The sequence below is a fragment of the Magnolia sinica genome, chromosome 12 (assembly GCF_029962835.1).
Source record: "Magnolia sinica isolate HGM2019 chromosome 12, MsV1, whole genome shotgun sequence".
Taxonomy (NCBI): domain Eukaryota; kingdom Viridiplantae; phylum Streptophyta; class Magnoliopsida; order Magnoliales; family Magnoliaceae; genus Magnolia; species Magnolia sinica.
This window is the reverse complement of record NC_080584.1, coordinates 51,577,353-51,649,441: the sequence shown is the minus strand read 5'-3', so window position 1 is coordinate 51,649,441 and position 72,089 is coordinate 51,577,353. Positions and strand designations below refer to the sequence as shown.

The window sequence follows — 72,089 nt, the reverse complement described above, 5'->3', positions numbered from 1 at the left end:
GGTCACAAATACATGGATGAAGAGGAAAAAAAAATCATATTGATCCGAAACTTCTATGACCCCCAAAAGGGTTTCAATAGTAGACGTTCAATCCCCCACTACTTTTTGTAGTGTGGTCCAATTGATCTTTAGATCTGTCTTATTTTTTGGCTTAAGTAGCTTGCAAAATGGATGAACAGTTTGGATATAACACATACCTCATTATGGGACCCATAAAACTTGCTGACATCAATACACCGGCTATATAGCAGGTGTGTGGTACACCAGCCAATCCACTTCCTTCATTCACACCGTCAATTCATTTTTTTCATATCGTTTCGGGTATACAGCAGCAACAACAACAAAAATCCAAGGCTCAAGTTGACCGCACCACAAGAAGCAACGATGATAATAACACCCACCATTCAAACTTTTCAAAGGCCCATCGTGATGGTTATTTACCATCCAACTTATTCAGAAGGTCACATATACTTGGATGAATGATGCGGGATATGGCACAGGTATATTCTTAATGTGGTTGGGCCACCCAATTCCACGTTAAGTGGGCCCCCAACACATCTGGAAACACACATCGAAGAAATTCATTTTAAATATGGAGAAATTACCGTTTGAAGTGTGAACAATAAATTAGCAATAACTTTTTATCTGGGTACCATTACAGAAGTCACAGCCCATCAATCTTTACTATAACGGGTCAGCCTGTGTCAACCGACCCACGAGATGGGTGACGTCAGTCTATTTCATAAGAAAATGCACGCTTTCACCTTAAAAACGAAATTTTAGGAAAAATTTACTACTTTTAATCATTTCATTTTTTGTAATATTTCCTTATGCTTAGAGTTTTATCTTTTCCTTTTTTTTTAGAAATTACTTGTAATCATGTTAGGATTCCTTTAGCAAAAATTTATATGAAATTTTTATATTTAGAAATTAGGCTTTATATGAGTTTTGCTATAATTAAAACTTTTATTAAGGTTACAATTTTACTGTTTTTGATAATTATGAATTAAGGTTTATTTTTTCTTTATTAATGGTGTAATTGGGAATCATACCAATTAGACATTATTTCAATTAAAAAATTTAGAGTTTAATCTCTCTTTTTTCCATGTGGATTCAAGGTTTTAATCACTTGAGAAAGGTGGTAATCTTTCTTATTATATCTTCATGTTCTTCACATGCATCAGTTGGTATCAGAGCAAGACTTTTCCTTAGTTCAATAACATCTAATGATAGTATGAACAACAATCCCATGAATAGTACTCCATGGATTAATTATATAGCAGCGGCACTTGAAGTGTTCCAGTGAGAAAAACAGCAAGCCATTGAAGGACAATAGGCAGCTATCAACCACATGACGGAGGCCTTAAGGCAAACACGTGTTCTTAATAACATGAGATCAACGATGGAGATCGCAGTCATCATATTTGTGATGCGACACTGGTGATGAATCGCATGCCACCACCCGATAATGGTGAATCGCATGCTACCAGTCTAATCTTGAGAAAGCTATTGTACACGCCAAATATGGAGATACATCTACAATGACACAACATCTTTCAAATGAGGTGCACTACAAACCAAAAAAGTCTGTAATGTGATAATAAATAGCAAGAGTAGCGAGAATCTCATGTTAAAGACCATCGTAGAAAAACTGTAACTAAAGACAAAAACACCCCTCTCCATATACGATTTGATGGATTAAGAGAGTCAGCAAAACAAAGGTGACTGAACGATGTCATATAGCCTTTTTTCATTGGTAAATATTATAAGGACGAAGTAACGCGTGATGCTATTGATATGCAGGTTTGTCATATGCTACTTGGTTGACCATGGAAACATGATATTGGTACCATGCATAGAGGTCTAGATAATACTTTTATTTTTATTAAATATAGTAGAAAGATTATCCCTATCCCCATGAAAACAGAGAACCAACCCAAGACTTCTAAAGTAGAGAGGCAGTCTCCCGTAACTACATGAGATTTTGTCAAAGAATCTGAGGATATAGGGGAGATTAATGTATTAGTTGAAAAGGAAAAAGAAGTAGATCCCATAAATATTCTAGACAAATTGAAACATGTGTTTCAGGAATTTAAGTAAATAGTATTTGATGAACTTCCTGATGAGTTGCCCCCCATGCAGGATATACAACACTACATTGATATTGTCCCAAGGGCAAGTCTGCCTAATTGCCCATATTATCATATGAGTCCGAAAGCATGCGAGATCTTATAGGGATAAGTGAAATAACCAATCCATGAGGATATAATGGGGGAGAGTATGAGTTCGTGTGTTGTGCTAGCCTTGTTGATGCCTAAAATTTTACAAGAGTCTAATGTCAAGGAAGAAGCTCATAAACATCGTCGTCAAAAGGTGTTTGAAGTGGGTGACAATATATAGTTCACCTACGCAAGGAAAGGTTTCTGACTGGGACATAAAAAGCGAGGGAATAAGAAGATTGGTGCCTATATTGTTGATCCTCCCGAGGACATGGAAATGTCATAAACTTTCATTGTGGCATATTTGTATGAGTATCATGAGCCGAGTCCGTTGGATGACTCGTCAATGAGTTTTTTCTAAGTGGTCTGATGTAGGATGTGGCATAGGTAAATTCATGGTGTGGCTAGACCAAAACAAGGTCAAACGAAAGAGAAAGTAATATGTCATATCTGGGCATATCTGGGCTAATTCTACATAGGGCATGACGTAATTGGGCCCCACGTGCATTCGGATCGAAGAAATTCATTTTGGATAGAAAGAAATTATTATTTGAAGTGTGAACCATAAATCGACCATAACTTTTGATCCAAATATCATTACGGAATGCATAACCTATCAATCTTTACTGTAATAGGCCATCCAAGGTCAACCAACCCACAAAGTGGGTCGTGTTAGTCTGTTACATAAGAAAATGCACATTTCCAGCTCAAAAACATAATTTTAAGAAAATTTTACAATTTTTAATAATTCCAATTTTTGTAGTATTTCCTTATGTTTAGAGTTTTATATTTTCATCATTTTTGAAAATTACTTATAATGATAGTAGGACTCCTTTAGAAAAAGTTTATATGGAATTTTTAATTTTAAAAATTAGATTTTAGATGAGTTTTGCTAGAATCGTGACTTTTCTTAAGGTTAGAATTTTGATATTTTTGAAAATTATGAATTGATTTTTTTTTTCTTCATTAATAGTATAATTAAGAATCATACCAATTAGACATTATTTCAATAAAAAAGATATTTGAGTTTTATCTCCTCTTTTTTTTTCTTTTCCTTTTTTTACTCGTGGATTCAAGAAACTCCCTTGTGCATTCAAAGTTTTAATCACTTAAGGAATGTGGTGATCTTTCTCATTATCTCGTCATGATCTTTCCCTGCATTAATGAAGGACAACCAGAAATCAGCTTGATCCTGAACTTCTATGGTCTCAAGGAGTTTTCAACTATAGGTGTTCAATCCCCACATGTGTGGTCCACTTGAGCCTTCGATCCACCTCATCGTTTTATCTTATATCTTAAAATGATATTAAAAAAAATGCCAAAAGTGTGAATATAACCCATATATCATAGCTGAAGACCCCATGACCCGTCCAACTTTAGCTACCCAAGAAAGGGATAGTACCCAATCCGCATTAGGCAGGTAAGCGAGGCAACCTGAAAAAGCCATTGATTAGACATTTTAAGGTTGTTGTTTGGCAGCATGGATTTGGTATATATCATAGCTGAAGACCCCATGACCTGTTTGACTCTAGCTACCTCATAACTATTAGGGCAATTATTTATACACTTATTTGTCAATCACGTGAGTCTAAGTGTCAGAAAGTCAATTGAGCCCTTGAAAGCTTAAGACCAAAAACACGAGGAAATGAAGCATTAAGGAATGAAGGACCCTAACCTTATAAGTAGAACAACCTTAAACTTTGGATGATCATTCGCTAATAGGTAAACTTTTATTTGATCATCTCATAGCCTTAGAAGTCTAAATTGGAACATGATAAATATAAGCTAAAGAGGAGCAAAGTTGTTGTAAATCAATCGGCCTAAAACAACAGTTTTTAAAGGTTCTTTGATCCCATCGACAGGCTGTCAATGGGTCTTAATCAAACCCTTAATCGATTGAAGCTCAAGCCTCGATCGATCAAAGGTAACTAGAAATGTCTAGCAAGCTCTCTGTTTAAATTCTGGACTTTCTCAATCTCATTGAAGTACCTTCAATCCTATCAAAGGGGAGTTCGATCGATCGAAGGCATCACTCGATCAATCGAAGGTGCCATCTTTTCACTCATTTTTTAACCCTTCGAACTTGATTCCTTTATATAAGGCACTCAGACCTTGAGAAAAATGATATTTTTTAAGTGAGTTAGAAGCCCTGGTATGTCTCAATAATTCTCAATACTTCTAGGCTCTCACCAAAATGAATCTAAGTCATCTTACATGTGATTAATCACTCTTACGAGCAATGCAAGATCCTTATGAAGATAATTTTAATTTCTTATATTCTTTAGACGATAGACACTAATTCAATAGGCAAATTCTATCTTTTAAACCTCCAAAATGTCCATCTAGGTGAATCTCCATTTGGAAACTAACTAAGCCATTGGTTGTAAGAGATTTAACTAAACTATTCTCATTACCTTGGTAGCCATATTAAAGTATCAAGTGCGAGGTAGCCGATTAAAGGAAGTGGAAGAATATCGATTTCAAATATCAGGAGAGCATAAGAGAAGTTGATTGAAGTACGGGAAAGCATCGATCAAACATCTCAACCAAGGAACTACAAAGAGGCTCAATCCAACAAGGTTGTCAATTGTAAATTCCAAACGCTCTTTCCTTATTTAAGATTGAATGTAGAATTTATGACCCAAACTTGAATAGATTCTTATGTAGGACACACTGCACCAAAATCACTAATTAGGAATGGCCATGTCTTTGGTTTAGGAATGGCCCTAGACCATTCTTAATGCGAATGGTTTTTAACCGTTTCTAAGTAATAAATACAACCGTTTGTAAGTGACAAAGGTTAAAAAAGTACTTATGAAAAAAAAAACTAATTTCATTTTTAAAAGCTCTCTCTCTCTCTCTCTCTCTCTCTCTCTCGTAATTTTTCAGCAAGGAAATAAGGGTTTTAAATCCTTTTTTTTCCTTTTCCAAACCCTAATGAGATATGGTCTTTAGGCATAAAGGAGGGTTTTTTGTGCAACTGAAGGTTAAGTGAATTTTTAATCATATCTCACATCCTAAGCCTCATAATCCATAATAATTTATTCATCTTTTTAAGTTTTACCACTCTAATGAGAATTCTAACTTCAATATTAAAGTGAACTCAATCTCTACCATTCTCTTGAGTTTAGACCCAACCTCTATATGTATATCCTTATCTACATACTCTAAAAAGACCTTTCTTGGTGAATTCCCAAGGTATTACAACTTCTCATTATTTGTAAGAGATTTTTCCCAACCTCCCAACACCTTGGTCACCACATTGGAGCATCGCATGTAAGGTGTTTAATCTTAGAGTTGAAGCCTTGGCATGGCATCAGTATCATGATTGAAGTACGGGAAAACATCGATCAATCAACCTAAGATGGCGCATCAATGCGGCTCAATTCGACAAATAGGTGTCATTAAGTGATTTCATACTCTCTTCCTTGTGTAGGATTAAGGGTAAGAGTTTGTAACCAAAATTCAAATATGTACTTGTGTAGGACCTAGGCTCTTGTGTAGGGCCGAATTTACTGGACCACATAATGAGCATGTTGGAGAATATTAAGGATATTAAGCCTCATTTATTATGATAGTTTGTTGGTTCACCTATAGAAAATCAACTCAAGTCTCTCACCCTCTGGCGAGAGTATAACATCAGTAGATTCTTATGTAGGACCGAGTTTTATGGCGAGCTTATAGAAAACCATATAAAATCTCTTGCAGGAGCCGGTCCTTGTGTAAGATTGTAAAGGTTAGAGGTGAACCTAATTTAAAACCTCCGATAGTGAAATCTCGTACACTTGTGGGTTGAGTGCGGCCGCTAGGAGTGGTGTAAGAAAGCTAAACCACTATATATTCTTGTGTTTGGGATTGTATTTGAGCACTTATTTAAGTATGCTTTTGTAGTGAATGTTTAATTATATGTAATCATCTTAGATAAATGTTATGAGTTGATAGGTAGCACATTTCATACACAACACATCCCACACACATATGTACATTATCATGTTTATATACCAGTTGCTCGAATGACATATCTTTGGTAGTCTATATGATTGGACCCTCTAATGGCTTGGAAGTCTTAGAGTTAATTGCATTGCTTAGTTTAATTTGCATATTACTTTAAGTAGGTAATTGTGTTTAAAAGATAAAAATTTTACTTCATCCTAATTACCACCCCCCCCCCCCCCCTTAGGACATAGCCTTCATTCATTAGCTTGACCGAGCTTCCTCACGTAATCATGGTATCATATTCTAGGTAATTTCAATTGATATCAAAGCGTGTAGCTCTTTAAGGGCTCAACCGCCTTGAGTTGATCCAATGGGCTTAAGAATGATGTCTACCCAACATGGCCAACATATTTTGACGGGTCTAACTACGTCTATCGGCCGCCCCCTCTAAGACATAGTCATCATTCATTAGCTCCGTCAATCTTCTGCACGTAGTTATGGTATCATATTTTACGCAATTTCAATTGATATCAAAGCAGGTAGCTCTTGAAGGGCTTAACTGTCTTAAGTTAATCCAATGGGCTTAAGAATGATGTCTACCTAAGAGGGGTATGCCTCACACGACCGACATATTTTGACGAGTCTAATTACGCCTATTAGAAGGCTAGGATTAGGGTCTTTATAAGATTCATTAATCATATGATTTGGACAATTGTCGAACAAGGATGGACGATACCCATAAAAAAGTCATGATTGACAGTAGAACCATTAGCACTCCCAAAGATAAATCTAAATGGAGTACCGATGAGAGTGCGTGGTATACATATGATGTCAGAGCACTTAATGTTATTTATTTTGTAATTTTTCCTAATGAATTTAAAAGTATATGCACATGTGAAACCGGAAAGAAAGCGTGAAACATACTGAAAGTTTTTCACGAGGAAACTAACACTGTAAAGAGATAGAAGCTTCAACTCTTAATAACCTACTTTGAAAATATTAAAATAAAAGAGTCTGAAACTTTCATGAAATTCTATTCTAAACTAAATGATATTTGCAATTCCATATCGGGTTTAGGAGGGAGTATTCCAAAAGGGCGTATATGTAAAAAAAAATACTTAGATTCCTACTGAATAGGTTTACTCTCATGATAACCTCGATAGAAGAATGTAGGAACATAAATAAGATGAAAGTAATAGAACTATTAGATTCCTACAAACATATGAAGTACACTTTAAGACCCCCTCTAGAGCATAAAAACTTGTCATCCTCAAAACATCTCATAGGTATTCACACAGGCTTAAGATAATTAAATCTAAAAGTGATAGTAATGATAAGGATGATGATGAGGATTTCGAAAAAAAAATTAAGAAATTTCTCAAATTGAGTAAAGAGAAAAGTTATGACAAGAGGGACAAGATGATTGAGAAATGAAATGAAAAATCTGTTAAACAACCTAAGACTGTCCAATGTTGCAATTGTGAGGGTTATTGACATATTGCCCCAATTGCCCTAGCAAAACAAGATCTAAAGGTGAGGCTATGGTAACATCATGGGATGATATGGAGGAGTTTGAATCCGCTTCAGAAGACTCATCTAGTGTTGAAGACCTTAGTCACTTATATATTTTAATGGCCTACATTACAGTATCCCTCCCAAGAGATTTGGGATATCATAACACCTCAAGAAGGTGACCTTAAAAGGTCCATTTTGGGTTGAATTATTGAATCCGAGAATTTCAAGCCCTAATTGAAAATTTGAGGATTTCAACCTCATAATGAGCATGTTGGAGAATATAAGGATATTAAGCCTCATTTATTATGATAGTTTAAGATTTAAAGTTATTGAAATTCAATATCACATGTTTTTAGCTTAGAATATTATTGGTCACTCCTAATTTGATTAGTATATCCTATGAATAACCATAATTAGCATGCTCCATATTTTGATGATTATATGCATCATTTAAATTCATGTCAGTATGTGCCTTATAATTGATAAATCTATAACTTATAGAGTTATTCCATACTATGTTTTATTGGTATATTTATTAAAACTAACTCTTTATCAATTGCTGATAAAATTGGAGAGAAAGATCAAGTCTCACTAAAACAATGAATTCTGTTTTACAGTGTTTGTTTGTTGTTGTAGGAATTAATGAGATAGGGGGAGCAATTATGGGGAGCATTGCTAGTGTTACATGTTTCGAGTCATGTATTTAAATTTATAAATCATTCTAATCTTGGGCATATAATATTTTTGGGTTGTTTCGATATGTCATTGGTATGGACCATAACATGGTCTAGATTTGATTTTTGTCATGTAATTGACAAACAAGGAGAATGTTAGTGCACTGGTTTATGCACCTTATTTATCAATCACGTGAGTCCTTGTGTCGGTTGAACCTTTTGAAGCTGAAGACCAAATATATAACTGAAGGTGGAGCATCAAGAAGCAAAGAACAGGTAAATGCAGTGCCTTGGTAACACTAACCCTTGACCCAAAATAACCTAAACCTCTAGATAATCTTAAACCTAATAGGTAAACCTTTTATTGATCATATTTTAAGCCATAGGAGCCTAAATTGATCATCATTAGATTGTCTTTATAAGTCCGATGTTGCTGGAAAAACTACACAATTTCAATAACCTTCAGTCCCAATGAACCCACCTTCAGTTCGATTAAAAACAGCTAAAACGGGACTGCGAACTAGGACAGAGTTCCGGGTAATTCAACTGCAACTAAGTGTCATCTTCGGTCCCATCGAAGACCATTTTCGATGTGACCAAAGACCATCTTCAGTGCGACCGAATGTGCCTAAATCTGTCCAGTGGCTTTCCTATCTAGTTCGGCTCACCAAACCTAAATTCAATACGACCGAAGACTTGTTGTTTCTGTCCATTTTATGACCATTGAAACTTAATTTCTTTATATATGAGATATTATCTTTGTGCATGAATGAGGGTTTTTGGTGCAACTAAAGCTTAGGTGAATCCCCAATCATATCCACATCCTAAGCCTCATATTCCATGAGAATTAATTCATCTTCTTGAGATTTATCACTATAATGAGGACTCTAACCTTAATGTTGAAGATGAACTTAATCTCCATCATTCTATAAAGTTTAGACATAACCTCTATAAATATATCGAAGTATATCGTTATCTAAATCCTCTATAAATACTTTTCTTGGTGAATCCCCTAAGCATTACAACATCTCATTAATTGTAAGAGATTCTACCTAACCTTATATCACATTCATTACCGCATTGGAGCATTGCATGTAAGGTGTTTGATCTTGGAGCTGAAATCTTGGCAAAGCATCGACATCATGATCGAGTGAGCAAAGGAAAGCTAATTGAAGCACAGGAAAACATCGATCAAACAATCTAAGACGGCGCATTAACGGAGTTCAATTTGACAAGTGTCATTGAGTGAGTCCATACTCTCTTTCCTTGTACAGGATTGAGGGTAAAATTTTGTGACCAAAACTAGAATAGATTCTTGTGTAGGACTTAAGCTCTCGTGTAGGGCCAAATTCACCAAACACGGATGCGTACGTGTTAGTATCCATTGGAGCCTTTAGCGGGAGTAAATGTAGGTTCCTGCATTAGAACTGAGGTTGTTAGTTAACCTACAGAAAACTAACTCAAGTCTCTTGCATAGCCTCCAGCAGAAGTGTACATCAGTAGATTCTTATGTAGGACCGAGTTTTGTGGCGAGCCTATAGAAAACCTCGTAAAATCTCTTGCGGGAGTCGGTCCTTGTGTAGGATTGTAAATGTTAGAAGTGAACCTAATTTAAAACCTCAGCTAGTGAAATCTGATACACTCATGGGATGAGTGCGCCTGCCGAGAGTGGAGTAGGAAAATTGAAACACTCTACATACTTGTGTTTAAAATTGTATTTGAGCGCTTGTTTAATTATGATTATGTGATGAATATTTAATTATATGTAATCATGATTAAATGAATGCTAAGAGTTGATAGTACATCTTACACACACATGTTCACTATCATATTTATAGACTACTTACTTGAATGGCATATTTTTTGTAGTCTATATGATTTGTTTAAAAGAATATATATATATATAGAGAGAGAGAGAGAGAGATGAGTAATTAGGACTTAATATATATATATATATATATATATATAGTCCTAATTACTCATCTCTCCTCTTTTGGACATAGTCATCATTCCTTAACTCCACCAAACTTCCATGCATAGTCGTTGTCATGCCCCAAACCCGGAAATCAGATTCACAGGAACCCCGATCGCCGAATCTGGTGCTGACAGCCTCCATAGTACCCCATTCTCGGCTCCTAACGTCCATACGCCAGATTCCGATCCTGGGATCCTGCAAGGAGGATTTTTTTGTACATTTAACTCGTAATAAGCATAACCACAAGATTACCCAAGTCACAAAGGCAACATCATCATCATATATCCACTAATATAATCATTTGAATACAATGCTGAAAGGGAAATACATATATCAAAAATCAAAGCTCCAGAGGTCCGTTGCATGCTCCAAGCTCAACGTTACTGCAATCTAACGCCACCTGCACGCATCTATCATGCATAAGCTTATAAAAAGCTTAGTGGGTGGTGAAAGTGTGTGCACAAGGTAAGTGTCAAGTAAGCAATATCAGAGTAATCAGAGTAAGCGAAAATACTAATAAGCCCATAAATCATACAATATCAGAAATACTAGCAAGTTCATAAATCATACAATATCAGAGTAATGCGAATACATGCTGATGGACCCATAAATACCATCAGCCTTATCCAGGTTATGCGATGCAAAAATATAGTAAATCAATATCATATACTAAGAAAGCAATATAGATCAGCTATGCAATACGGAGATAGTAAGCCAAATATTATGTGCGAAGGATGCAATGCAATAAACAAATCCTGATGAGTCCACGAATACCGTCAGTTGTATCTTGGTCATATAAATGCATAAACATAGTAACCCGAAATGCCATATGCGGTGAATGTAATGCGATATGCGGTGCGAATGGAATGACCATGCTGAAGTGTGAAGTTAGGATGATAGCACATAGTATCGCAGGCTACGGGGTCCACCACAAAGGACTTCTATTCAAACCAGTCTCATACCTAAATTTGGATAGTCAGACTCAACGTGGTAAACTCTTGGTCTCAGGTTATCGCACGCCCCAACCGAAATCCTGGCCTTTGCGAAGGTACATGTAACAAATAGTTACGCACCACCAGCCCGAGTGGATAGTGAATGAATGAATGAATGAATGAGTATGCAACTCCTGCTCAATAAGTCCACATATCAGTACGGTTCATCTCTGGGATCATCACCGGGGTTTAGTATACTCCAAATGGCACTGCCGCTCTCCTATCCACACAGTCCAAGTGAGCGTAAGAAACCTCACTATCCGCCTGGCCAATAGTCTGTCAATACCTATCCGGCACGTCGATAGCGGACCCATTCACAAGCTGGTCAAACTCAGCCTAGTATTGCCCCCTACCCTCGGGCGGGTAAGGCCACACCCCCTCCCAACCGACCATGACATAGTAGGAGACCCGGCTTCCTAGTATTCGGCACTCGAGCGCTCATGTATCCACTCGGTCTCGACGTTGGGTCGTCTCCTGGCCTCGGAGGTTTAGAGATTTTCACTCAGGGACATCTATGACGCCCGTATGCTAGAACCAAACATTTTCGGTGTCCCATCTGGCCATCCACGATATGCCTGTGGAGGCTACGGCCCTGATGTCGCTAGGGCACACGATGCAAGATGCATGAGTCATACAATACAGTCATGCATCAATCCTGTGCATACCGTGCACTCATATGAGATAACCTCTACCTATTAGGGAGTCTCATAACAATCTACCTAACGACATATGCAATGGTCAACTAAATCTAATAACAAACATGCAGATGATATGTATGGGCATGTATGATAATGTTATGTTGTCACATACTCATAATCAGTATCAATAATCGGCTTCAACAATCGGCTTCGACAATGTGGACATTTAACCAACATTGCCCCCAAGGAATGGCCCACATAAACATCAATACATACATCATGGTGAAATCACACATCACATCGGTCCTTAGATACATCGCTTTGTGTCTCACACAAGGGCCGCACATTCATCACATTGGGCCTCACTCATCGGCCGCATATACATCACATTGGGCCGTATCATATGTGCACTACACATCGCAATGGGCCTCGGGTCATGGGCCATGAATACACCACATCAGGCTTCACGACCCATGGGCTTCAAATACACAAGAGGTAAGCCCTACACATGGGCCTCAAATACATCACAATGAGTCACATCGCCTGGCCCTCAAATACATCTCAATGGGCCTCATCACATAAGCCTGATATACATCACATTGGGCCTTAAACACAGGCTAAATATATATCACAACGGGCCTCAAATACGGGCCGCATATACATCACATTGGGCCTCGTCAATCGGCCTCGATATCCGGCCTCGACAATCGGAATCGGCCTTGATAATCTGCCTCAACAATCGAAATCGGCCTTGATAATCAGTCTCAATAATCGAAATCGGCCACAACAATCGTTACCGGTAATCGGTCACGATAATCGGCCTTGATGATCAAAATCAGTAATCGACCTCGTCATAAGGCGGAATCCATACATGGACGACCGATGATGGATTAAACAATATCAATGGGGCCTAAGTGTTTGGGTTAACCCACTAGAGGACAATGAGAATGGGCTTATCTAGGCCTAAGGGAAGGTCACAATGTGGATATTTAACCATTACCACCCATCAATGTGGACATTCAACCAACATTGCTTCCAAGGAGTGGCCCACATAGGGCCGAACAAACAGTGGGCCCACGACCTCATGCAGGGGTTTGATATACATCACAATGGGCCGAATACACGGGCCTAATAGACATCACCATGGGCCACGACCCATGGTCCTCCAATACATCATAATGGGCTACGACCCATAGACCTCAATATATATCAAGTGGACCGCATTAATGGGTCTCATATACACAACAGGTGGGCCTTGCACATGAGCCTCATCACGTCAGGTTGGGCCGTGTTAATGGGCCGCACCAATGGGCCATGAATTCACAATAGGTGGGTCTCACTCATGGGCCAAAGATACATCATGGTGGGCCCCATCATACGGGCCTTAATTATAAGGCAGGCGGGCCTCACAGATAGGCCACAAGTACGCCAAGGTGGGCCTCACTGTTCACTCCCCAAGTATAGGGTTGTGATGTAGTAATAAACTCGGTGAGACCGAGGTCGAATCCCAAGGGACTGATACCTGTACATTATCTGAAACTAAGTAGAACGAGAACTAGATTAAGATGAAATCTAAATCGAATAGTTTTTGAAGAATAATAGTGAAATACTAATATAAAACTTAAGGAATTCAGAGGAATGAAACTAGGTATACAGAGGATCCACTTGTAGAGATCAGGGAGATCTTATGCCTGCATAAAGAATTATGGAAATTAAACTGAACTTACTTGATCTAGTTTTCACGAGATGAAAGGTGTATGAATTAGAATGGATTCCATCATCTAACCATGCCCAGGAGACAAAGCAAACAACAGGATTAAACTAATTACCAACCAATCAACAGTGCATGAACATCATCGCAGATCTATTGTAATTTTAGTCACAACAAACCATTGAAAAAAACTGAAAGTATTCCTTTTAATTGAACTAAAAATCAACATCAGTCAGTTTAAACAATGGGGCACAAGCAAAGTCTCTCCCATCAGACTACAAGCTTCACCTCTTAGCCCTAGCTAAGAGGTTTAGCCACACATGAATGGCCTGAACCCTTTAAACAAAGCAAATAAAAAGAAAAAGAAAAAGAAAAGAAAAGAAAAGAAGAAAACAACACTATTATCTTTCTCTCTCTCTCTCACGTTCCAGCAGCCCCTCCCTTCCTTTCTCCTTCCTCTTTCTTTTATAGGCTGCTACCGTCGTTGGAGAGCTCTCACGCACCAGAGGAAAGAGCTGGAGTCGGTGGAAATTAGATAAAAATTGCTTACGCAGCCGAGTTCGCATGCGCAGCGAAAGCGCAAAAATGTCTTGCGATTGGAGCATATTTGCAGCACGATATAAGCTTATCTGTCAATTCTAAAATCTTGGCTAGGGTATTGGCCTCCCTGTGGATACATTGGACGGTCTGGATCACTCAAAAGATTGACGATGGTGACCCACTACTCTCCGCAAATCCCGGACTCGTCCGGCCGCGGAAAACAGGGCCTGCGCAAGAGGGGTTCGCTATCGAAGTTGGTGGGGCCCACTGCGATGTTGTTTTGAGAAATCCATTCCGTCCACCGGATTCCTCTCAAAATTTTGGTCAGAAATGACTGCTTTTGGATTGCTTTTGATGTGTGGTCCACTGAATTCAATCACGCTGCACTATTTTGAATGATGCAAAACAGCCTTCTTGTGACTGCTGTAGCGGGCTTGTGCGTGTGCACAGTTGCACATGGTCGACTTGGGTTTGACCTGCTCGATCTCATCTCCATGATGGACGGATTGGATTGTCCATGTGGGCCATGATGGTGGCCCACCGACTTTCAAACGGTGCCCCTGTTTCACGCACAAGAAACGGACGTTTCCGTTTTTGGCAGCTGCTGCGGATCGAAGTCGGTTTGACCTGACTTTGAGTTGCAGTGCACAGCTAGTGCACATGTGCACTAGGCACACTCCACTCAAGGTGGGGTCCACTGTGATGTTAATGAGAGATCCGATCCGTCCACCCATTTTCTCATCTTATTTAAACTGTCGAGACCTATTTTGAAGCATATCCAAAGATCAGATGGGCCCCAGATCGCTGATATGTGGGCTGATCTGTCCATTGGGCCACTTCCCGAGTGATCCAATGGTTGAAATTTAATATGTACAGTTAATTTATGGTCCCCATCACATGTATGAAGTTTCGAGTCAATCGGATGGCGGAAACCCTGTGATCTTGCATTTTGGACCATTTTTGGGCCTCTTTAACATGAACGGCTTGATTTTCTCAGATCTCTGGCGTGTAAATTCTTCAGTCTTGGTTCTCTGGAGTGCGTCCCTTGCTCTGGTCACTTCGGAGCGTTAAATCCATGCTTTTAGTACCCTTTTCCCGTCCAGGCTCGTAAATACGCCCTGCATCACAAACACGATTAAATCGAGCCGACAAACAGTACCATGTTTGTAAATCTAGGCAATAACAGGGGTCTGATATGCAATATTTGACCCTCAACACAACTCCCAACCAGCATCTTGCTAGTCCCGAGCAAGGTATGCGAAAAATAATTTGAGAATTACAGGACAATTTTTATAAACATAAGAGATTTATGAAAAACAATTCAGATACTAGAATTCTAAGATTAATGAATGTTGGCATTACTTTCTCCTGAAATCAAGCTCACAGTAAACTTCATAATCAAGCTCAAATATTAATCCATTAATTAGAACAATTCTAAACATTGAGTTCCATGAGTGTATAGTGTAATCTCGGCTTAACACTATTAAAATTCACTTCTCTATTTCAGGATATCATTGGTAACCACAAAAGAATTCATGATAACCAACACCTAAACCGAAACTTGATTCATTCTTCCAGCTTTTGATGATTTTCATACTATGTCAACTTTTTTTAAAAGTAAAGCCAAGGAGGGAAAACAAATCCTCACCTATAGGGACCAGACCCATGGTGAAGACTAGTCGCCCAACTTTTCCCAAATGTCAACCATGGAGAATCAAATCTACACCTATAGGGAGTAAACCTATGGTAAAGACCAGTCGCCCAATCCTTTCAATTTCTCAAGTTGGTTCCTTTCATGTTTAATGATCACCAAGTTATCCCTTCAATGTCGAACTGAAATCTTAATGTGTAAGTGAGATGTGTCCTGTGAAATCATGACTCAATCAATGTTTACAACTTCTAATTCTGGATTAACAGTTCGAACTTAGCTATGAAATCTAACAGATGGCTGAATCTAAGAGACATAAATTACCAACATCACGTATCTCGCAATCCTAAATCAAAGATAGATATCAAAATCACATCGAATTCACAAGAATTTCCCAGAAATTTTTTTAAAAATTTCCACAATTGTTGCTCAAGACCAAGAAAACACTGATCAGATAACCTAATTTCCTACCCCCAACCTAAAATCTACATTGTCCTCAATGTAAAAGAAATAAGCATGCAGTGCACATGGGACAACGAAAATATAAGAGGAGTGATGGAAAGATAGTACCTGGACAAAAGAATCAAGAGGCTTTCCAAAGATATCTACGTAAGAGCGGGTCATCACAAGAGAGAAACCAACAGAAGTAAAATAACAAAAATAAAATCCTATCTACACCACTTTCGTAGGTGCTCTCGATTGCATTTAACATATGCAATAAGCCTTTAAACCCCTAGGTTACCCCTAGTGGACGAGTTGTAGTCTCGTGAGGGTTTGCAGCAATGTTACCCACAAACATTGAACTAACTAACTAGGAAAATGAAACGGAATGAAAAGCTGGGTTGGCTCCTAGGAGCGCTAAGTTTATCATCTATCCTAAAGCAGTATAAAACAAACTACCCTAGTCCTATGAAAGCAGGGAAAAAATACTCGATCATACCGCAAGATTCCTCTTCCGGCCAATATCTTGATAAGTTTCTTAGTAAGTTCCTCAACAGGAACATCCAAAAGCCTTTTTTGCAATAGACTTGGACGCTCTGGAGCATGACTTTCCAAAGAAACTTATGAACCTCATAAGAAATTTTTCATTGAATTGCTTGAGGTATCCAGAGTATATACGATTCACCTGTGACAGAAGAAGTTTCAACGTTAGTATCCCATGGTGAATCAAAGACTATAAGTAAATAAAGTTTAGAAAACTTCTTAAGAAGTGATGCAGTCTCAACACATTCCGAAGTTCCAAACTTCGGTTCAATTTTTAGCTCCTCTTTCTTTACTAGTAGACGTTTAGGATCAGAGGAAGAAAGGGCTTCAGAATAAGGGTTCTCTCGGTCAGTGATGACTACCGAGATGTCGTCTTGCAAGGCATCCACTTTATCTTTTGACATGGGATCGTTTAAATCTGCAAAGTATGCCAAGCAATCATCCAAAGAGTTAGGAAGTTCAGCTGAGTGTGACTTATTTTCCACATTGTGGCTCGCGGTAATCTGCCTAAGGAAACCATCATCCTTGAAAGTAGCCAGATATACGCTTTCTTCCTCCAGTCCTGCACAGACAGATTGAAAATCAATAGGGTAAGCATCGATGTGATCACTTTGTTCATTGAGACTACTCAATCGAGGCGTTGAATTGTTAAACGTGTACAACTCAGATGGTGACCTCAATTGAGTGGTTTCAAATTCCAGGGTCGTAACGAGCAACTCGTCCTTCTCCTGAATCACATCATCATTCGATTCAGAGGCGTGGTCCACACATGTTTCACAAGAGTTAGAAGGGTCAATTGTAAGGAGCTCATCCTCCACCTTTAAATCAGACATGTCAGGTGAGGGGAGTGACTCATTATGACCGACCACTTTGTGTACATCTTGATCATTGACCTGGACCAAACTTGAGATAGATTCTAGGGGAACTGTGGCTGCACATTCAGGATCGTCGTCCCAATATTCATCATATTCTAGTTCAGTGCAGTGCACATTTGGGATGAGATCGCCTTTCTCACATTTTATTCCTAAATTCGGTTGAGGTTCAAATAAACTAACCTTTACCTCATCATTGAAATCCTGTGTGTCATGTAAGGAAAGTGTGTCATCATCACTATATTTAAAAGACACCCATGTATCTTCACCATTCTTTTAAACAGTCATCGAGATCTTCTCATCAGGAGATTGAACCGCATGCTTATTAATGGAATCCAACTCCTCATTCCAAATTCCAGATTCCTTCAAAAGTGAGTGAGGATCACTTTCCTTGCATTGTATTTTTGGCTTGGGTTGTAGTTGAGATGAGAAAGCTTCCTCTATCCTTTCGAGGCGCGAAGTGAGTGTTTCCATTGCTTTTCTAATTTCCGCAAGACAGGCCATGTCATGTTGAAGTGAATCCTCTTGGGTCGTTTCTGGTTGGATTTTAAAGGTATGAGATCCAAGCGAATTATTATAACATGTTGATGGTTCATTAACCCAATTTTGATGTTCTCACCGGTTATAGTCATACTGATCATAGGTGGGAGAATCTGATGGTTAGTGATACTTATTATCACTCATGATATAATCACGCATTGTTTTCTTTTTATCAGATAGGTGATAATAATTCTCACCACCATAATTATGATAACCCCAACACTCACGTACTGTTTTGTTAATCCGTGGGGTGTAATTGTTCTCCTGCATATAATCACGTAAGGACTTCTTAGCTGGTGGATCTTTATATTCTGATCGGTTCTCACTGATAGTTTCAGAAAATTTTTGAGGCATAGGTTGATTTATATCTTCATCATCCCAAAATAGGTTATTCTTCTCAGCATACTGACGTTCCCACTCGTGCATGTACATGATGAAACCCTTAATCTGAATTTAATCCTAAGAAAAATAGAAGAAAAGATCATACAGCAATGTGTAAAGTAAGAGGAGGAGAAGTTAGAAAGAAGGTACCAAATGAGAAGTTCCTATGTTAAGATCCTATAAAAGAAAACAAAAGAGATTAGTTTCTAAAATAGAAAGTCTAAAGTTAAAAAGTTCCTACAATTGAAATAGGTAGTTAGTTTCTAAAAAGGAAAGTTCCCTAAACCTAGAAGCTAAGTTAGTTTCTAAAAAGAAGACCTAGAATTAGAAAGTTTCTAAAATAGAAAATCTAAGCCTAAAAATAAAATAAATGAAAGATGAGTTGGTTTCTAAAATTAGAAAGAATTTCTAAAAAGGGAAATAACTAACCTAGTTTCTAAAAAGATGAAAGTTTCTAAAAATAAACTAGTTGCTAAAAATAGAAAAATACTAGAAAATAGTAAATTTTCAAAACTCAAACCCTAATTCTAAAAATAGAAAAAGCAGAGGAATTAGAAAGGGATTACCAGTTTAGAAGTTATTTCAGGATCCTACAAAACAGGAAAACAGGTTAGTTTCTAAAAATAAAATAATAGTTTCTAAAAATAAAATAAAAACCTTTAACTTAAAGTTAGTAAAATCTTAATCCTAACCTAATTCTAAAACTAATTAATTTCAGAAAAACATAGCCGTCAATCCCCGGCAACGGCGCCAAAAACTTGTTCACTCCCCAAGTATAGGGTTGTGATGTAGTAATAAACTCGGTGAGACCGAGGTCGAATCCCAAGGGACTGATACATGTACGTTATCTGAAACTAAGTAGAACGAGAACTAGATTAAGATGAAATTTAAATCGAATGGTTTTTGAAGAATAATAGTGAAATACTAATATAAAACTTAAGGAATTCAGAGGAATGAAACTAGGGATTCAGAGGATCCACTTGTAGAGATCAGGGAGATCTTATGCCTGCATAAAGAATTATGGAAATTAAACTGAACTTACTTGATCTAGTTTTCACGAGATGAAAGGTGTATGAATTAGAATGGATTCCATCATCTAACCATGCCCAGGAGACAAAGCAAACAACAGGATTAAACTAATTATCAACCAATCAACAGTGCATGAAAGTTAGGAAGGGTACCGCCATCCGACCATGCCCATGAGACGATGGTAAATAACAGGGCTTCCTGACGTCATAAACATCAAAAGGAGGAAGAAATACTCAAAATCATCGCGGATCTATTGTAATTTCAGTCACAACAAACCATTGAAAAAAACTGAAAGTATTCCTTTTAATTGAACTAAAAATCAACATCAGTCAGTTTAAACAATGGGGCACAAGCAAAGTCTCTCCCATCAGACTACAAGCTTCACCTCTTAGCCCTAGCTAAGAGGTTTAGCCACACATGAATGGCCTGAACCCTTTAAACAAAGCAAATAAAAAGAAAAAGAAAAAGAAAAGAAAAGAAGAAAACAACACTATTGTCTTTCTCTCTCTCTCTCACGTTCCAGCAGCCCCTCCCTTCCTTTCTCCTTCCTCTTTCTTTTATAGGCTGCTACCGTCGTTGGAGAGCTCTCACGCACCAGAGGAAAGAGCTGGAGTCGATGGAAATTAGATAAAAACTGCTTACGCAGCCGAGTTCACATGCGCAGCGAAAGCGCAAAAACGTCTTGCGTTTGGAGCATATTTGCAGCACGATATAAGCTTATCTGTCAATTCTAAAATCTTGGCTAGGGTATTGGCCTCCCTGTGGACACATTGGACAGTCTGGATCACTCAAACGATTAACGATCGTGACTCACTACTCCCCGCAAATCTCAGACTCGTTCGGACGCGGAAAACAAGGCCTACGCAAGATGGGTTTGCTGTTGAAGTCGGTGGGGTCCACTTCGATTTTGTTTTGAGAAATTCATTCCGTCCACCAGATTCCTCTCTAAATTTCGGATGGGAAAGGACAGTTTTAGATTAGATTCAGTGTGACCCACGGAAGAAATCATGTCGTCATAGGTTTGGACGAAGCAGAATGGGCTTTTTGTGACCGCTGTGACCTGCACGTGCGCTTGCATTGATTTACGAGGTAAACATGAGTTCGATTGTCCCGAGCTCCTCTACAAGATGGATGGCTTGGATCGGACAGATGGTCCATGATGGTGGCCCACCGACTTTCAAACGGTGCCCCTGTTTCACGCACAAGAAACGGACGTTTCCATTTTTGGCAGTTGCTGCGGATCGAAGTCGGTTTGACCCGACTTTGAGTTGCAGTGCACATGTGCACTAGGCACACTCCACTCAAGGTGGGGTCCACTGTGATGTTAATGAGAGATCCGATCCATCCACCCATTTTCTCATCTTATTTAAACTGTCGAGACCTATTTTGAAGCATATCCAAAGATCAGATGGGCCCCGGATCGCTGATATGTGGGCTGATCTGTCCATTGGGCCACTTCCCGAGTGATCCAATGGTTGAAATTTAATATGTACAGTTAATTTATGGTCCTCATCACATGTATGAAGTTTCGAGTCAATCGGATGGCGAGAATCCTATGATCTTGCATTCTGGACCATTTTTGGGCCTCTTTAACATGAACGGCTTGATTTTCTCGGATCCCTGGCGTGTAAATTCTTCAGTTTTGGTTCTCTGGAGTGCGTCCCTTGCTCTGGTCACTTCGGAGCATTAAATCCATGCTTTTAGTACCCTTTCCCAGTCCAGGCTCATAAATACACCCTGTATCACAAACATGATTAAATCGGGCCGACAAACAGTACCTGTTTGTAAATCTAGGCAATAACAGGGGTCTGATATGCAATATTTGACCCTCAACACTCACAGATGGATCACAAGTATATCAAGGTGGGCACCTCGAATGGACTGCAAAATACGTCAAAGTGGGCTTGACGGATGGGCCACAAAATACATCAAAGTGGGCCCGACAAATGGGCCACAAAATACATCAAGGTGGGTTTATCACATGGCCCAGCATAAATATACAATACGTGCATCACGACGGACCGTACAAATAGACGACATAGATATATAATACATACAACACGACAATGATAAAATAGATACACCATGGTGCATTACATGGACGGATATCGGGGATAAAACATACATCATGGTGGTGTCCACACTGGCAAAACAGGTGGAGGGCTTGGGGATCACATACATCAAATGGGACCCACAGAACTTGCTGACGTCAAATGACCAGCTATATAGCTGGTGTGAGGTTCCCCAGCCAAACCGCATCCACTGTCCATGGGTTGGACGGTGCGGATGCAATGCATTAATCAAGGTGGGGTCCGTGAACGATTTGGACCCCACACACATCATCAAGTGGGCCGTATCAATGGGCCTCAACAATGGGCATATATTTTCATTAAGTGGGCCCACCGTAACATTTATTTTCCAACCAATCTAATTATAAGGCCACAAAGACCTGAATAAGAGGTAAGACAAATTTCATACAAAGGTGGTCATTTAATTCACCACTATTTTCTACAGTGTGGTCCACCTGATAACTGGACAGTGTGGATCACAAATGGATTGTGGCACACCCTACATAGCCTGTCAGATGGACGACTGATACAAAATAAATACAATCAAGGCGGGACCCATGAAACTTACTAACATCTTCACAGCAGCAAAATCCCAGCCGCCCAACAGATGGATGATCAGATATAACACATACATAAGATGAGGGTCCAAGGGTCTAGACGATGTGGAAAAACACATATTTCACGGTGGGTTCCACCTCCCGGTGGACGGCATGAGTGGAACACATATCATAGTGGGCCCCTCCAGCCAAATGGATGGACGTGTGAGTATAACACACACCTCAACTGAGGCCCACTGACTGCGTAGCTGGGACCCAGCGTCCCTCCACGGACAACATGGATACAGAACACATTCATTAATGTGGGTTCCACGGCAGTGGACGGTGTAAATAAAACACATACATCAGTGGCCCCACGTGGGGCCCACCTTACGTTTATTTGTCATCCACCTACTGATAATTTCACACGGACCTGGATGAGAGGGAAAAACAAATTTCATATTAATCCAGAACATCTATGACACCCACAAGGGTTTCAATGGCAGACGCTCAATCACTCTGTTACCTGTGATGTGAACCACCTGAGAGCTGTATATGGCTAATTTTTGGGGGGAAGCTGCTGCCCTAAAGGGGCCATCAAATGCACAGCATTGATGTTCCAAACACATCATGGTGGGGCCCACGGCTGGGACCGTGGGTCCTTGCCTGGCCGTCCGTCCGTCAGCGCAGCAGGCACTGCCTGCGCGCCCGCTGGCAGCAGCAGCGTCCTGCTGCATGTTTATTTATTTTTTTCGTTTTCCTGTGGTTTTTCACAGGTGAGACCCACATCAGCAAAATCCACTCAATCCATTGGTTCCTGCAACCCATAACAAATGCAACGAGTCCAATATTGGGCATGTCTCGAGGTACAGAAATAGCAGGGTAGTTTTCAACGGTAAAGAACTGTTTTCTATGCTATGGCCCGCCAAAACTTCGGATTGGCTTTATTTTTTGGCTCAACGCCTAAAATGGGCTGGGGAGTGGAATTGACGGTGTGGATTAGACCGATACATCAAGGTGGGGCCTGCATAGGTGGCCCTTCCCAAAAGCCTTAAAACTCCTCCCCTTTTTCCTCCTTTTTCTTTTCTTCTTTATTATTTTTTTTTAAGAGAGTGCACCTCGCGTCCAGGGACGCTGGACGGACTGCGTACACATATTAATCAAGGTGGGTCCCACATACATGGGGCCACCCCACATGGCATGGATGAAATACATCAGTCATGGTGGGGTCCACATGGACCAAGATGATATTTGTTATTTCCCTCCATCCTAACTGGCTCAAAACGGGCAGCAAGACGGGCCCCATTCACTGGACATCCAGAAAATCTGGATAGTCCAGATTGTCGATCAGGTGGGCCATACATACATATCATCATATCATAAAAGAAAATAAAGAAAGGAGGGAGAGAGATAAAGATGAATCTAACCATAGACGACACCCACCATAGGATCTTCTTTTCCTTCTTCCGCCAACACGATCTAGAGCTCCAAGGGGTGAATTTTAACGGTCGAGATTAATTTTGGAGAATGGGATCGGGTGGTAGGTAGTGGGCCACACCAAGCTTCTCCATGGAAGCCATGGACGTTGGAGCTCTTGGGATTGTTTTTGGAGAATGAAAGAGATGAGAGAGAGTGGTATAAAAGAAGTGATGGGAGAGAAAGAGGGTAAGGTGATAGGAAAGTTGACTTTTGGGGGTTGCTTTTATACTTAGGAATGGGGAGAGTAGGGGGTTGAGTGATGGGTGTACTTTTGACAAGTGAGGTGATTGATGTGATGGATTCTCTCGGGATTTACAACGTGCGGCATTTTCCTCGAACTGAACGCGGGCCCACATCTCCTAGCTAGGGTACCGCATCAATGTGCAAGACGCGGCATCGGAACCGCGGCGACGGCGTGGTCGCACTAGTACAAGTCTCAGGTCAAGCCGACTCTGATATGCAGGACACGTCTTAGGGTCGCGCGCAAACGCCGATAACCAATCGCGAATCGTCAGAATTCAACCGGCATGACCGACGAAGCCTACGAAACAGTACGGGCTTGGATATGGGTCTTACAGTCGTGGTATCCTATTCCACGCTAAACTTCTTTGCAACAATCCTATTTCTTTTTTCTCCCAACCTTTAAAGTTAAATCGGATGTTTAAAAAAAACAAGTTTAAAATTGGGAATCAATATAAAATTTACACTTCTATGGAACATTTTATACAAATATATTAGAAATTAATTTTGCTAACGAAATATCTAGGTATTTAGTGTTTTATTTCCATGTTTACGTTTAAAATTTTTGCAATAAATTAGTAGCGTCTATCTTTTGATGGTTTTTCTTTTCTTTCCGAGCATGAAGATTTTTTTCTTCCATTTGCATCACAAATTGGATTTGATAAATATTACTATGTCAGCTAAAAACAATCATTCTTGTGCTCATCCTTAACAATGGATTTTATTTTATTTTTACCCAACAACAAATAGAGTTGTTAAATGAAAGCACAAATGCAATATGGTATCAGATCTTATTAGGCTATTTATGAGTTAAGGCACCGACTTTTTTTGTAAATGATCATATTTAATATTAGTCGAACACTTAATAGCACTCTTTTTGCTATATATTCAACTTACTTGATGAACCACTGCTTAGGCAAAACAAAAAAAGCTTTAAAGAGAAAAAAAAACATTGATACTCTGCGAGAGTGGTGAACTAGGAAATTACTTAAGAAAAGGAATTAGCGACATACAATTAAGTTAATTAAATTGCCCCAGTAATGGGTCCCTTTTTTAAGTATGATCAACCAAAAATACACTTATTTGATTATTAGATAATCAGATGGGTGGACATTCATTGAACGGTTAAAAAGGGGAAATCCAATGGTCATACTTAACAAATAAAGCCAATGAATCTGATTTAGACTACGACTTCTGTTAACAACAGTGGGTTCCACAATTTAGTGGGCTTAATATAAGCTAATGTATGCAATGTGTACAATTTCTGAGTGCCCGAGTATCAAGCATGAAATCCTGCCAAAGTGTGAAACAACTCCACAAAACAAAATGACCAAAGCAAATCTATAAATATTTTAGAAGTATTTGGGTTGTCTGACGAGAAAGCCAGTATGCTATCCTTTTTTCTTTTTTTTTGTCAATTCTTTCTAATGTTATTATTTAATTACAATCAAGAAAGAAGGCTTACTATATAATTAGATAAATCTAGGGCTGCAACTTAGGCTTCGGGTCAACCCAAACCTGATTGACCCAACCCCGATTTCGGCCCGGTTGGGTTGGCTTGCCAAGGTCCTAAGGTTGCTTTCAAGTTGCAAAACACTAACTCAACTTGAATTCAGGTTAGGTTTAGGTTGAGCAAATTCAGGCTGGTTTAGGCCTGATGGGAATAATCATATGTAATCGGATCAGGTTGGGTTGGGTCACATTGACATAAGAGGACTTTGGGTTGGATTCAAGTTGGGTACTTCAGGTTGGAATTGAGTTCACCCTCAACTCGGCCCAACCCACCAGAATTTATGATGCACTGAACTTGAGGGATAGCCAAAATCTAAACGCTTTCAGATTGGAATATTTGACCGTTTGATCATTTGAAATTGTTTCCCTGGAACATGCAGTCTCGTAATCTTTGAATGATCAAAGGAGTTGAAATACTTTGATCTCAGAAATTTTTTGGATTCCCCACGTCCATGGTGAGAAAAATCTTATGCCGGTTTGAATAATCAAAGAAGTCCCCAAATCCAATGGCTAAAAGCATGTATGTATCTATTGCATTCTACCAATCCCTCTTGGAAGAAAGGTAGGTGTATACCAGCCCAGAATATCTCCTCGGTTCTTTTTTCTCATTTTCTTTAAAGCATTTATCTTCTCATGCATGGAGGACGTGCCACTAACTGCATCAAATTTCTGTAATCCAAAAGACGTGTACTCAAACAAGGTATGCTATGTGCTCAGCCACATCAACATGATTGTTGATACCAGTAATAAATCAGTCCTTAAATGATATCCAGCCTTGCTTGATTTATGGACCAGTGCATATTAAAAGCAAGGTTCATCCCTTGAATAACTTGGATCTTACACTCTCTAGGGTCCACCCATGTTGTGCACCCACAGGCATCGTGCCATTAACAGCTTGTGCTAGTTGTTAAGACATGAATAGGATGCTCACGTTTTAAGCTTACATAAATGGGCTGCAGCAATCAGGGATCAGCACCATTAATCCTGATAGACCCCACCACGAAGTGACCATAACTGAAAAAATCTCCTCCGTAGGACTATCCTAAAAATAGTTTCCACAAATGGATGGCTAAGAAGAATGATAAAGAAATGGTTTAAGAAATGGTTAATGTCCAGCAGAAAAATGGCCGAAGATTGGTAAGGTTATCCAATCTTGGAGATTTTTAGGGGCATGCTCATTCAAAGTGGGCCCACAAGGGTTCCAACCTATGGCTCAATGGTATACAAGAGTGCAACACAGGTGGTTCGAGCCCATCTTACCTTTCTTATCCAATAAAAAATAAATAAATAAATAAATAAAAAATTTGAATGTTCTTGGCCACTGAACCATGGGGCCCCACATGAATAAACTGAAACCCAAATTTGCCATGCATGTCCAATACTGAGTATCCTACCCTAACCTGCAAATTGTGTAATATCAGCTTTTTACCACCAAAAAGTAAATATAAAAACAACAACAAAACGCCCATGCTTAAATCTTAATTCTAATATGCATCTGAACTCAAGAGTAGAGGCCAAGGTAGATGCCTTCCAGCATAGCTCTCGCAAGAAGGGCCTAAACCCAAGAATCTTGTTACTGAGGCTCCGACTTCCGAACATGCTGGATCACCAAACAGAGGGCCACAAATGTATGGGGCAGGAAGAAATGGTACATTCGAGCTATTGCACATGAAAGCCAAATGAAACAGACAAAAGAGAACGAGTATGTGATGGATTTTTATGGAAATGCAGCAGAAATTTTACTTCTAAAATCCCAATTTTAATTTAGCCGTTTGGAAGGAGGTGTCCAATCTCAGGGTTCCTAAAGATGACAAACCCATCAGAATAAGCATGTTCCACACATAAATTAGGCCAATGAATACAAGCTCCATATAAAATACATCAAGGAGCAACAAAACATTGGTTTTCATGGGCACAAACGCAATAGTGTGTACCACTCCAGTGCTAGTTCTGCTACGCACATACAACCGGTTGGATGCTGAGTTACATTCAAACAAGTGGGTAAGCACCAACTTGTCATGTGCATTCAACCTGTTGAAAATGTTGGCCCCACCATAAAGATGCATGGTATGGAAATCAACCTGATTCACTCATGGCCCACCTGATGGGTGGATTGCAGCTGATTTTTTTAGCCAGGTTCTTCATGGCGGGGCCAACCTTTCCGATGTCACAAACAATTGAGAGGTTGGGACTTGATCACTGGTAGCACGGAGTTGCATGTAAGCCATTAATAACCCCACAGATAGCAAAGACTGTACCTGGGTGCTCAACCATTGATAATTTGTCAAGAGGACTATGGTGCTCCCTGATGTCTCTCTTGTGCATGAAGATGTGGAATCGGTGGATCACCCTTTCATCTACTGTGCCTTTGCTAGGGGAGTGTGGAAGGGCATCTTGGGAGCCTTTAAAATTCCTGGAGTGATGCTGTGAATTGTTGAGGGGCTGTTCCTTGCTTGGCATGAAGTGGCACCGGGAGGAAAGGAAAGTCAATATGGCGGTTGGCATTGCTTGATGGTCCTTTGGGGTGAGAGGAAAAATCGATGCTTTAGGAATCGCTGCAAGTCCAATTCGGCTGTTTCTTTGTAGGGCTTTAATGTACATCAGGGAGTGGGTTCCCTGATTTTTGGGAGTTGTCTTCTGGTTGCTGTGGCACACTGCTTGAATTGTTTCAGCCTTTGGGCTTTTCTTACAGAGAGAGAGAGAGACAGATGAAGACGATAAAGAGGGAAGGAAAATGAAAAACCTGGCAGAAATGGACCCTCAATCAAAAGGATGCCATGCCCAGAATGGATAAAATAGAAGGATTCTATGATCCTCAAACCTGAATAAATGCAGTGTACTTGGCTTTTCGGTTTGTACAATTGAGGTGCCACTGGATGGACAATGCACCAAGCTTGGGCCTTTTTTCAGTTGAATGTGAACTGTTCTGTGTTTCCCTTCATAACCTTCTATCTGCAGGCCACAAATTGAAAGGTTGCAATTACTAAATTGAGGAAATTTTAAGGGGGGATGGTCTATCCATGATAAGGCACAAAAGGCGTACAATCTGAAAACCTCAAGTATACTCTACAGAAACCATTGTTCGGAGTATCCCCGATATTGTCAGTATCTCCAGCTCGATGATACCGATAACACCAGTAGCGATACCGATAACACCAATAGTATCAAAAATTCCAAGTATCAATGATATATCGCTAAGTATCGCCAATGTATCAATATTGCCAATATTTTCGACTATGTAAATTCTAAGGGTCTCTTGTATCGCCAATATTTTCGACTGTGTAAAAATTCCAGGTGTCGGTTGTATCGCCAGTGTATTGGCGATATTTCGATAATATCAACAATGTATAGATAATGCCAAAATTTTGTTTTAAAAAAAATAATAATAAAAAAAAAAAACATTTCATTTTTTTAACGGGCATATGGTTGTATGATGAAATACATGTTTGTATGTGTGTATATGTATGCATGCATGGATGGATGGATGGATGGATGTGTTTGTATACACACATGCATGGATGGATGGATGGATGGATCATGCATGTGTGTTTGTATGTATGTGCATGCATGGATGGATGGATCCACCATTTTCCCAATGTTTCCCTATATCAATTATACATGGTTTTAGGCCTCATTAAGGGGAAACTTATTATTTAATTCCTAAATATGCAAATATGCATCTTTTTCACTATTATTTGATGCTTAAATATGCAAATGTGTATTTTAGCAACTCCTGAAGTTTCACTGAACAATTCCCTCATTTTCCCCATGTTTCCCTAATGTTTTCCCGCATTTCCAGGAATCAGCGATAACAATATTGTTTCCACCCCAACCAGTGAAACTCAGCGATACTCATACTTCAAACACTGGCAGAAACTAGGCTTGAGGATCTCAAAATTCATTCTGAATAGACGCAGTTCAAAATTTGCAGAGCGTGAAGTATATATAGCATACGGTGCATATTTGGGTCGAGGATTCTAGAATTCCTTCTGAATATAGGCAGTTTAAGTTTGCATGCGTGCATACATATGCATGTGTGCGTGTGAAGGATTGGGGCAAATGAAGTATCTGGCAAAGAATTTCTACAACTTTAAAACACACACACACACACACACAAAAAAAAAAAAAAGGCATCGGATCCTAAGCCTCAAAATTGTATAATTTGCTTCAATAAAAGTGGATTGTGGGGGCCCTGGTTAAGTACAGACCATTAATCTAGTGGGGCACCCTGTATAGAGGGGATGCCCCAAAAATCTCCCAGTAGATCCTAAGCTTTCATTTCTGACCTACAACAGCTACTGAAGTCCACATTCAATGGAGAATAGTAGAAAGAGTATTAAGATCCTCCAATCTGGGGATCTTTTTGGGCATCCCACCCATGGTGGGCCACTCAGATCAACATTTGGATCCTTAAGGCATGAAATCTAATATATAAACACCACACCCAGAGATACCACACATTTGTTGGCTCTTGGAATGAAGCTTGTGAACACCAAAGAGAGTTTAAAGCACCCCTCAAACTTGCAGATTGCAAAACAAGAAGAGGATGAGGAGCATAATGGGAGAAGACTCATATGAGCTTTGCTGAAAGAGAATTTGCATGTTATGTTGTCCCACTTTAGATATACAAGACTAGCATGGTGCTATGGTACAAAGGCTCAACAGTTTAGGTGTGCATACCATAAAACCCCATGAGGTACTTTACAGATGAGATTAACCGAACACTAATTCTAATTTCGCATCCTTTTTCTTCGACTACCCTCTTCATTATTTCCCTGCATATCACAAATGGAAAACATAATTATTTTTGTTTTAATTTTTTCACAGACTGGCTGCAGCATGTATGGAACTACATGGGAAGATAAGAAAATTTCCAAAACAAAAAGAAAGCCACAATAGACAGAAGTAAAACATAAAGGCCAGGCCGCACAACTATTCACTAAATTATGGCACAGTACTAGGGCTGCAACCTAGGTTCGGGGGTCTCGATGCATGGCTCAGTGGTAGGTGCTCTGCGTTTCAACATTGATGTCCTAGGTTCGAGTGCCCGTGTGGGGTGTCTGTGCATGACTGGGTGGGTGTGTAATTTAAATAAATAAATAAATAAATAAACTGGGTTCGGATCAACTCACCCTGAGTTCAGGTCAGCTGGGTCAGGTTGTCAAGGTCCTCAGGTTGGGATCAGGTTAAGAAAATACCAAACTGATATGAACTTGGGTTGGACCCGGGTTGAGCACATGAATCAGGTGAGCTCAGGTTAGGAATAATCAGATGTTTGGGTCAATTTGTTGTTGGCTTGGGTCGAATATAGAGGACTTCAGGTCGGGGTTGGGTTGTCGGTTGGGTCCTCTTGAACCTCAAACCAACCCCACCTGAGTTGCACCCCTGCACAGTACAAATGCCATGAATGTATGTCAAACCAGACCATCCAAATCGGGCCCCTTGTGGACAGAGCATTGATCAAAAATCACATTTGATTGGAAATCAAGGGCCCTCGTGGGTAGGAACTTACATATCTTGATTTTGACCATTTCTTTGGCTTCCAATAATATTTAATCATCTTTTCAAAAAAAAAAAAACATTCGATTTCATTGAATGAACTTCGAAAGTGGACCATTTTCTCTTTTTAACCATCCATTTTATGGCTGCCAATGGGACAGGATTCATTTAAAAAAAAAAAAAAATAGGGACTACAATTAGAACCACCTGGATTAGCATTATATGTACATGTCATGTATGGTGATACTTGCCACAATTTAGTAAATTGTGGCTAAACAACAGTGCAGGATAGACTAAAAAATAGTTGGTTAGATACCAAAACAGGCAAACAGAGACATGGTACGAAGTGGAAATTTGAGCCCAAATTGAAGAGAAGTAATTCTCAATCGTATGCGCCAGATATCAGGTTCAAAACACACTTCAATAATGACATGAAATATGTAGAAATTCTCCAGAGAGTTAAGTAGGAACCAGTGTTTTAAATAGCTTATGCTTTGTGACATGTAGCTTACACTATATAGTGTAGCTTAGCCTTAATGCTACCTAGATCATGAAAGTAACTTAAGTTGCATGTAGCTTATGCTAATTTACATACGCCACATGCTGCATAGCCTACGTACGCTATACACTACGTAGCTTACACTGAAAGTTATTTTCACTAAAACAAAAATCAATTAATCTTTTCAACGATTTGTTACATTTTTCTATTTTTCATTAAAAATTAGTTAATCTTTTCACAATTTCAGTAAAATAATAAAAGTAAAAATATTAAACCAGGTCTATTGCTCTTTCTTCATCATTATAGTTACTTTTTGCCATATTTTTCCTATTATTAAGGTTGCATAAAATATCATAAAATTTCATGATAGTTGGTGCAACCTTAATTAAAAATCTAGAAGTAGCATATAGCTTACTACACACTATGTAACTTACACTTCATGCTTCAAATTGAACGCTACGCTACACACTATTAGCTATTTAAAATGTTGGCAGGAACTGTTACAAAGCCTTAAAGCCTTCTAGCATAATAAACTACTTGAAAGTAAATAAAAAGACTTCTCACTATTAGGAACAAAAGAAAACCACAAAAGTGTTACTTCATCAACAAAATTCATGCTAATTTGTATCTCCGGTTAGAAACATATTTATAACCACATAAAAAACTCTAAAATCAAACCAAGTTGAAAGCACTCCTAACTCTTCTATCGTAAGCAATGTTGTTAAATGTGACCGCATATTGGCAAATGCGAATTCCCATATGCATATCGCATATGCCATGATGGCATATGCAATTGCAGTGCATATGCGATCGCATATCTGCCAACTGTTGGCACATTATTATCATTATTTATTTTTATTTTTATTTTGCAAAAAAAAAAAAAAAATGAACTTTAGTAATTGTAACTTGTAACTGTAAGTTGTGTAACTATATTGTTGAATGTAACCTAGTGTTAGTGTAACTGAGTTGTAACTTATTGTAGTGTTACTTAGTGTTAGTGTAATTAAGTTGTAACTTGTAAGTAGTGTTAGTGTTATGGTGTATAAATAATAAACATTAAGATGTAACTTCAAAATTGTATTTGTACAATAAATAGCTTATTGATTGTTTTGTTACTTAACTATATTGTTACTATATTGTTGAATGTTGAATTTGATGTACTTCAATCATTTTTCTCACAAGTCACAAACTAATTTTATATATGTAAAATTACTATATTAGTTATCTATTAACTTAGAAGTTTCTCCCAAGTTCATATATTTTTCTACATTTTTTTTTCAATTTTCCCCTTATTTTTTTCATTTTTTAAATTTTCATAGCACATATGCATGCGACCGCATATGCACACAGGCATATGCGATCGAGCAGAACCGCATATACGGTTTGACAGCATTGATCGTAAGAAGACTTCCTAAAACCTATTGCACCTAAAAGTAGGTGTGTAGGATTTGCCCACAACTAAGACTTTCCTAAAACAAACCAACTTTCACAATGGTTTAAAACCAACCCAATTTGAATTAGAAATAAATGAAACAATCTTCGACCAATAAAACTAACTAATTTAAGATCTCTTAAGGGCCTATTTGGCATTGCTTCTAGGAAGCATATAATTGACTCATAATAAATAATTACGCAGAATTGCTTAGGTAAAATAAAAAGAATATTAAAAACAAAAAAAACAAAAACAAAACAAAACAAAAAAAAAAGCCATCAGGTAAACAAAACAAATCAATTTGTCTACCCTCCCTACGCATTATGTGGCTTGAGTTTTTGGCCAAATCACTTTAGGAGTGGCTCCCATCTGATATACTTCTCCACCTTGTGCAAACCTCCGAAGCTAGCATGTGTTACTGCATAAAGCGGTGCTCGTTGGGCTAGCAAACCTCTTAGGCTTTAGAGTTTGATAATTTGGCAGTGTGATGGATGATACAAATGCACTTTGAATTTTGTAAAAGTGGAATATAATTAATTCAAGATGAACCGGCCAAACTATGGATCCCAGTTCAGATGAATCATACAATAAAAATAAACCTATTCAATAATCTCATTATCAGATTGGTGGGCATTAATCTGAGGTTAGGATTGTCCAGCCAGTCTGATTTTGGATCTTAGTTACACAACTCGTATCAGACTTTTCTTTGATAAGTATGCCATATCTCAGCTCGACCTATTCAAAGTCAACCACGTGGCCTAACTGAACAAAAACCAAGCATTAATTGGTGAATAAGTAGCAACATTGAAATACAAGAAGAAGATAAATAAATAAATAAATAAAACGTGATGCTTTACCATCTTTTCTGGGTTTTGCCACAAAGGTTCATTCTGCTTCAATTCATCCACTCAAATCTTATTGTTTTTATCCCCAAAAGAGGCTTAGATCTAAGTCTAAAATAGGTTTTCAAGCTTCCTCCATGGTTTAAATGAAAATAAGTGAAATTTTGAACAAAATTTTCAAATTTGGATGTTTTTGACTGTATCATCTGTATCAGGGCCATATTGGGTGCTGATATGCACTATATCGAACGCTACAGTGCGGCCCGATATGGGCTGACACTGGACTTTTTTCCCCTCGGGCCATTTGCATCCGTTTCAAATATTGTATTTAGCATACAGATACGATACAGCTGTATCAGACTGATTTGAAACAGAGATTATAAACCATGGTTCCAACCCCTCAAATGACAGTTTGTTGTTTAGTGCAAAAAACATCCGCTAGTTTTTGTATCATATGAGTGGAAAAATTTTATATATATATATATATATCTATATATATATTCAATAATTGTTTTTAATAAGCAATTAAGATGGGTTGTCAACCAAGCACATTAATTGCTTAAGCGATTTTGGGTATATCACAACTACCAAAAACATCAATTAAGCAATCACAAACAAGCCTCAAGGGAACTTGCTAACCAAGACTTAGAACCCAAATTTGACTACCTTTGATGGACCAACAACTATTCCAACTATGAGTAATTGTGAACTCCAGGATCCATAATGGAAACCTTTTCTAAAGCATAAACTAGCCAATTTTACTCTTGATAGATACCACATGATGACATCATTAACAAAACCCTAATTTTTGTCATAACCAAATACCATATTGGTAATTTGCTTACAACATTTTCAATACTTGTCTAAATTACGTAATCATAGACTCATTGGAAAGGAAATTTGATAGCCTATCCAATGGTATCAATTTTGAGCATTTCAGACATCTTTTGTCCCACGAAAAGTGACCCACAAAATAAGTGACAAAAATGCTCATGAATTAATAAAAAAATCAATCATATTTTACTTGGAAAAACATTCAGCTTTGTTCCTACAGAAGACTAGAAAATTTTACTCTTGGTGGACCCAAAACAATGGCATCATTAAAATAATAATAATTTCTCGTTACAACCCCGCACGCTGTGAGCAATATCGTCATAATTTTCAGTACTAGTATAAATCATGTAATCTTGGTAATTAGATACGCTATCCAACAGTACCAACTTTGTGTTGTTCAAATGTGGCTCCCAAAAAGTGGCCCACAAAATGAGTGATGAAAGTGCTCTGCACCAATCATCAATGAAAGCATTTTACTTGGACACAAACACCCAGTGTTATGGCTGCATAAGCAATTAGCAATGAAAATGCACAGCACTAATAAGCTTCATATCCTTATGTTCAATGCTAAATCAGAAGATTCATCAACTCTTGGTGCTGAAGAGAGGTCTAGTTTTGACATTTTATAACAAGGTGTAAAATAGATATAGGAAAGAATCTGTACATACCATGGTATTAAGAAAAAAATACGTTTTACAGCCGTTATGTAATGCTAATGGAGATGCCCGTTACGCAATACATACCCATAACTGGCAGTTATGGGGCAGATACATTTTTTCCTTTAAAAATAATTTGACCATTATAGGGTCATAACAGGCGTTATGGGGGCCTTAACAGCCATTACGGCCACCATTACCGTTATTGAATACCTTTGTACGGAAGTTATGATTATTGAGTGAAGCCAGTGAAAGCTTGCTATTATGGATGTTTTCATGACTTCAATTTTTCAGTAATATTATTTTCACAACACAAATGAAGCCAAGGTATTCCATAACAATAATGGTGGCCATAATGGCCACCGCCATAAGTGTTTTAAGTATCGACGATATCGGCCGATATATCCCACAATATATCTTGTATCCCACACCTATGCATTACAAAACGCACAAGTAGTGGGACATATCCCACATGTTCAATTCAGTGAGCATTTTTTATCCTTTTTTTTCTATAAATCAGTGTCAAATTGTTACAAATCCATGATTTTTCATGTTTTGCATGAAAAATGATGAATTGGGAGCTTCAATTTTGAGATTTGGGGGGATGGACCGACTTGTGGAAAAAAAAAAATCAAAATTTTCCAATTTCTCACAAAACAGTCGCAATCTTTGTATCCAAACATAAAATCAAACATGTACGTAACCTGATTTGGTGATTCTTCTTTTGCTTTTGAATGTCACATCTTCTTACTGTTATAAATTATATGAATAGACTTGGAATATACTTGCATCAATTCATTTAGACAATGCATAGAGTAGGACCCCATAAAAAGAAAACCTATTATGTGCACTTGTTTTTTGTAATGTTTTGATTTATAAGTGTGTATTGAAGTCTTTTTTAACAATCACTGAAGTTTCATTGAAAAAATCAACCAATTTCCCAATGTCTCCCCATATTTCCAACAACAACGATACATTACGCGATACAACCGATATATCCCACGCGATAACCAATAGGTATCCGTATCCCAAGGGTGTGATACATAAGGCAATACTGATATTTCAAACACTGACCGCCATTACCGTTACAATAAAAATTGTAACAGCCATTACAGATTTTTTTAAGCAAATAAAAAAAATAAAAATAAAATAAAAAAACCTATTTCAGTCCTATAATGGACCGTTACGGGGCTATTTACAAGTTGATTTTTTCATAATGGCTGTTCCAACCCCATAATGCGGAACAGTTACCACTGTTATCAATATAACAGCCGTTACGTAACCATTTTGGAATACCTTGCATGAAACACATGTTCACTAGCCAGAATTCCCTACTTTTAGGATGGCCATAATTCGTACAAGAGAACCTTGTATGGTGCACATATTTGTTTTGTCTTTCTACTCAATGCTATCAGGGGATTCCAATAGGCAAGGGATTTTGCCTGCCACAAATAAATGGACTATGGGACTCCCAAGGGTGGTTGCTTTTGCTTGGCTCATAGGGAGGATAACCATTGATGACTTGAGGAACAAGGAAATGTTCATTCCTAATACTTGCTTGCATCTTATGTCTGCTGGGGAGTCAGTTGATCATCTTCACTTGGCATTGCAATCTTTCAAGGCATGTTTGGTGAAGGTTCTTTAGCCTAATTGGGGTTAAGTTGGCGATGGCAAGGCAGATTCAGGATTTCTTCCAAGTGTTTTAATGGGCCTGGGATTGAAAAGAAGGAAATCTCTATCGTATACCACCCTATTGGTGGGTCTTTAGTCTGTTTGGAAGGAGTGCAACAACAGTGTTTTACAATAGAGCAAAACTTTTATTTTGAAAGGTAACACCCCCAGGAATTGAACTCCGGAATCTGGATCACTCACACACACTATACTGTCTCTACCAGCTCCTCTAACAAGCGGGAGACAATAATTGAGCAAAACTGAAGGAAGTTTTATCCCATATGGCTAGAGGCAGAGTTGTTAGTTGGGCACAAGGTTTTCTTACTTGGCAACTCAAACCAACTCGTCTGGTCCTGAATCGAATCACAACTCGTTTGGGTCAAGCATATTTGGGGGTGTGACTAATGGTACCGAACCAGCTCGAACTTGATCGAGTTGGGTCAACTTAGATGAGTCGCATTTGACTCGGACTAGTCAGCAATCCATGGTTCGGCACCTGGGCTTAAAGTCTTTTAAAGGTTGTAAGGGGAAGCAAATCACTGAGAGTTAAGTGATGGCCAAGGTATTCAATATCGGCATTGGTGGCGTAACAGCCACTGTAATTACTGTTACAAGCTTACAATACGGACAGTAAAAAATTGTTAGGAACAGCAAGTAATATCATCGCAAATAATTTCACAATTTTTAATTATTTTAAATTAAAAATTAAAACAGTAAATATTCAATGTATTAATTAGTCGCACTAAATCTGCCGTGCATGCCATATGAAGTACGGCGTATTTATATTAAAATATTTTAAAATTATTATCTATTTTCAAAAAAAAAAAAACTAAATTTATTTTTTTTTAAATGACTGAGTGCGGCTCATGTTAAGTCAGCAAACACTTAAAGATTTTTTATTCATTCTTTGATATGTTTTAATTGAAAATATTTTTTTTTCAAAAATATCAAAAAGTTCAGTGATTGATCAGCCTCCAAGCACTCTAACATTATTTTGCCACATGCTACTAGGCAGTTAAATGTGTAAAATTCAAAAAAATTCGGGTTTAAAAATGTGGATATCTATTTCTCCCCCAAAAAAAAAAAAAAAAAAATCATGAGGTCGGAATCCATAATTGAGCATGCAAATTTATGGATTACTAACTTTATTCCAAGGATCTAAGCAATTTAAACAAGAGAAAACAATTAAAATTAGCAAAATCTCACAGATGGAGTTTCAAGCACCACACACTCTCTAATCTCAATTTTCACACTAAAATCCCCCTCTTGGAACAAATGAAAGTGTTGGTTGAAATCCCCTTAGGAACGTAATCATAACAAAAACAAAAAAATACAGAAAGTGGATTTTTTTTCATTTTTTTTTTCACAAGGGGAGTGATCTCTTGTGAGATCGTGGATACATGCAATACATATCGACAACATTATAGAATTTATAAATGCGATATTTACGATATATCGAAATATTAACATTGTGATGCATCATGATATATCGATTGATACTAGAGAGTTTTCCAACTTCAACCTAGTTTTGTAATGGGGAGTTGCGATACCGATAGTATTAGTTGATACAACCGACATTGGAATCAATGGGTTTACATTAGCGTAAGAATGATGGCATTTGGTCAGTATATGGGCCCTAAGTCTATCCGATTGGTATATTTTGTCAACCAATTAACCCTGTGGTTCCCAAGGTCTGTTGGGCCATTGATCTGGAACAGAATACTAATCAGTAATGTGGGTGTGGTTCCAATCTTCTATCACATTAATTTAACCTGTGATATGATAAAGATCTTCAATCTGGACAAATGACTGGCTCGGATCTTCCATATGGACAGTTGGATTTTTCGATCTTCAAGAACCTTGGATGGGCCTGATCTTCAATCAATCAACAATGATGTCGCATACTACAACTGTTGGGCGATTAGATTGTCTTGCATCATATAGCTTATTAAGCAAATGGATGACTCAAAAACTTAGCCAAGTTTTTCTAAGCCGTCCTTCTGCTTCTAAGTCATGGCCTAAACAATGCAAGGACTGGCCTATTTTGGGCCGGTAGGGCCAAATTGATGGGCAGATTGGGTCTCACACACATTTGCCATGTTGGCACATAGGGCAAAATGTAGATGGACTCCCTTAAACGGGGGCTTGGCAAACCTCTATAAGAACGTGTAGGCTAATTACATTGAAGGCACTCTGTTTTTACATGCTTAGTCTATACATGTGCTAACATCACACTCCATAGTACTCCATCTTCAACGGCCATAACACTGGAGTTTTGAGTCTTTTGACAGCAGTGTCATTTACATGCACTATTTGCATGTTTCTTTTCCAACAATACGATTACACTTGCCTTGCAGAAAAAGAAAGATGGGTAATCCTCTCTTTTTTTTCATAGGCAAAGATGTGTATTACATGAATGTTGGATCGAAGGATAAGCTAATAATGTAAAAGAAATTAATATTGTAAAAATAAAATGTAAAAGAAATTAGTGACTATGACACTAGGTCCACTATTAGGATGATAATCAAAATGACAAATCAATAACACCATTTCTTTAGAAAAGTTGCAACAGATTAGATAAATAAATAAATGCCCACAAGAAATACAACTGTTAACGCATGAGAAATATGGGCCACACAGTTGTACAGCCCACCTAATCGATATGGATGTATGTTGTACAGCTATATGGCCTACCTAACACCTCATCTATTCTCTATCTAAATTGGATTAGGGCTCCTAGTTAGGACTTGTGGGAAATTTTTGCTTTTGTTACTTACGGGTGTTTCTATCTTTTTCACTTGCTTATTATGATTTATGAGTACAAGGGAATTTTACAAAAAAAAAAAAATCCCCTACCTCATTAACATGGAATTTACCCAATTTCTCATCTTCAATTTGCGGATGACACTCTTCTTTTTGGCGATGTCGACCTGACCAAGGTTGAAAATTTGAGAACAATCATCCAGTGTTTCGAGGCGGTTTCGAGCGTAAAGGTAAACATAAAGAAAAGCCAGATGATGGGGATGTTCCTGGAGGACAACGAGATTCAATTGTCGGCGGATTCTTTTGGGTGCAAAGTTGTAAAGCTCTCATCGACTTTTGTGGGTCTTCCACTGTGCATCGGTACGCCGCCTAAATATCTTTGGGATAAGGTTATCAGAAGATTTGAATATTATCTAGCTAGGTGGGAAAGCCGATATTTATCATTAGGGGTCGTATCACGCTTATTAAGGCCGCCCTCTCCAATCTTCCTCTCTATTTCATGTCGGTATTCAGGTGCCCGGTGGCGGTTGTGGAAACTATTGACAAACTACGGCGTGATTTCTTATGGCATGGCATGGAGGATAAAAGGAAATTTCACCTACTAGGCTGGAATGAGGTATGCAAATCCTACAAAGAAGGCGATGCAAGCATAAAAGATCTCAAAGCTATGAACAGAGCGCTTCTTGGGAAGTGGCTATGGAGATTTGAGAAGGAAGATTGGGCACTTTGGAAAAATGTGATAAAAGCCAAGTATGGTTGTATGGTAGATGGTTGGTGGATGAGAGAATCTTCTCTATATAGAGCCTCGGCCTTATTGAAAGGTGTCGTGTCTGTGAAGGCAGCATTTATTGAAGGTGTCGGTTTTTCTCTTGACAGCAACGATAAGATACAGTTTTGGGAGGACGTATGGGTGGGAGATTCTCCATTGAAGTCCGAGTTCCCAAAGGATTTACCGTCTAGCTCCGAACCCGTCCATTCTTGTCTCAAATTGCTTTTTTGTTGTAGCGGGAGAAGTAGTTTGGGAACCTCCTTGCAAAAGACATATGAGGAATGAGGAAATAGAAGAGTCCATGGCCCTTATGAATCACATTCATCTTTATCATCTGAACATTTCATCCACATATACTATGATTTTATGAAATCAAGCTCTTTCTCGGTTCGCTCATTTTATGACTGTATTCCTAAGACGTCTCCAATTTTGGAAGAATCAATTACCAAGCATGTTTGGCATTATCCTGTCCTGCCTAAGTTTGCGGATTTTGGCTTGTTGGTAGGTCAAAACAAGGTATTGACAATTGATAACCTCCGGAAACGAGCAAGGGTCCTTCCGAATGTTTGTTTGTGTTGTATGGGTGATGAGGAAACGGTTGACCATATGTTTGTTCATTGCCGGTTTATTGGGACAATTTGGTCAAACTTATTAAACCGTTTCAGCGTGTCGTGGTCTCTTCTGGCCTTAGCAGGCGATCTTCTGAGAGCTTGGCATGGGGTCAGTTTGGGTAGAGAAAGGACGATGATGTGGAGGATGTCCATACTTGCCATCCGGTGGTCAATTTGGGAGGAAAGGAATGCCAGATGTTTTCGCAATGAAAGCAAGCCAAGGGAAATCATTTCCCAAAGGGCGAGATTTTTAATTGTTAAGTGGGCTTCAAATCTTGAGAAGCTCAAGGGCTGTAATTTTTCTTTCCTGGGGTTGTAGCCGGTTCGCCATCTCGGTGTTTTAGCGTTTATTTTCCTTTGCTTTGTTTTGTTGTTTTTCTCTAATAAAATTCCAGCAACCGTTTAAAAAAAATATGGAATTTACATTCTTATACCTTTTCTAAAAACCTGCCTCATTAATCGATATAATTATTATTCCACTGCCTTCCATTACATTTCAAATGGTCTGTTGGGTTAGCATGCGAACAAATGAGTGGGTTGCATGGGAGGGCCCCCATTGTGATGTTTATGTAAAATCCAACCTGAACACCAGGCGCGTCACATCATGTTAGGCCAAAGGCCCAAAATTCACCCGCATCCGTAATTCAGGTGGACCACATGATTGGAAACAATGTACAGGGCAATGATCACCCTCCAAACTGCTTCCCTTGGCATGGCCCACTTAAATCACAGATGGACCTGATTTTTAGGCATCAGGCCTAAATTTTGGTGTGGCATCTAATGGTTGGAGCGGATTTCATATAATCATCACGATGGCCCTTGTAAAAATCAAGGGTGAACATCTCTCTCTCAATTGTTTTCTTTGGTGTGGCCCACCTGAATTACAAGTCAACCTTATTTTTTAACTATGACCCTAAACTGGGATTATGCCTCTAATGGTCGGAGTTGATTTTGCATACACATTATGGTGGGCCCCACCAAAAATCAAGTCATGTCTCCCCTCTCCAACTATATAGAGACATTATTTTAAAATTTTAAAAAAAAAAAAAAAAATTTTAAAAGGGATCATATGGACGTGGCTCTTGATTTTGGCGGGACTTACCGTGATGTTCATGTAAGATTCACTCCAACCACTAGATACTTAGTCCAATATTACGCCCAAAGACCAAAAAAAAAAAAAAAATCAAGCTGACATGTGATTCTAGTGGGCCAAACCAAAAGAAACAATTGGGAGAGAGACGTCCACCCTTAATTATTACATGGCCCACCGTGATAATTATATAAAATCCACTCCAACCATTAGATTCCAAAAAATTAAAAATTCATTTAGCCTTGTGTCCCAAAAATCATATCCATCCTTGATTCACGAGGACCACACCAGTATTTTAAAATAGTTACACCGTAGCATGTGGCTTACACTACGTTGCATAGCTTAGCCTTAATGCTAAGTAGCTCACGAAAATAGCCTAAGTTGCATGTAGCCTATGCTAAATGATAATTTGCATATGCTATAAGCTATATAGACTATGCTACACACTACATTGCTCGCACTACAATCTATTTTTCACTATGACATGAAAATCAATTAATGTTTTCAATGATTAGTTACATTTTTCTATTTTCAATTAAAATTAGTTAATCTTTTTAATGCTTTTAGTAAAAATAATATAAGTAACAGTATTAAATCAGTTTTGTTGCTCTTTCTTTACCTTTATACTTAATTATTACCCTTTCCCATTACTTTAGGTTGGGTTTGGTTGCACCAAACATTATGAAATTTTGTTAAATTTCATTATTAATTAGTCTAATTTAGTGAATATCATGAAATTGGTGCAACCAAGCACAACCTTCATGAAAAATCATAGTAATAGGGAGTAGCTTACGCTACACGCTATGTAGCTTATGCCTCATGCTTCAAAGGCATGAATGCTACGCTATACACTATTCGCTATTTAAAACACTAGACCACAATAATGGAAACAGTTTGGAAGGCAAGCGTTGCCCTATACACTGTTTCCAATCATGTCCACCCGAATCATAGATGGAGCTTATGTTTGAGCCCTTCAACTAACATAGGGTGACACACCTTATGTCGGAGTGGATTTTACATAAGCATCATGGTGGGGCCCACCTGAGTCACCCATCCATTTGCTTGGACCGCAGCCATTACAAAAGGTAGTGGAATGATAATTATATTGATTAATGAGGTAGCTTTTTGAAAAAGGTACTGGAATGTGAATTATGTATTAATTAGGTAGTTCTTTGTAAAATTCCCTTAATATAGGAGGACAGGGGATGTCCAACCCTACTACCTCTTTCCCTTCATTTCACAACTCTCTCCTCTCTTACTTCTTCTACTTTCTTCCACTTCTAGTTTACAAATCTACAACAACGTTTGGATTAACCAAGAAAAAAAATTAAGTACAGGAAAAAAAAAAACATGAGGATGTTAGTCAGAAAAGGCACACAATAAATACCGTTAGCACAAAAAATATTATGAATTGGTTGGCAATTAAAATTAGCATGTCCTACAAACTATACGAAGAGATGCGATGGTTACACACTAGAGTCCGATTCTCTTGCATGTGCCATTGTGGCACAAGTGTGAAAGATCAAAGTTGTTGATCAAGGGGATCCACCGTATATGTTCCATGAACCAAAAAAATCAGGCCGCTTGCATCATCAGGTTGGTGATACATGGAAAAAAGTCCATGGTTAATTTTTTGAATAATGGACTCATAAATATTTTTTTTAAAGAACAATGATCCATACTGGAGATACAAGTGTAACCCATCTGATCACCAGACCAGGCTTGGCTGATTTTCAGGCCATGGAACATAGATGATAGGGCCCACATAATGAATAGACGGAATCCTGCACAAGTGTCACATTGGCACATCTTATGAGAGATCGGGTTTGTAATCCTACTCCAAGGAGCCATCATAGCAGGGTTCTTTTATATAACAATTCATACTGCTGTTCTAGAGCTGTAGTGCCAGCAAATGTTCAATTCCAGATTTTGTTGCCGGTTGCTCACGAAGAAAAATCCAAAAAAGAAAAAAATAATAATAGCATACCCCTTCATCTTGTCCAAAATCTTCAGGAGGAATCGTTGAAGACTCTGACCTACATTTAGCATGCACAATTGGACCCAACTGTGACCTAGGCATGCCTTCTGTAGATCCATCTGGTGCATTCAAGTATACGGCCCCTTTATACATCCACTCTTCAGTATCGTCACTATAAAAATCCTCGAAAGGCTCCCCACATAATGCACACACATTCTGATTCTCATCTGCAGGAACCACCATTTCCTCATCCTCCCTTTGCTCTACAACAGGTTCCATGGGCAAAAACCCAGGAACAGCATCAGTTCCCAATGTCTCTGCGCCACTGAGCCATTCTTTGGCACTTACAAACCATTTCCGTGAAGGGTTCTGCTTACGGTTTTTAGACATGCGATTCTTCGTCACATGCCAGTCCATGTGATTACTATGCTCTTCTTGGCCTTTGAAACGCAATCCGCACGTCGTGCATTGTCGTGGAAGATCAACATATAGTGCATTTATTACCGACTCATGTCGCACCTTGAGAAGTTCAGCATTGAACTCAAGTCCTACAGAATCCTGGGGGGAAAAAAAAAGTACTTTTTCTTGAGAAATATTATTAAATAAGCAAGAATAATTGCATGAAGAAGGATGAAAGTTTACGAAAGAGGAACTAAACAGCCTTGAGTGTCAGCAAATGTGCAGTTTGTTGAGACTCCCAATCGGTACAGGTGGGACCACAGTTTGGTAATTCAGATCTTTGATCTGATGTGCCCCACCATGGATGAGGGATGCCCCAAAATCTTCTTGATTTTAAGATCCCAAACCTTCCATTGATGAGCTAAAACTTGGACAATGGAGTAGAAAATACAGCAACAGTCCCTGGAGAGGTCTGGGGAGCAATAATTACATCATCATCAGGTCTAGCTCCATTCAGTCCAGTCATTTCTAGCTCCAAAGCTTATAATAGCTCATTCCAATGTAGTGGGGTTCACACCCTTACATATATAGGGGACACCTTCAACAGAAAGGAAGGCCAAAGATCAAATTGTTAGGATCTTATCTAGGAGATTCAAGTGGACCCATCATATCAACAGTCTGGATCATGAAGCTATGGTCCCCACATGTAAGAAATTGGTAACCTCAGCAAACCGTGCATTTGCTAGGCTTGGGACCCTAAAATCCCTGTTACTGATATATATATATATATATATATATATCCTTGATTGAAATACCTGGAATGCAGCTGGTGCCGTCAATGAGATCAAACCCTTGGCCATGAGAGAACTCATAAGACCAGAAAATGGACCACCAGGAGGAGGATGAGAGAAAATGGGACCCGTATTTTGAGAGGGTCCCGTCTGTGATGAAGCAGGAGGTGGCCCCAGCGGTAGTGGAGGTAAGGCGAACCCCTGAACAGGAAAAGATGCATTCGGCATACAGTGAACTGTTACAGATGAAGAAGATACTCCAGGCAATGGGTTGGGCGAAACCACATTCCCAACTGCACCCTGTCCTGATATGTGTCCATGGCTTAAGGATTGTGCCAGTAAATGAGAAGGAATCTGAACTGGAGCATATGGGGTAAAACTTCCTTGAACCTCTTGCAACTTGAGAAACTGCGGGTGCATAAGAGCAGCCAGTTCCCGGCTTGGCTGATTTAAAGAAATCAAATCAACCTGCTGATGAGGCAGCTGGAGAAGCTTAGTAGAATTTAATGTTTTTCCATCAGCAGCATCTAATTGCGGCCGAGACAAAATCAAAGAGTTATTTGGACCATCCGTCAAATTGAACTGATTTTTAATCTGCTTATATTGTGGAAGGCTACTGAGGAAGGGGGGCTGACGAGAATTAAGAGTCGGAGGCCATGTTATTGGTGGCAGTGGAGGTGAACGCGGCAATTGTGCTGGATGCTGCTCAATGGTTGATGCAGGAGTCACAAGGGACGGAACCCCTGTATTCAGAGTATCAGCACTTGAAGATCCCATCATTGGACGAATAGTTGAGGGCCTCTGAAATGGCACGTAAGTGTCTAGTGCTTTCTCACTCAGAGGAAGCATTCTCTGCCTGGATGATGGAGCAATCCCACTTTCTGAGAAGGGAAATTGGGAACCCATCTCTCTTGATTGAAAATGGTGGGGTAAATTCCAAGGCTCATGAGGGTAATGAGAACCCGGAAACTGAGAAAATGACTCATGCTGAGTTCCTGAACGACTCAGAGACTTGTTACTCATCAATCCATGACCAGACTGCAAGAAAGAAAAGTTACCTATCAAATTCCAAGTCCAAAAGTTGAAAGTTGTTTCTAGTCAGAAAATAAAGGAATTCCAGAATAAGCTCATAAACTTCCAAGAAATGGCCTCTGGGCATTATTTTCATTTTCATCAGAAAAATAAATAGTAACCCTGGCCCTAAGAAATGACCAACTTAACCTTCAGAGAACAGTGAAACAAAGAACAAGTGTACTCCTAGAAAGAAAGTTGTACATGAACTTATCATATAGTTCTTAGAAACATTTCATGGTAAGATAAGCATAACTGAAATTAACAAGTTAATACAGAGAGCTTCGAACATCATTAACAGTGATGGAAATCAGGAGACACATTCTGATCAGTTTTTCTGGAATTTGATTTCAAAAACAAAAAACAAAAACCGAAAAGAAGAAACAGCTACCTTTGCAATGAAAAACTGCAAATTTTAGTCACTTGATAAGAGAATAAGTGGAGCAGTTCCTGTTTCCCAAAATGTTACTTTCTATTTGGTGAATGGATACAAAATCCACGCTATTCATATAACTTTCTTTACAAACCCAAGTATTGTAAACTAAAAGTAACTGTTCATTACTTCTGCTATATTTCAATATAACAGAGGAACGAGATTCAGATATAACAATAATTAAATTTCTAAACTTCCATCAGTAATGCTAAGATTTTCTTTGGATGTGCCCAGAATGCAGACAAGAATTGATGTGCATCACTCAACCACATTGTCCATCTAAATGTGCATGGCAGGAGATGCTAAAAGGTCCTGTCCACAAAATGTACTCAATAAGCGAGAACTGAATGATAACAGGTAGTGTCCACCATAACATGCTCTCCCATCTGCATTTTTAGGTACACACCCAAACTGGCGCTAAAATGAAACAGGTGATATTACAGGGGAAAATAAAAATAAAAAAGGATGAAGAACCATACTCCTAGGATAGGCATCCTATCTTCAATGTTAATAGCAGATTCATCGACCAGTGACAGTGGAACATGACTAGGCCACTTGCTTCTTCTGAAATCAGGCTCAAAAGCTACATCATTCATTCTCCTTAAACTGCCCCTTGTGCTTAAGCTTCCAAGAGGGGAATCAAATGGCAGATTATTGCCCCTGCTACGATCAGCTAAAGTTGGACTCATATCCTCCCAATCATACTCATCTTCCTCAATGTTCTGCCATTTAGCCCTGGCTGGTTTACTATTATTGCCATTTACATCAGGCTGTTTCACCTTCGGATGCTTATCATCTGGAGTACTTTTTCCTCTGTAATTTCCATAAGCATCAATTAATGCTCTTGGCTGTGACTGATCACATCCATTACTAAGGTTGAATGTAGAAGTTTCCATTTTCTGAGTACCATCATCAGACCAGTTTCTTTCCCAGTGACCACGCCTCTCCCCATCCTTGTCACTCCTGCTAAGTTCAGATGCAAATCCAGAATGAGATGGTGAGGCTTTTTCAAACCCCTTTACAGAAGAAATATCCCTTGCAAAGTGATCATCACCTGGTGGTGATAAAGACCTTGCTGGCACAACTCTTGAAGGAGGTGAAGACCCTAAAAGCTTCTTTTTTGAAGCTGCCAATTGCCATTCAGCTCCAATTAATGAAGATAGACGCCCTGCTTCAATCCTCTGTGAGCCTACTCTTCTAGCTCCCGTTTGTGTAGGGAGAACCTCATAATCACCATGTCCAATGGTGAGTTTTCGCCCATAGTTCTGTGCACTTGAAGAAACTTCCCTTCCATGTTGAACTTCCTGCAGAGGTAAAAAGTGAATGAATATGGTTTATACATTAATAATAAAAATAAACTGGTCCATCCTTTAGAGTATACTGATTCTAATGCAGATGTAAAAAGTGAATGAATATGGTTTATACATTAATAATAACAATAAACTGGTCCATCTTTTAGAGTATACTGATTCTAATGCAGTTACTCTTGATTACGAGCCTGCTCAGAAATTCCACCAAATCAGGATTGTTCCATGACTTGAGCAGAACCATCCAATTTATGTTGGGGCAGCACAGAAAATGGAAACACGCTAAGACGAAGTAGACAATTAAGCAGCTTTGCAAGTTTGTAAAAGAAACACAAATTCTATATCTAGAGGTGTTCTTTATGGCTAGAGAGCTTGAATAATGTGGTAAGCATCAAATTATGGGTATAGCAAGTGATAGCATGCATAGTAATGTCTTTGTTAAAACAAACAAAGACATTGTCAATAAGTAACATATTCATGATCGGACATGATCTATTTGTTACGAGAGAGAATCTGTCAGTGGAGTTGCACAAAACACTAATGGCCAGGTGCCGAGCATATAAGGAGCCAAATGTGGCACCGCATTTTTACTTAAATCACATCTTTAAGCTTGAGATGGCTAAGGAGCCAGACATCTGCTTGGCCACTACTCAAAAAGCAGAGGGAACTGAGAAGAAAAGGCTTGCAATTGCACACATGAAATTTTGAAGAAGCTCCAGACCATCCTTTGGGGCTCGCTGAAGCATCACTGTCCATTCTTTCTATGAAATCTGCCATCCTTGTATTCCTGGGGGGATCAACTTCGTGCATCTGCAAGCAGTGACACAGACGGCTGCCACTCAGAGCACTGAGAAAATGACCAAATTATGTGAAACAGCCAAATATCAAATTCTGATATGACAGTCCTGGTGAACAAAATACTGAACAACATTATTATATAAACAATAGAAATGATAGTTATGTACCAGCCATTTAGATGCATTAGGGAGGAGACAGGCCAAACAGCACCTTTGGATTAGGTGTGCCAATGGGCCAGGCTGCCCGGCCCATCCCTGTAGAGCAAGGGCTTGGGCCCCTTAACTTGACCCGAGTGCCAGGCTCAGGCTTGAAATCTAGGTCTGGTGTTCAAGCCGAGCTGGGCCTGGGCCAGGGCCAGGGCCAACAATGAATGGCCCAGTCAAAAAATTAAGTGGGTCACAGTTACATGAAAGGATGGACGATTTGAAGACACTAGTGAGGGTCCCCTTCAACTTGTAGTATTGCACTTTTTGGATCCGGGGTTATGTTTCTGTCATCAAAACCTCGTCATAGATAAAGGGGATACCGTAGGAAAAAAAGGGGGAAAATGATGCAGGACAATTAATCACTTGCTCTAAAAGCTCGAACCGTTAGAGCATGGCGAATAAATCCCTTTATCTCATGCAGGACAATTAACCACTTACTCTAAAAGCTCGAACTGTTAGAGCATGGCGAATTAATCTCTTTATCTCATAGCCCAGGCCCCACATCTCATGGGTTTAGGACCTCGGCCGAACCCCTTCGTGAGCCCCAAATCACATAGGCCGCCCACCCCGAGTGTGTTCTCGCATCCCATGGGCTACCCCACTCGAGCCCGGTGTGAAATGCACATTAATCACCCCTAGTGAGGAGTCTCGAACATGAGACCTCCCCCGTGCGCCCCAAATCACATAGGTCACCCACCCCGAGTGTGCCCCTACATCCCACCGGCGACCCCACTCGAGCCCAGTGTGAAAATGCCCCTGCATTAGAAAAAATCTTAGATTTAGACTATTTCAAACCTTTGATCATGTCACTCTTTTCCTTATAGGGCCGGGACCAGGGCGAGGCCTGTTTAGCCTAATTAGGGCCAGGGCCTAGGGAACTAGGGGCACACCAAGGCCATCCAGCCAAGCCCTAGCCCAGCCCATTGCCACCAATACTTTGACTGTCAGAAACATACTGAATTTTCAAAACAATAAGTACAATTTGGTGGCCTAGCCCGGAATAGAAAGCTGCAAACTTTATTTCAAGGTGATAAAAGGATAATCTTTCCAGACACAAAGGAGTAAGGACGCAATCAATGATCTTCATCCATCCTTCTAAAAACCAAGGTGATTTTTGCCTTAATCCATAGGCAATCCAAAGATCCTCTAAGGGATTGCATATGCGTACATAAACACATGGGTGCACATGTATAACAGTATATGTGAGTGTTTATAGAGATAGATAGTGAGAGACAGAACTGGAATTTACCGCTGTTGAATGTTCAAACTGACGCCGTGCCTCCAAGTATTTTGGATTTACATGAATACCATGACCTGGACGGGGAGAAGGAGATTCAGAAGGTCTTAATGCTGTAAAACTAGACGATTGATGGCTCGTAGGTTGAGAAAATTGTAGCTCTGCCTCAATTTTGCGAAGTATTGAAGATGGGAACACGGTGGACCAAGTCCCAAAAAGGTGACGCATTGCAGGATGCAGACTAGGATTAACTTGCTTGTATGCCTGACAGAAAACCTTGTGAAACATAAACGAAAGAATCACAAATTGTATGGCATGGTCATTTATGATGTCAAAACTATCGAGTGCTTAAGTATGCATAATTATGACCTATATGAAGTATCAACTTCAACATTATCACATCAGCATACAAAAATAGAACATACATGCATCAGAGATCATACTCACCTCAGGAAGGCGAGCAGCAAAATGCCTAACATAGTCACGACCAATGTTCTTTACAATACTATCAAGAAGATATAAAGAAGGCAGTTTTTGCTCAACCGGAACCTGCAAAAGCAAAGCACTAAAGAATAAACATCCATGCAAGGGAGCTGGATGCTATAGGTTAACAACTCCAGCATATAGTGGCACGAAGTGAAGCGAAGCGGCATTCGGGTGCACAAGCAGGGAAGCATCTGTTTCAATATATTCCCAATAAATAGTTTGGAAGTGGGAGCAGAAGCATGAATCTGAAGTGCGATTAAAAGTGGGACTGGCACCTGTTTAGAAGGATCATGCAACTGCACCCTCGAGTGGTTAATACAACTGTACTGGAAGATAAGGTAGGATAGAAATAGATTTCAATGCCAAAAGATCCATTCGATAATGCAAGTAGCCCACAATAAGCAAACCGACATGGACTAACATAAATTTTCAGGTTACTCAAGGACTATGTGCAAAAGTGGCACATCCGCAGGCTATAAACAGCCCAAAAGAAGCCACGGAAGGAAAAAGGGAAAAAAGAAAGGGACAAAAAATATGGATCTTGCAGAAAAACAAAAACGCAGAGTTGTTTAGCAATTTTTTGGGTTCTATATAAGATGTTAAATGCTTGTTATTGGTAAGAGGCTTCCTATGTGTTGTTTATTCTTTAGCAAGTTCATTTAAGGGATTTGTTTAAGGGAAGGATTGGGGACGGTTGTTGAAGGGCATGGAAAGAATCAATTGTGGACTTAAAAAAGCATATGCACGTCTAGCACATTTATAAGTAATATTCTCCAACTTGACAATGCAGGCCATATAATCTTGTGACTCCTGTCACAAGGTTTTCCAACCATATTTGGAATTTACACATTGTGATTAGTTACCGCCATCAAGTATTACTTCCTGTAGAAGTTTCACCCTTTCTGGGTAATGCTACTCCATGGGTAAGAGTTTTTAAGTCGTAAGGTTTTCTCCTGTTCAAGTATTTGCCTATATGATCATTTTCCTGTCATGAAATTTTTAGTCCAACCTTCAGAATTACCCATCAGGACCTAAAAAAATGAGAATCCCAACATAGAAATTTCCAAGTCCCATTAATCTTACATACTTTGAAAAATCTAAATTGATACATCCTTTGTTAGAAGGGTCTATTATCACATTTCCTGATGGTAGATAACCAATTGTCCATTCTTTTCTACTTTATCTCAAATTTATTGGTATTGAATATTAATGTGTTTGACCTTGGAGTTATTTACTACAGTTTTAATTAATGATATTGCTGCCATGATATCACATATATAAGAATCAGTCCATTGGATGTACTAAACTTCAAGTAATGTATGAAGTGCTTTATCCAAATGGCATGCATTACAACACCAAAGCGATATATTCTGCTTCTGGAGTATAGCGGACAGCACAACCCAGCTTAACTATGAAACAACACCTCCAAAGAGGAAAAACATGTCATGAAGTGGACTGACGATCATCGAGATTTCCTGCTAAGTTTGCATAAAAGTATCCATGAACTTTAAGCTTATCTGCTCGTAATCACCTCTTGTTTCTTTCAGAAACATAAGTATCCTTTTCATTTCTGGCCAGTTTATAATTCCCTAATCACTTAGGTATCTGCTTATAATTCCCATTTCCCACTGCATTTCATCCTTTAAAAAAAAATCCCACTGCATTTGCATATGTCCAACCTAGTACATAACATGTACGATCGCATATATTAAAAAGCCCACAGCTTAGACATATGGATCATTCTCCATTATAGCCCTTTATTTATCATTCAATGGATAGATTAATTTTCTTAACTTTAGACATCTACAAACAGTGAGTGGCAGCAGTTTCCAATGGTCCAACCTAAATGTTTTAAGCTCTTTATAGACCTTTCCTAGGTTAAGCATAGAAGCTACGCCTTTTTCGTCTCTAATATTTTTATTCCTAACAAATATGATGCTTCACATGTCTTCATTCCAAAAAGAGAGTTCATCTAAGATTTAGTCTTTTCTAATATTTCCAAGTCATTTGCAGCCAATATTATATCATCTACATATAATGCAAAAATACTAAATTTGCTCCCACCATTCCAAACATAAATACATTGGTCTGATCGATTAGCTACATATCCTATCTATAAGATAGCATTGTAAAATTGTCAATTACTAACTACGACAAGCTTATTCTAGATCATATAAGGATTTCTTAAGTTTAGAAGTCCTTGCTCCAGATACAAACATTATGATTGCCACTTGCTTCGAGAAGAGGGGAGATGAGATTATATGGGCACCTCCGTGTTGAAGACGGCTATCAGATGAGGAATTGGGGGTATTTTTATGCCGTTTGGAGAGGCTAAAATCTACTTCTATTAGTGAAGTAGAAGAAGACTCAGTGTTTTGGAAAGCTCATAGCTTGGGAAGGTTCCCCGTTTCATCTTTCTACAAACTCCTCACTCCTCTTGCAGCCCATCATGGGCACAATTACCAGTTTTGGAAGTATGGAGCTCCCTCTAAGTTGCTTCCTTCGTTTGGTTGGCTCGTAGGAACAGGATACTAACTGTGGATAATCTACGCAAGAGGGAATTAATGGTTCCTAATGTTTACATTGTGTGCTTGAGAGATGCCGAGTTGGTGGATCATTTGTTTTTGCAATGCCCATTTGTGAAGAAGATATGGGATAGCTTTCTTGTCACCTCCAACACCATTTGGGTGATGTCGGATTTGTCCCCTCTTTCTTGGCATCGTGGCATCGTGGCGGCATTGATAAAGATGGGTAAATAATTTTGGCATCTGGCAGGGATGGCGACCTTGTGGGCCATATGGGGAGAGAGGAACAACTGCTGTTTCAAAAATAAATTGGAAACAGAGGATTAGATTTACCACAAGGCGGTGCCTCCCTCCCTCCCTCCACATGATACTCACCACTGCACACGTATGATGGTGCACACACTGGACCCACCATGATCTATGTAATATATCCAATCTGTCCATTATTTCAGTCCCCATTTTGTTTCCTTGGCCCCAAAGAATCACAAAGATCTAAAAATCAGGTGGACCACACCAACAATCTGCACAGTTTTAATGGTAGGTGTACCCATCACAAGTATCCTTGTGGAGTGGCCCACCTTGTTAAAACGGCCCAAAATCATACAGTTCAGATGATGTTTAACAGTTGTTTGCCATCATGTGGACAGTTAATACAATGGTTAGTGGTCCAAAGTCAATAGCCAAAATCAGATGGTTAGATCACCCAATCAGTTGAATTTATGGCATGTTCTCAATTTTCAATAGGTCCAAATGCAAGTTCTCTATTCTGTTTTGATCGCAAAAATGTGGGCCCACTTTATGGGATGATGTTCTGAATGAAGACACCATTAATTTGGCCCACCTGACTACATTGGATGGCATCTACGGTCCGCAATGGGCCTCACAAATATTCCAAAAGAAAAAAACAAAATTAAGAGTAATAAGATACTCAGGCTACATATGATGCTTCATACATAGGCACTCAAAATTTGTACAAGTGCCATATATTAACTCCTCTTTAACTGACTAGATTGTGCACCCCACTGTCACCACTTCACAATTGCAAAATCAAATTGGCGGAACAACCTTAACCTCTGATTCGTGGACACTTGTTTGTCGACATACGACCATTGGATATTTTTCATTTTAACTATCCAATAGTTGTCTACAGATCAGATTGATAGATAATCAAATAAGCTTAATCTTGGGTTCATGATACATCAAATCATCAGATAAATGAACTTTTCGACCAATCACAGTTTCAATCAAGTCCATGTATGCCACTATCTTGTTTGATGAAATGGCACCATTAGATATTCTTACCATAAACCATCCAATAAACACCCACTTGTCATATAATCTGGAAATAGGACCATTGTATAATTTGCAAGCATATTTTCAAAATGTACCATTTGTTTTAATTAGCAATTAAGTAAGGTCCATGAACCATCATACATTCATTCTCTTCCAACAGCAAGTTAACATGTTGGACGAGGACATTTCTAGCACCGAGTCAGAGAAGTCTCTGACACTTCGGATAAAAAAGCGAATATGGAATTTAATATATTAGCTGCAACTGTCAGAGCTGATGCATCAGTAATTTCTTGGTATAAGGATAACTCTATAATAGAAGATTCACAACAACATCCGCGAAATTGGACATGCACTCTATCAACATATGTCAATGGTCTAGGGTCCACATGCTATGATTTCATTCATATGCGTAAAGAGACTTTCTTTCGCCTGCAAGACATTATAGAAGAGAAGTGCAACTTACACGGTACATTTGGAATATCTTTGGATGAACAACTAGCATGTTTACAAATAAGCTTAGCCATCACAAGGTGTTCCATAATTGTAACAGTGGTCACAACGGCCACCACCGTTAGTCCGTTACCATTATGATACGGGACATATCGCTTGTTACACCCCCCGTATCAGCCATTATGGCTAGGGCTGTACACGAACCGAGTTAGCTCAGTTAGCTCGCTCGACTCGACTCGAAAAGGCTCGGTTCAAAACTGAGTTCGAGCCGAGTCGAGCTGATTTTTTGAGCTCAAAAAAATTTCGAACCAAGTTCGAGCTTGCCCGAGCTCGACTCGACTCGGATCGAACCCTAACTCGAATCGAACTCGGATCGAACCAGTTCAGTGACTCGGTTACTTTGATATTGATGTTGCTCACCAAGTGTTTGACGAAATGACTCAACGAAGTGTCGGTTGGTGGCAAGGAAGGTATGTATATGAAACAAATACCCTTTTTTCTTGATTTTGATGTTGCCAACAAGGTGTTTGATGAAATACTGTAAAACCGCTGGTGCTGTTTTACATACAGCAAGAATTTAAAGGTGCAGTCCATGTGTTTGTGAAAATGCTGCACAGGCGAACTCGGCTCGATCTTGGCTCGAACTCGGCTCGAACTGGCCCGAGCTACTGACCGAACCGAGCCGAGCTGGCCAGTCAAGCTTGAGGACCAAGTTCGAGTTGGGGTCAGCTAGTGGCCGAGCCGAGTCGAGCTATGCCAAGCTCAACTCGATTTGACTCGTGTACACCTCTAGTTATGGCCCTGTTACTGTTACATAACGGTCGTTACGTAACTGATTTGGAATACCTTAAGCCATCATGTCGAGAATCTTATAATACATCACCATTTCAATCATTCAAGTGAAATGATTAGCCCCCACTTCAATTGAATACTTAATGGAATCATCAAAATACATCGTGACTTTTTAAACCACAGAGAATAGGGTGCCTCCTGAAATAATGAACAATACGAACTTTTTCATGTATCTTCATGTTAGCATATGCATCTTTTTCATTTCATAATTATTTTTCTTTTTAAAATAGAGTAAGAAAACTACCAACAAGATTTACTTCTATTTTAGGGTTGTGTTGGAGATATAAATGGCACACATATTCCAACAATGGTCCCTTTAAAAAAAGTCAAGTGGCGTAATTGAACGGGATTCATTTCAAAAAAATGCATTGGCAAGCTAAACTTCAATTTAAATTTTCAATACATCTTGCAAGGTGGGAAGGGCAAGGATGCTGGTAGATGGATTCACACAGAGAAACGAGGTCGTTGTTCCAAAAGGTATTAACTATTTTCACCCACACCAAATATTTAATTCGTGACAAGTACTCTATATTCCTTATAGGTAAATATTAACTCGTTCACGTTGGCTTTCCAAACATGCCTGGTCTCATAGCATCCTTTCGTGAAGTCTGGTTTCATCTTAAGGAATTCAGATAGGGCTACCAGCCTTGGGATGTGAAAGATTTGTTTAATCATCAGCGTTCGTCATTGGGCAAAAACATTTAACATGCCTTTGGAGTGTTAAATGCACGATTTCCAATATTAAAGACAGGACTAGCGTATCCATTACATAAACAAGTAAAGATAGTATTGGTGTGTTATATTTTACATAATCATATCGTGAATGATAATTCTAATCTTAACCCTAATTCAAAAATAATAAATGAAAATAACAAGGAAGATGAAGGTGGCCAGGAGGAAGGCTAGGATAAAGATGTTTGTAACAATGAACAAGATGAAAGTGGCAATGTCGACTTTGATGACAAAAGAGGGCTAGACCAAGCTGGCATGAAGAGAAAAGCCAGCCCATTTTAGGAGGTAAGCCTTTAGCTGTTCGCCTTCTGCCCTTGGCTTTTGGTTATCCCTACACTTTGGATTAACAGTTGTCTTCTTACTAAACCATCCTCACACTTGTAACAACACCCTCGTAAATGTCTTTAATCTTACATATATATCAAATTGTCACCCTTTCCTCATCACGAGTCATGAACACGTAACCTCTTTAGGTATTTTATCATAGAGCTTTTGCGACGTGGAAGAGGAAATCAGATTTGCAGATAGGAGGCAGCAGAACATCGACTGTGGGTGGTGGTTCTCCCAATACTGTAGCTGATGATGAAAGGAAGGGAGACTATGAGGTAGAGAAGGGCAAAGGGGAAGGGTGGATAACGACTACTTGATCCAAAGCAAGGCGGAGAGAAAAAGGAAAGTGGCAAGGTAGATGTTGCGGATTATCCAACGCTTTTGTCAAAGGTTTTCCGACAGGTTGGATGCCGGTCAATTTCGAAAGAGTCTTACGTGGGGCAAGAGCGGTTATGGATGTGGTTCTTCCCATGTACAGGACCACCTCGATGCCAAGAGGCTTCGCTTTCATGAGAATGAGTTTGGAAGAGGAGCTATATCGCGCAGTGGAAATGCTCCATAGAGAAAGTTGTGGTGGTGTGAAACTCAATGTATAGAGAGCCCAGTTTGGACCGAAAATGAAATTCAAAGAGACTAAGGGCCCAAATCAAACAGGTTGGATGCCGATCAATTTCGAAAGAGTCTTAGGTGGGGCAGGAGCGGTTATGGATGTGGTTCTTCCCATGGACAGGACCACCTCGATGCTAAGAGGCTTCGCTTTCATGAGAATGAGTTCGGAAGAGGAGCTGTATCGCCCGGTGGAAATGCTCCATAGAGAAAGTTGTGGTGGCGCGAAACTCAAGAGTATAGAGAGCCTAGTTTGGACAGAAAACGAAATTTGAAGAGACCAAGGACCCAAATCAGAAAAAGCTTCTTTGTCTGATTGAGAGGGGGGGAAGTAGGTGGATGATTCAGGGTCTCGAGATGGAAGATCGGTGCGCGGCACTTCAATTGAGTTAGGAAAACGATCTTACAACGAGGCAGTCATCAGGGAGGGGAGGTCAATTTCCCCAGATGGAGGCGTTGGAGGTGGGGTGGCCTATGTTCCCACCAGTCCTTCGGAGTTTTGGGTGGACACAGAAGCAACGAGAGGTGAGAAAGTGATAAGAGTAAGGGAGGAGGTGATTGCTCATTCCTTGGAATCTTTCCAATTATCGGTTGTTGCGACAACGAAGGAAGGAGCATCCATCCCCCAAGTTAGAGTTTGGTTGGATGAGTGTTGCAGACTGAAATCAGAGATGTACAAGATCAGGCCTTTAAACTACAACGAACTTTGTATAAGAGTCAATCCAGGGGCCAACATCGATCTTCTGATCATGGCGGGTGTTCTTCGTAGAGAAGGTCCTATCATTAAGTTGTAGAAATAGGAAGAGTACTCCGCATTTGACAAGGAAGATCAATGGTTTCTGATTTGGTCAGTCCTGATGGAACTCTGGTGCTATGACTTCTTCCCAGTTGCGGCTTCTTGCCTAGGGGAGGTAGTGGAGTTGGATCCCAAGACGAAGCTCAGAGAGGAGGTTGGAGTCATCAAGGTACACATCTGGGCAAAAAAGGGTTCAATCATTCCCTCCTTCCTCTCTGCTTTTGTCAAAGATAGGAGGTTCGTGATGCCAGTTCAAAGGGAGGAGGGCAATGGGATTTCGCCAAGGTGGGGGGATTTGTGGAGGCTTCGGGAGATCAATCCACCAGCGAGGATTCCTGACAGCAGCGAATCAAGAGTTGAAGGAGCATGCGCCAGGTGCTCCTTTAGAACTTCAAATCCAGCTGGGAACACAGGTCCCTTCCCATTAGTGGAATAGAGGTAGGTGAGGCCAATCTGGGTTGAGGCATGATGCGTGGTGTTCCCAACTCTGCGAGAGCACAAGATGATGAATATAGCTACCCGAAGGTAGGAGATAAGTCAGGGTTGGATCTAGACCAAGATCTGTTCCTGCCCCCAGTAACTCGATCGAAGGAGACGAATTCGGATCAGGACACATGTAGGGTGCTTGATGAGGTTGAAGTAGGCTCAGGTCACAAGCCTTGATCCGAGCCTCTTGCCTCTCCTTCAACAGCTTTAGAGCTTCTCGGCGGTTCCTATGGAGTCATATGTGTGCCAGATGGGCGAGTCGAGCTCGTCCCACGTGGGAGAGGCTATGCTTTGAACCTTCCCAACACGTGACATGTCACTTAAGTCTTCCACATGTGCTTCTCCCAAAGTCACGTGCACAGGGACTACAAGTTTATTTCTACATGTTCCCAAATTGGTCGGGGCTTATCTCAAGTCGACTCCTATGGGGGATAGGAAGGGCAGCGATGCTACTCCTCTTTCTCGGGAGGACAAGGAGGACCTTTCTACCAAAGCAGGGGAGGATAGTTGGTCACTATCTGCCAAGGAAGACGAATTTATAGAGAGTGAAGCTAGCGAAGCAAACAGTGCGTTGCCGCTGGCTAAGATGGATGTTGAAGGAGAGATGTTTAAAGAGACCTTGGATGTCCCTATGCGCTGACAAGATGCAATCCAATTCAGGTATTGATGACTCTGTCAAGGTTCTGATCAGCTAGGAAGTGCACAGCAAGATTTCTGCGGGAACAACATAGATGGGCCAAGGGCGTGTTGGAAAGGGTAGGAGGATTAGTAGGGAAGTCCTATGGAGTAACGAACAAGGACATGTAGGCATTCTTTCGATTCACCCACGCAAGAGCTTCGTTGTATTTCACCGAGGCCCATCTCCTCAAGTCCAGGAGATCTCCTAAGGGTTGCCGAGAGTTGTTGAGACTCAAATGCTCCATTAATAACGATAATGCTAGCAGAGTTTCAGGAGGGAAAAGGGTAAGAACAGGGAAGGTTGACACTCAATGATTATTTTATCGTGGAATGTTCGTGGTCTGGGAAACAAGACCAAAAGGACACAAATAAAGAAGATTTGCAAAAAGTCGAAGGCTGATATCATCCCTATTCAGGAAACTAAGTTGTGGTCCTTTGATAAAGGTACGCTCGAATCCTTAGGGGGTGGGAAATCAAAAGAATGGGTGGCAGTTAATGCTATTGGACAACGGGAGGTATTTGCATTACTTGGAATTCAGACAAATGGAATAGAGTCAATTCTTTTATGAGAAAGTTTTTAGTTTTGGTTCTTTTCTCTAAAGCTTCCTCGAGATTCCGTTGGATCTTCACTGTTGTCTATGGGCCATGCAAGTATTATGATCGAAAGCTTGTCTGGGAGGAATTGGATAAGTATTAGACTTAGGAGGGGGCTCCCTGATGAATGGGGGCGACTTCAATGTGGTGTGTTATCCTTGGGAAAAATCTTAAGGGAGTAAGATTACTAAAAGTATGGATAAATTCTCTGCCTAGGTTGGTCATCATCAGATGGTGGATCTTCCTCTAAGGGGTGCTAGATTTACGTGGACTGGTCAAGAAAATCCTATTATGTCGTGGTTGGACAAATTTTTGGTATCAGCTGACTAGATCGAGAAATATCCTTTAGTTTTTCAGTGGGGACTACCAAAGGTTATTTCATATCATAGACCTATAGTTCTGCAAATAGATGAGGAAAATTGGGGCCCAAAACCCTTCAAGTCCGAGCTCTCATGGCTGGAGATCGAAGGCTTTAATCAGTTAATCCCATATTGGTGGTCCTCCTCAGTGGACGGCTTTGCAGGCTTCAAATTAATTAGAAAACTCAAGTTGTTGAAAGAGAGGCTGAAATTATGGAAAAAGAGGTGCTTGGAAGCGAGGAGAGGTGTCTGATAAAGTAGCTGAAGAGATTCGCGAGCTTGATTTGATGGAAGAAGCTTCAGGTCTTTCTGAGACTAATTGCTTGAAAAGGTCAGACTTATCTCAAAGATACGCAATTAGGGCTAGGGACAAAGAGATTAGATGGAGGAAAAGATCTCGGGCAATTTGGATTAAGGAAGGGGATAAGAACACTCGTTATTTTCACAATATTGCTAGTTCCAGAGCCCGAGCTAACAGAATCCATAGTTTACAGGTTGATGGGGAATCTATCATGAAAAAGTTGCATATTTGCAAAGCTATTGTTTCCTTCTACAAAAATCTTCTTTGAGGTGACAACTGGGGGAGACCGAGATTGAAAAATCTGCAGTTTCGTCGATTCTCTCCTGAAGAAGCGTCTTGTTTGGAAAGGCCAGTGAGGGAAGAAGAGGTTAAATCAGTCATGGCCTCTATGTGTGGGGATAAGGCTCCGGATCCAGACGGTTTCCCAATCACATTCTTTCAAAATTTCTAGCATGTGGGACAAGGTTATCGAGAAGATTGAGCAGAGATTAGCTTCTTGGCCATGCAGATTTTTATCCTTGGGGGATCGCCTCACCTTGGTCAAGATTGTTCTGTCCAATATGCCAATTTACTTAATGTCCCTTTTCAAATGTCTGAGGTCCATGCTGGAAAAAATCGAAAAGCCCAAGAGGAATTTTCTATCGAATGGGTAGAGGGATGGGAGGAAGTTTCATTTGTTGAGATGGGATGAGGTGTGCAAACCTATGACCAAAGGGGGGGCTGGCATAAGACCTTTAGGTTCTATGAATTTAGCTCTCTTGAGGAAATGGATATGGAGATTCTGCGAGGAAGAAAGTAGCCTATGGAGGAAATTAATTGCAGCCAAGTATGGGGTGCAGGATGGTGGTTGGTATGTTAAAGTGTCTTCATTGTATAGATCTTCGGGAGCATGGAAAGCAATCATGACTACGCAACACATAGTGAAGGCTTATAAAGTCTATTGATGTCTGCTCATTTTAGCTATGATGAAAGTTATTTGGAGTTCTACTAACGAGCGTTGTTTCCAGAATGCGAAAGAGGGGGTGAACGATGTGATTTCTAGGGTTATATCATTAGTCAAGGATTGGGCGATTTTTGTAAAGGCAGCCTCAGCTGGCCTCCCCCTTTAGTCATTTGTTTGGTTTGTTTGGGGTTTGTATTCTTTCCTCGCTTTGTTAGCTTCTTAATAAAATTTATGTGATCTCTATAAGCAATGTAAGACAATTGGGAACCTAGATAGCGTGTCAATTGATTGTATTCCGAAAACTTTTTTCATTATGAATGTTAATGTTGACTACATTATACGAAATGATTGTTGTTTGAAGAATTAATGCATCATTTTTTTTCTAATTTCTCAGTACTTGAAACAATCTTAACTTTCCTGCAAATAATTCTTTCATTATACCTTATCTTGCCTCTTAAGTGTTAAAATTTTTAGAAATGTCTCAACAACAGAAAGCAAGCGACAACAGTCGGAAAGTAGTCATCACATGGATTCCATTTATGGACCAGTGCACGGCTAACATACTTTTGAGCAAGTAAATTTTAAGGTTAGTTGCGACCATTATTTTATGGCAACTACAATGAATGCAGTAGCAAAGGCAATGAAAGAGAGGGTACCATGTCCCTCTAGATACGAACAACTGCAGAAACCATCTATGAGCATTGTGCAAATATTTCAACCTAGCAAAGATAACATTGAATAAAAGTAGCTTCGGTCGAGACAAAGAACGTAAATGTGTAAATGCAAACAAAGAAGTATGGAAAGGTGAATTAAGAGAGAATCACATATCCTTCGCATTCATTTTTTATTTATATAATGTTAGTGAAGAGTATCTAATACTTAAACTTTGTCTTTTAAGAGTTAAACCCTAAGATTTATATAAAAAAAAAAAAAAAAAATCAAAACAAGCAATTCCCACTAATGCAAGGGCATTTTCACACCGTGCTCGAGTGGGGTTGTCTATGGGATGCAGGAGCACACTCGGGGTGGGGCAGCTCGTGTAAGGTGGGTGGCTCATGTGAGGCGGGCCCCATCCGTGTGAAGTAGGTAGCTCGTGTGAAGTGGAACCTATGTGAAGTGGGGCCCACGAGGGGGATTCGGTCGAGGTCCTAACCCATGCGATGTGGGGCCTAGGCTATGAGATAAAGGGATTAATTCGCCATGCTCTATCAGTTCGAGCTTTTAAAGCAAGTGTTTAATTGTCCTGCATCAAAGTAGTATCAGAGCGGGAGGTCTCGTGTTCGAGACTCTTCACCGGGAGTGATTAATGCAGGGGCGTTTTCACACCAAGCTCAAGTAGGGTTGCCTGTGGGATGCAGGGGCACATTCGGGGTGGGCGGCTCATGTGAGGCAAGCGGCTCGTGTGAGGCGAGCCCCATCTGTGTGAAGTGGGTGGCTCGTGTGAAGCGAAACACATGTGAAGTGGGGCCCACAAGGGGGGTTTGGCCGAGGTCCTAACCCATAGGACGTGGGGCCTAGGCTATGAGATAAAGGGATTAATTCGCCATGCTTTATCAGTTCGAGCTTTTAAAGCAAGTAGTTAATTGTCCTGCATCACCCTCTCTACGTAAAGATAGAGATTATATGCGGAGAGGACTTGTCGAAATTGCAGAAGAGGAGGCCCAACTGCATTTCCCAATGGATGACATTCCAATATCCCCATTACCCTTTGGAGGATTTGAATCATATACACCATTGGATGATGAGTTTTCAAAGGGGACCCATCCATAAGCTCAAAAACTTTAGCAGGGTGCTCCTCCAAATGTGGGATATCAACTCCAAGGCCGATGAAGACTTGCCATGGGATGTGATGACTGACTGCCTTTACAACATGATACACAGAAGTGTCCAATGGGAATTGGATTGGTTGGAAGGTGCGAGAGGAATGTCAAAATCTCTCAACCATCACTAACAATATGATATGGAAAGCCTCTAGCTACCTTGCAAGACAACAAAATTTAACCTAGTTTTTTCCTAAAATCCAGCCTTAGTTTAAACATATATGGCTAGAGAAGAACATCCCATCGTACATATTTTCTAGAAGCATTTTCTAAACTTGTTTTGTATGATGATTATTGAAAACTTATGTTTAAACCTTTAAATTGTTCTTAATTTCCTAGTAGTTTATGTTCAACTCTTCTGGTAGTTTATGTTCAACTCTTTATATTCTGTGGTTTCTCCACATAAAAGGCCATTTGAATCAGTTTGTCCACTTGTGTAGCCCACGAATGCTTAATTTAGCATAAGGACCAACACAGGCTTTATTGAGATGCGCTCCACCCAATGACCCATCTTAATCAAGCCCTTTTATGTCATTTTAAGATTTTAAAGGGATTTATTGTTCCAAGATCTGTCTGGCATGAATACCCCATTCATCATTGTCATTGACACCATCATTAGCGTCATCATCTAAGCCTTATCCCAACTAATTGGGGTCAGGTACATCAATCCTTTTTCGTCATTCCACTCTATCAAGGGCCAAAGCTTCAGCTAAACCATAGGTCATTAAATCTTTTCTTACTACCTCCACCACGTCCTTTAAGGCCTTCCCCTTCTTCTAGAGCGTATGTGTTTGCTAGAGCTAGATTGCATGCCATAGCAAAATCAGAATGGTATTCAAAGCGGACCTATCCACTGGCTCAAAAGGTTCAAGCGAAGTGCTCCCCCAAATGTGAGAACATCAGCTCCAAAGCCCACGAAGAAGAAGCCAGCTTCCATGGGGCGTGATACAAAGATTGGACCACATTCACAACAGAATATACCGAAATGTCGAAAGGGAATCGAATTGGCAGGAAAGATGTGGATGGAGTTGCAGAATCACCCAACCATCAATTATGATATGATGTGGAATGCCTCCAGCTAACTTATAAGACAACCAAACTTAGCAAGGTTTTTTCTTAAATTTTGGCCTAAGTTTAAACATATATGGTGAAGAAAAACATTCCATTATAAATATTTCCAAAGCACACTTTTAGACTTGTTTTGTATGATGACTATCGAAAGCTTATGTCTAAACCTTTAAATTGTTCTTAATTTGACTCTTTACATTCAGAAGTTTCTCCACACAAAAGAGCATTTGAATCAGTGGCCCATTTTTTGTGGTCCACCTAATGCTTAGTTTAGCATAAGGATTGGCCCTGGGCTCTATTAAGGTGAACTCAACCCAATGACCCATCTTAAATCAAGCCCTTTTATGCCATTTTAGGATGTTAGAGGGGTTTATCGTGTGAATACCCCACTCATCATGATCATCATCTTCTAAGCTGTATACCAAATAAATGGAGTCAGCTACATGAATCCTTTTCCATCATTCCACTTTATCAAGGGCCATAATTTCATCAAGACCATAGCCATCAAGTCTTTTCTTATTACCTCCACCCACGTCCTTTGGGGCCTCTTGCTTCTTTTGGAGCCTATGTGTTTGCTAGAGCTAGATTGTATGCCATTGTCAAATCAAGGATGGTATGAATACCCCATTAGAGGCTGTACACACATTACAGGTTATCCAAACACTTCTGCCTGTAAACACTTTACAGCTTAAAGCCAAACAGGAGTTATAGGACAGATTGCAACACTTTATAGTCATCCAAACGACCCCTAATCTTCCAACCACAACAAAAAAAAAAAAATAAAATAAGCCTCTTTCAAAAATTCAATCCAGAATTAAAGAAAATCCTCCAAATCCAAACATAAATCATCATCCTCAGTAGCATCAACCATCGCCATCAAAACCCTACCTCAATAATCCGAGCACAGATAGCGTCCGCGATTGCCTCTCCATGCTCCTTCTGCTCCCCAGCAATAATCGTAAGATCTGTAATAATCGGCTTCGAATTGAACGTCAGCTCCGACAGGACATCCTCATACATCCCCACGATCTCTTCCGTCGTCGGTGGCCCACCATCCTCGTCATCATCGCCACCAGAAGAAACCCTAATTCCGTCCTCCCTCTGATTCAAGAGAACTCGGAAACGGTCGAGAATCAGAGGCGATGACTTTTGGACGAGTTCTGGCGGGTTCGACGGCTTGATGGACAGAAGCCCTAGATTCCTAGGGTTTTCTTCCATGGCAGTACCGTAATTTTGTTGTTTCATCAGGTTATGGTGAGAAGGTATGGAAGAAGGGGATGTGAGAGGAAGGAACGGCCATGGGTTGCATGCTAGAAACGGGGAAGAGGCGTTTTAGGGAGACATCAGAGGCGTTAGAAGAACACGAGAATATTTCAGCTTTGATGGAGGGGATTCGCACGAGTAGATACTGAAAGAGGTGAGTCGCAGTGCACGTGCCTACGTGGCACTGCCTGCGCGATCCCCGCCGTTCATCGAGTGGGGACAAAGGTGAATACTTTTCGTACCAAAATCGCGGAAGTGGGCTAATGCTTATTAAATGCAGTGTAGAGTAATACGGTACAGTTAAATTGCAACCACGTCTATTTTACTCCTTTGACACAAATAGACGGTACGGACTCATCAATATATTGACCATTACGGGACCCGGATTAGCTACTGACAGGTTAAGTAGCTACGCTGACTATGAAGTGACGTCACCAAGTTACGCCCCACCACGATGTATATGTGGTAACTACACCCTCGAGTGGCTAATACAAAGCTCGAGTGGACCCCACCACAGAAAACAGTGGGGAGAGTGACACCCACCCTTAAAAACTTACAAGGGTCACATAAATTTCCATTTTTCCTTTTTTTTTCATGTCAGTGTTAACTTATGAACAGGTTGGATTTCGAATAAACATTATAATAGATCTCAAAGAAACATCACGGTGAACCCTAGGAAGCTTTCAACAGTGTGCATCCTGTAAGAACTCTATTTAGTGGGCCTCACTGATCAACGGTCTGGATTGTTATACAGTTGAACTGGATGATTGAGTAGACCAGTGGGCTCCACTTTCAGGTGATGCGCTGCGCAATCTATCTGCGCAGCTCTGCGTACTAGAGCTGGAATGCTATAGCTGTCTTACACAGACAGCAATTTGAGTTGAACTAGGATGCTACAACGTGGAGCATGGGAGAGAGAGTTGTGATGGGTTTCAAACTCCCTCTCCACAGACTCTATAAAAGAGAGCTGGGTCCCCAATCCTACACCACAGCAGAAATTCGAGTCCCATCTACTGATTTGCAGAAATGGTGTGAAGGAGAGGAAGATCCTAAGTTCTACAGGTATTCTGGTATTCTTATCCGGCTTCCATGGCGGCGTCTCAGCTAGGTAAGCTATCCGACCCCTGATCGCCATGTCCCATGCACAGACAGATCCGTGGGCCTATTCCGCATCTAGATTAGATCCCACAGTTGGTATCAGAGCATATCTGTGCATAGGTATGGTTGATCTCATATATCAATTAAGGCTTTCAAATTCGAAACCCATACAGCAATTAGGGCTTTCGAATTCGAATTCCATATCAGATCAGTATCAGGGATTTTCGAATCCCTGAATCCAGAAACAGTATAAATTAGGGATTTCAAATCCCAAATCCCAAATTAGGAACTTCGAAACTAAAACCCTAAATCCAGTTAATTAGGGAGTGTTCGAAACCCTGATTCAGTTAATTAGAGATTTTCAAATCCCTCAATCCAGAAACATTTAATTAGGGTATCCCGTCCAGATTCGAATTAGGGATTTCAAATCTCAAATTCGAATATTGGGGATCCAGATCTCAAAAACCCTAAATCGTGGAAAAAAAAATTAGGGACTTCAGATTCGGAATCCCCAAATCCGTTAATTAGGGATTCTCGAATCCAAATCGAGCACAACGAATTAGGGATTTCTGAATTCCCAAATCCAGATGCCAATTGGGATTTCGGAACCCATCTTCCCCTGATTTAGGTGAGGAAATCGTATCTTATGGGCTGCTTACCTCTGACATCGAGGACCGACAGCCATTATCGACCCTCGGATCAGCAGACGAAGGTCATGGCTCGCTGATCCCCATCTTCCCTGCTTCAGGAGCCGTTGACAGCGTTTTCAGGTCCCACATTCATTACCGGCAACCATGGAAGCTGTTTCCGCAGCTTCTCTGTCCGATTTTTGCGTCGGGACTGCCGGAGAACAAGCCGGGATCGTGGAAGATGTTGATGGCCGATCTTCTTGGCTGTCTGCTCGTACAGCTGCAGTAGCCGGAGATTTCATCTCCCTCTCTTCAGCTGCTGTGTGCGGCAGATAGAAAAAAAGGCCGAAATTTTCTTTCCTCTCTCCCTCTTACGACGGACGATAGGTCGTGCATATATTGGATCAACAGACCCGATTACAGTCCATTCGGATCTGAACCCGCAAACAATAAATCTAACCGATTTTCCTTTGCTGGGCCTGCTGAATTGATGGGCCCAATCTGGGCCCACTCCCCTTTTTTTTTTGGTCTAGTCTTCTATAAGATTTATGGGCCCGATTTTCATTACCATTGATGGACTACACACGTATATGGTTGGCATTGGTATTTACACTCTAACCATTGATTAATTGATCTAAACCATCCATGATGTATTCTGTAGGCATCTCATATAAAATATTCACTAAGTGGGGATCAAGGGTGTGTATACACTATCGTCGAATTAAATGAATTGTTGATTATTACCGTCCATCTTATGATAATCTAATTATGAGTGCCTTAAGGATGATGTATAGATCATACAGATTAAATTTTGATGAAGCCCCTATTTAGGCCCATTACCCATCTTTGGAGTCGATATGGACCATTGGATTATATAATGTGATAATTATCCACATAAGGTTCCTATATTTTTCAATGATCAATATTGATCATCTTGTGGGCCATGTCAAACTAATTTAAGTATAATTCATTGAGGCATGATTATAATAGCAATCCTAAAGTCTATATTTGTAGTTTTGGATTCGGTTGTGTTAGCCACCATAATGACCTCAATCGATGAAAGCTTAACAAGTACATACTTATAACATTGGGATAATGAGGGTTGCATACAGTTGCGTTCAATTTTTCATGCGTACGGTAACGAAAATATAGATGATTATCGTATGGCAGTCAAGTGAACGGGTGGAGTAAATGGTGTAGGTAATGTAAAGCCGATAGACTCATCTCACCCACAAGTGTTGAGTGTCTCAGATTTACATCACTGACATCACCTAGCTTCATATTTAGGAGGATTACTAACATGTTGTCATTACCACCCACAGGAGGAATGATGATGATGTAATAGATTCTCACTAGGATGAGATGGTTGAGCCCATCGTCACCCTGGATGATTCAGTTGATGCCTCCCTTAGCAACTGAATCAGTTATCTTTGCCTGATATTTGTTTACATTCACTAAATTGCTTTGTGAAATAATGAACTGATGTGAGTATATGTGTATCTCTTATATTTCAGTCTCAATTCCAACTAATACGCATCAAGTCCCTGCCTTAAATGGATCTAATTATACTCAATGGAAGAACGTCATTGAAGTTGTCTTTTCTTCAATTAGATCTTCCCCGATAACACGAACCGCCAAAGCCATCCGATAATGCCACCGAAGTGAATATAATAGATGGGTTGCATGGTTTAGATCAAATGATACATGCATGAAAGTCATTAAATATTCAATTTCTGAATCGATGAAGGGTGCTATGCCTGAAACAGATAAGGCTAAAGTTTTCCTAACTGAAATATATTTTAAGAAATCTGATAAATCTAAAGTGAGCATTCTTCTAAATAAATTGACTCACTCGTCCTATGATGGAAAAGGCAACATCCGTGAATACATTGTAGAGCGGATCGAAGTTGTTTCTAAGATCCGTGCTCTAGGACTTGCACTCACTAATGATCAACTGGTTCATTTAATCATGAACAACCTACCTCCCCAATTCGGCACGTTCCTGGTAAACTATAACACTCTGAAGGACATGTGGACATTGGATGAACTCATCACACAGTGCGTCCAAGAAGAAGACAGGATCAGACAGATGATAAAAGTTCAAAATATTAATATGGTAACTTCAGGACAAGGGCATGGGCAAGGGAATAAAGGTAGAAAGAAGAGGAAACAAGGTTCTAATAATGGATTCTCTGGTCCTCCATCTAGAAACCATGAGAATCAATATGGAAATGGATCTAAACGCAAACGGGTTAAAGGCAAACCGTGCTACTTTTGTAAAAAGACGGGTCATTTAAAGAAAGACTGTGAAGGTTTTAAGGAATGGCTCATAAAGAAATGTAATCATTCTGTTCTTGTCTGTTTTGAATTTAATCTGACCGATGTGTCAGTGGATTCCTGGTGGATAGATTCAGGAACTACTATTCACATATGTACTTCTATGCAGGAATTACTACAGGCCAGGCCACCAACTGATGCGAAGCACTCAATATACGTAGGCAATGGTGTCAAAGTTGACGTGAAGGCAATAGGAGTCTATAGGCTTAAGTTGAAGACTGGTTATTTTTTGAATTTAGTAAATACATTCTGTATGCCGTCTATAAGGCGCAATTTAGTTTCAATTTCCTGTTTGATAAGTTGGGATATTCATTTCACTTTGGAAATAAAAGTTTTAGTATTTACTTTAATTCGATTAAAGTTGGAACCGGCTCTTTAGTAAACAACTTATACGAGTTAGACTTGATTGCCTCTCACGTCTATAATATTAATACCTTGCATGGAAATGTAGTGGGATCCAAGCGAAGACTAGACTATGAGAATTCCTCTATGTTGTAGTACAGGCGGCTATGCCATATATCTTGTGAGAGATTAGACAGGCTTGTGCGAGAAGGAATTTTGCATTCTCTAGACTTTTCTGACTATAAAGTATGCATTGATTGCATAAAAGGCAAACAGACTAGAACGAGAAAGAAATGTGCAACCAGGAGTGTAGATCTATTAGAGGTTATACATACAGATATCTGTGGACCATTCCCTACAGCCTCATGGAGTGACCACAAATATTTCATTACCTTTATAGATGACTACTCTCGCTTTGGGTACCTATACCTTATCAGTGAGAAATCAGATACCCTGGATGCTTTTAAAATCTATAAAGCCGAGGTTGAAAATCAAGTCGATAAGAGAATTAAAGTTGTCAGATCTGACCGTGGTGGTGAATAATATGGCAGATATGACGAATCAAGATGCAATCCAGGGCCATTCGCTAAATACCTGCAGGATTGTAGCATTGTTGCTCAGTACACTATGCCTGGTACTCTAGAGCAGAATGGAGTTGCTGAGAGACGTAATCGCACCCTTATGGATATGGTGCGAAGTATGGTCAGCAATTCAACATTACCAGAATCTCTGTGGGGTGATGCGATCAAAACCGCAGTTCATATATTAAACAGGGTTCCCAGCAAAGCAGTAAGCAAAACTCCTTTTGAGTTGTGGAATGGGAGAAAACCAAGTCTCCGATATCTACATATTTGGGGTTGCTCTGCTGAGGCCAAAATTTATAACCCGCATGAAAAGAAGCTTGATCCTAGAACCATAAGTTGTTTCTTCATTGGATACCCAGAAAGATCAAAAGGCTATCGATTCTACTGTCCTTCCCACTCCATCAGGATTGTTGAGACTGGGAATGCCAGATTCATTGAGGACACTGAAAACAGTGGGAGCACAAACATAAGAAATTTTGTATTTAAGGAACAAAGGACTGTGACTCCTGTCATAGTCAATCCAGATCACGTAGACATTAATAATGCAGTCGATCCTGCAATCATTGCAGAGCACCACGTAGAACCTCATATACAAACCACTGATGAGGAAAATCAAGATCAGACCCAACAAGCTGAACCATTAAGAAGATCTGAAAGAGAGAGAAGGCCTGTAAATCGAGACGATTACATCGTATACTTATAGAAACACGACTTTGACATAGGGGTGGAAAAGGATCCTGAATCCTTTACACAAGTCAAACAAAGTGCTGATCCTTCTCGTTGGTTTAATGCCATGAAAGATGAGTTGAAATCCATGCGGGACAATAAAGTATGGAATCTTGTAGAGTTACCCACTGGAATAAGGCCGATTGGTTGTAAATGGATATTTAAAACCAAACGGGACTCCAAAGGTAATGTCGAACGGTATAAAGCCAAACTTGTTGCTAAGGATGTTAACCAACGTGAGGGCATTGACTTTAAGGAGACTTTCTCACCAGTATCAAAGAAAGACTCATTCAGGATCATAATGGCTCTTGTAGCTCATATGGATTTAGAGTTACATCAGATGGATGTAAAGACTACATTTCTCAATGGGGATCTAAATGAGAATGTGTACATGTTGCAGCCCGAAGGTTTTGTA

The 72,089-nt window shown here is 39.7% G+C and overlaps 1 protein-coding gene across 6 annotated transcripts; it reads right to left on the bottom strand.

Moving 5' to 3' along the window:
• Window positions 1-26,958: 26,958 nt before the first annotated feature.
• Window positions 26,959-66,070, bottom strand: LOC131221364 (polyadenylation and cleavage factor homolog 4-like). 6 transcript variants are annotated; one of them, XR_009159212.1, is made up of 10 exons: window positions 65,584-66,069; window positions 50,824-50,925; window positions 50,389-50,652; window positions 48,832-48,945; window positions 47,308-48,132; window positions 45,349-46,362; window positions 44,144-44,692; window positions 27,852-28,442; window positions 27,544-27,806; window positions 26,959-27,443 (listed from the first exon to the last, which is right to left on the bottom strand). XR_009159212.1 is itself a non-coding variant. In XM_058216612.1 (10 exons), the coding sequence occupies exons 1-10, from the start codon at window positions 65,938-65,940 to the stop codon at window positions 28,429-28,431; spliced, it is 3,408 nt and encodes a 1,135-aa protein (XP_058072595.1). In that variant the 5' UTR covers window positions 65,941-66,069; the 3' UTR covers window positions 28,220-28,428. The 6 variants fall into 6 exon arrangements, 1 of the variants encoding a protein (XP_058072595.1); XM_058216612.1 differs by lacking the exons at window positions 26,959-27,443; window positions 27,544-27,806 and adding exons at window positions 30,171-30,265; window positions 39,780-39,853 and having other exon boundaries at window positions 28,220-28,442; XR_009159213.1 differs by having other exon boundaries at window positions 26,959-27,806; window positions 50,389-50,640; window positions 65,584-66,070.
• Window positions 66,071-72,089: the final 6,019 nt, after the last annotated feature.

Bases quoted from the DNA above. Each gene is read 5' to 3' on its own strand.
- LOC131221364 (XM_058216612.1), bottom strand. From the start codon at position 65,940: ATGAAACAACAAAATTACGGTACTGCCATGGAAGAAAACCCTAGGAAT. The intron at 50,926-65,583 runs GTAGGGTTTTGA...TTGCTTTTGCAG, and splicing joins TCTGTGCTCGGATTATTGAG to GTTCCGGTTGAGCAAAAACT. The intron at 30,266-39,779 runs GTAGGGGATTTT...TGTGATATGCAG, and splicing joins GTAAATTCCATGTTAATGAG to GGAAATAATGAAGAGGGTAG.